The 60,000-nt window shown below is 34.5% G+C and overlaps 1 protein-coding gene and 1 long non-coding RNA gene across 2 annotated transcripts in view; both read left to right on the top strand.

The window, feature by feature from the left end:
- Positions 1-23,910: 23,910 nt before the first annotated feature.
- Positions 23,911-45,993, top strand: LOC145259285 (uncharacterized). Its single transcript, XR_013864150.1, has 2 exons — positions 23,911-24,608; positions 45,741-45,993. It is a non-coding gene; the product is annotated as an uncharacterized LOC145259285 (long non-coding RNA).
- Positions 45,994-58,227: 12,234 nt separating this feature from the next.
- LOC145259259 (atrial natriuretic peptide receptor 1-like) overlaps positions 58,228-60,000 on the top strand; it is a 115,599-nt gene continuing 113,826 nt past the window's right edge. Inside the window, exon 1 of the mRNA XM_080117095.1 lies at positions 58,228-58,562. Within this exon, the coding sequence (XP_079973221.1) occupies positions 58,315-58,562 (248 nt within the window). The 5' untranslated portion in view covers positions 58,228-58,314. The remainder of the gene's footprint in view (positions 58,563-60,000) is intronic.

Here is a 60,000-nt window from a genome sequence, read left to right on the forward strand (position 1 = left end):
AGGATTTCGATGTCTACCATCTCTTTAGAGGAGAAAATATTAACAAACAGTTATAATGGTTTACACCTTATTTGCTAAAGTCAGTGAGACATGGAAAATCAAAATTAAAAGTTAAGTATTTAAATGTCATAGAGTAAGGGAAGTTTATGAAAAGGATACAAAAATTCACATTCAAATTTCATGGTGCAATCAGTCCGTGCTGCTAACCACTTAACCACCGTTACCATCTAGAAAAAATCGTTATTGATAATCTATAATATTAATTAACGTGTGTGTTATTTATTTTGTGTAACGCTTACATCTGAGTGACTGTCGTTTAATTGTTATGGACTTCCATTTCTTGTAATAAATAATTTTATCAAGAATTCTTCATGCGTTTAGTTTCGGTTTCGATTATTATAGCTGATGGCACTCCAGTAATCTATTTTTTATATAATTAACTTTATCAAAATTCTTCATAAATTTTGTTTTTGGCTTCGATTATAGCTGACGGCACTAAAGTTATATATATATATATATATATATATATATATATATATATATATATATATATATATATATATATATTTCATACGGTTTGATTAAGGTTTCGATTCAAGTTGATGCACCCAAGTCATATGGATACATTTTTTATTTTTGACATCGCAACTTTATAATATATAAAAACCGATAGAACATTAACTCTATCATAATATATACGAAATCTGCAAGAATTAAAATATCATATTTAAGCGTATTTTACGACCGGGCTACGCTGGGTGTCCACGCTAGCTTAGATATATACTTTTGCAGTTTTAACAAAAGAGCTACAATAATATCAGAACGTCTCCATTTACGCTGAACATCTATAGATTGCCAACATCAATATATTCCAGATTATGAATTATTCGATCGGGAGATCCTATTTATTGAAAAGAAGGACAGAAGACGACAACCCAGCCCGAACATGAAATTAGTATACAGATATGCTATTTTAATGTTCACGGCATGCTACCACCCTCCACTCTCCTCTCCAATAAATAGGATCTCCCGATCACCGAAGATGCAATGTAATGTTTTTGTTTTTTTTATTAAATGATAAGTGTTGTCGCTTTTGGGCCGTACGTGAAACTAAAATATACCTTGTTGGTCTTCTGGCTAGGATCCAAGGGTAGTATCTGTTCCGTCTAAAGATGGTATAATTATATCATGGAGTTTACGTTCGCGCCGGACGTCCATACATACTCCTATAAGTATATTGGAGATAAACCGTGATAACCAGATATATTCTGACACTACGTTAACCAGATTACTTAGATAAATACTTTTTACAGTTTTAACAAAAGGGCTAAAAAAAATATCACGGGTTCTCTATTCACACTGAACGTCCACAAAATATCCTGCAGCAATATACTACATATGAAAGATGCCGCTGTGGAATTTTCACAGACCCCACTGGTAAAAATAAATACATTTCTTACTACGCTCCCAAGCAACTCCGGATTGCACCGAAAGCATTACTTTTGGAGCGCTCTGATATATATATATACATATATATATATATATATATATATATGTGTGTGTGTGTGTGTGTGTGTGTGTGTGTGTGTGTGTGTGTGTGTAACGTTGTCCGTGTACCAACACTTTGTAATGTCAATTTACGTCGCAAAGGGAATCAAGGTAAGACTAGGAAATAATCCCATCTCGCTTTTTTCTTTGTAGCAACAGCATTTATTTTCTCATTGCTACCGCTGTCTGTGCCGTCGCCAATGTGATCTAGAACGTTATTAACCCATTCACGTGGTTTCAAACATTATTTCGTTCCATGTTCCACGCCGCTCGCGTGATCGTTCTCTGTCTCTTTTTAATAATGTTTTTTCCGCGTGCATTTACATACCCGCACACACACACACACACACACACACACACACACACACACACACATATATATATATATATATATATATATATATATATATATATATATATATATATAAGTTTCGTGGTTTAATTTTAAATTCTGAAAAAACAACATATAGAGGCATATATTCGATTTAAGAATATATAGAAGGGGTTATTTTAATTTCCTTAATCCATAGATTTTCAACAATGGCTTATATCATCAGAGGAAATGAAATTCAGTTAGCAAAATGTTCAGCTGCGAATGGACGCTATTTTTCTTTTCAGCACAATTATTGAAAATAGTTTTTGAGTGGTTGTGGATAATTATATGGAGAAAATAATAGTAATTAAGTAATATCAGGATTTTCATCTGAATTCTATCAGTATCTTATCTCGCTGATATATATATATATATATATATATATATATATATATATATATATATATATATATATATATATGCAACTATGTCTATATATGTCAGTTCGTTCCTTGTACATTCCACAACGGCTGTACAGATTCTATGAGTGATTTTAGTTAAGTTTTGTCTCTGAATACCCCCGATAATTACCGATAGTCGATAATCGAAACCGTATTTTTACTTTATCTATCATCCGTAAAGCCATTTTTTTATGTCGTCGCTTAGCAACAATGATAGACTATTTGTGCTGTCAAAGTTCTACTGTTGGTAAGTTAATAGCGTGCTTCCTTGTTTGTTGGTTGTTTTCTTTTGTTTTTGTTTTTTTGTTTTTTGTTTTTTTTCGCATGACGTGGGATCGGTAGGTTCAAACTCCGCACGTAAATTTCTTAATTCTTTTTTCATTTACTGCAAAGAATTTTATAAAACTTGAAAATTTACGTGTTTTGTTTTTATTTATTTTTTTGTTTTGTTTATTTGTTTTTTGCGTGATGTGGTCTGTAGGTTCAAACCCCGCCGGTAAAATTATTTATGTTTTGTTTTTTTGTTTTGTTTTTTTCGTAAACTGGAAAGAAGTTTATATAAAATAATTTTATAAAAGAAACAGTAGTTTCACTAGAGTGCAATGTAGAATAACATGTATTTTTGACTAAGTTACTGCATGGAAGCGTGTGAAGCTTCCTCTCGGGCGATTTTACGGATTTCGATGACAATAAAATAATAGGAGTGTGAAATATTCGTTGATCATCATTCAATCCCGGGCAATGTCGGATTTCCCTGCTAGTATATATATATATATATATATATATATATATATATATATATACACTTCATTTATTCACATAAAATTAAATATACAAAAGTATAAATTTATGCGTAAACTTTAAGTATTTACTTCAAACGTGCTCAATACGTAAGTAGAGCTAATTAGTAATTTATAAAATATATATGGCGATTAAACTACACTGAATATTCCGCGTTTCATTGGATTAAGCTACACTGAATATTCCGAGTTTCATCCACTCTAGGATTCTTCAGCCTGAAGAATCCTAGAATGGATGACACGCGGAATATTCGGTGTAGCTTAATCGCCATATATATTTTATAAATTACTATATATATATATATATATATATATATATATATATATATATATATTTGGTAAAACTGGTAATTATTAAAAACCTGAAGAGAGTGCTCAATACTATTGCAGAGCAAATATGTGTTTTATTTTTTTATTACCGTAAACACGGTCCAACATCCGAAACATATGTAACCAAACAGATAAAACGGTAATAAAAAATAAAACATATATATATATATATATATATATATATATATATATATATATATATATATATATATATATATATATATATATGAGCGCGTTCCAAAAGTAATGCATCCTAATTTTTCAACTGTCTCATAATACGTTAAATATATTGAACTCACGAATAACGTTGTTTAGTATATAAGGTTCAGAATGAATCAGCAACATTATCTATGGTGTCGTTAATAGTGTCCTTACCTCGAAAGTTTTCTTGATTAAAACTCAGGCATCCGTTGTAAGAAAAAACTTTCTTAAGTATCGAATCAATTCGTATTGAAGGCAGGAGGCACATTCGACATTGTAAACTAGAAAATAAAATGGCGTCGTCGTTTGTGTGGCTCAGGTGGTTTTATACCGCTGACGGTCTAGAGGCGAAAAGAGTGACACTAAAATATATCAATAGTATAGCTGCTCTCTCTCTTTTTTTTTTTTTAACAAAATTACAAAGCGGTGTCTTCAAAGAACGTGGGCAATGTCCTTAGATTACAAACACGAAAATGCTAAATCCTTATTTACTTAATAAATAAATTTTAAAAAAAGAAGCATGACATGACAGTTCCTCAAAGAAAGGGCAATTTGTAAACTCACTCTTCTCACATAATTATGTTTTTTTTTTTTTTTTTTAATGTGACGAGGCTTTAAACATGCATGTGCTGGAATGTATAGAACATTTCGTTGAAGTCTATGACGTCATAAGAACATCAGCAGGTTTGGTGTGTATGTAGATAATCACGTTGACACGAAGGGCTGCTAATGAAAATTAAATTGTATGATATAACTAGACGTATACTAAACATAATTAGATCCTTCTTAGACAATAATACCATCCAGGGGTCATTAACGGAGGTACATCCAAGCAGCATATCAATGCAGGAATGTCTCAGTGGTCGTTCCTGTAACCACTATTATTCCTTATATTCATTAATGACCTCCCTGATAATATTGTGTTCGAGATGGGTATACCTGCTGATGATACAATGCTCTATAACATGCATGAGGGAAGAACGGTTGTACACAAATCTAAGACAATGGCAGAATCCTTAGAAAATGGCATCCAGACCATAGTGGAACGGGATTGTAAATAGATGGTAACATTTAACTCTAGTAAGATTAGGCTGCTCCTCTTTAACGATTACAAGAAGTTTCTCCAACTACGATAACTATAGCAAATAACACCTTACCTGAAAATTCTTCCTTCAAGCTCCTCAACTTAACATTCACGGGCAATATGAACTTGAACAAATACATTGAGAACATTGCGACGACTGCTGCAAAGAAGGTGGAATCCTTCTATCGAGGTAGAAGACTAATTCCACCTGAGAGTATCCTGTACCTCTACAAAGCCACCATTCGCCCATGTATGGAGTATTGTTGCCACATTTTAGTTGGTGCATCTATCATTAGTCTCTCCTTCTTGGCTTGTGTCCAAAAAAGGGTCTCCAATCTAATAGCTTCCATTCTGTCAACTAAGCTTCAACTCCTGTCCCATCGCCGCAATGCTGCATCCCTGTCCTATTTTACAAGCATTTTAATGGAATGTGCTCTGATGAACTTGTGTATCCTCGGCGTACATATCCCCGACAAACCTGCTTAGCAACAAAATCACACCCCTTCACTGTTGAGGTCTCTAAATTCAAGAAAGCTTTCTACTCTAATAGTTTCTTCCGTCGAATTGCTAGACTTTGGTATTCTCTTCCTGCTACCTGGCTCCTTGACTATGCTCAGATGCAGAAGTTTAAATGTAATGTAAACCAACATCTTGTTAATCTTTTCTAGGCATGGTCCCAAATAGTAGCTCCTTACGTCCAAGTGGCGATATGCCTTGTCAGGGGTGAGCGTGAGTAAAAAAAATAAACAACGTTGAGCCTAACCAGTACAAAATGGGTGGCCATTTGGGAATACTAGGCGCTGTGTGTAGAAGGATGCCGATAATTCCGGCAGCTCCTGCATCCCTCTTGGCCCCTGGCTATCTCAACCCTGTATTGCCTCTGGATCGGGCTGGTTGAGACGAGAGAGTGAGGCTGATATTGTGAAAACCAGGTTCACTTTAAACAAACTTCCAGCGCGCGAATTATCCATCATCCTAAGATGATCAGATAGTCTTCGTCATTCCGACATCACTACTACTACTACTACTACTACCATTACTTCCACCGCTACAACTACTACTACTGCTACTATAAGTGACACTGTATGTTGCAGGAGGCTATCTCGACATTATCCAAACGCTGGATCAGGCTGGTTGAGACGAGAGAGTGAGGCTGGTTCTTTGCAAATCAGCTTCACTTTAAACAAACTCCCAGCGCGAATCGTCCATTATTCCGGACGAACTGGACGTATGCATGCATGTTCATTCCTGTTTATGTATATTAGTTTTTACGTGTATACGTAAAAATAGATCGGATGAATAACTGAGCGTTTCCCATGGAGAGCTAGGAGATATACCTCGGCCACAATTAATGAGGATACAATGGGAGAAATTATAAGACACTATTCCTGGTTATTCCCCAATATATTTCACCAACCTTCACTCTGATGAGAAGTATTAGGCTTCGAAATGCCTAAGTATAAATAGAATCTATAAACCCTGCTCCCACAGACGTCCGGTTCTTCTTTGAATGCATAAATAGATTTATATACACAAGAATATATATTTTGTCTTGTCAATATTTTTTAATATACTTAAGCTCCACCTTATATGTTGAGCTTCTTATATCCTGATGAATCTCTATTAATAGAACTCTTTATTATTTATTCAATTCGTTAGTATAGATATGTGTGTGTGTACGTTTGTGGGTGTAGTAAGTTATGAAAATATATATGGCAATTAAGCTACATATAATTTTCCGCGTTTCATTCTCGTAAGAATTCGTCAGGCTAACACGCGTAGTTCATGCTACTACATGTTTATATATATATATATATATATATATATATTATATATATATATTATATATATATATAATGACTAGATCACTATGACTGACGTTTAAAAAAAAGCAATTAAAAATAATAAATGTTTAATTTCAACTGTATCTGTCGCGGTTGTCGGTAGCCTAATGGTTCGGGTCCTTGCTAATGAAGCCAGACATGACTTCTGTTGCTAGGGTCCGAATCTCTCGACTGGCGTTAATCGTAACATCCCACACTGATACATTTATTCTTTTTCATGCCTTTTTTAACGTCAGTCAGAGTGATCTATCACTATATGACGATGTATGCATATGAGCTAAGTTGACCGACTTATTATAACTGAAAGTGCTCAACGATAAGAAACAAGTTTCGTAAAGGGGCTGACATTATTATTTGCTATAATTATTAAATACCTACAGACACTTGTGTTTCATCCTTTTGGGAATCATCAGTGCAAGGTGTAACGCTTAACGCCAGCCGGGAGATTCGAAGTCTGGCAATAGAAATCATGTCTAGCTTCATTAGCAATGATCCGAACCATATATATAACTACTTGTGTAGCCTTTCTGTATTTTCTACGTATGTGCGTGAAGTCGTCAAAGGGGTGAACGTGACCCCCAAAATAACCAAGTTCTTTAATTCAATTAGAAACGTCTTCACTGAGAAGCAAATGAAATTCACTCCCCAAAAAGTGTTAGCCTGCGACGTGCTTCTATTAACAAGCCGCCAACGCAACCAAAAATCCAAATAAAACTTTAATGATAATAATAACAAAAAAAGCATCAGTCATGAGACCGCATACCTTTATCTGACAACATAAAAATCGGGGCAAATTCTTATAGAATGAAGTATTCCCGGACATGCCATAGAACACTATTTCTACCCTATGTCAATGATCTTCCATAAAACTTCGATTCAGAAGATTAACATTGACTTTTTTATTCTCGTGTTGCTTCTCGTCCATTTATCTCGGATCAGTTGAAATTTTCTTGGAAAATCTGGACCTCTTTAGTGATGTTCAGCATAGTATTCGTGATTCTCGTTCGGCTCTGTCAGATTATAGGTGATTCAGAAGAGGGTAGATCTGTTTCACTCGACATCTCAAAGGTGTTTGACAGAGTGTGGCATCTGGTCTTCTACATAAACTTCGAGGTTATTGGCGGTAAATTTCTTGATATTATTAGTTTTTTTCTTCTTTCTGACCGAAGCTTGCGAGTAACTGGATGGTGTCTCCTCATTCTTTTTTTTCCTTTCAATACTGGTGTTTTTCAAGGCTATATTCTAGGCCCAGCCCGCCTATGGAATACTGTCATATTGACCTGCTTTCTGACCGACTACAGTATGGTAGTCTTCGAGTCTAATACAACAAGTTTATGCTAAACCGTCCCCTTAAATAATCAAATTATACCCAACTTACACCATTGCACTATTACGAAACTACCACCTTATATTCATTAATCCTTATCCTTGAGTGACGTTCAGGCCTTGATAAGTGGTGACTCCCTTTATAACAAAAATAAGTGTCTCCTCTCTATATAGATGGTATTTTCTGAAAATTAATATCCATGCTGGTATTGGTTCTCGCCCATCTTCACTCGGATGAGTTGAACTACACAGCCCTACTAGAAGTTGACTTCAGTTTAGTTGTGGGTTGGCGTGCGGGATGACTTGTTTCGTTTAATCCTGTTAAGAGTCAGCTCGTATCTTTCAATCGTACGCGTGTCCGCTTTACTTCTTAAGAGTCTCAAAAACAGTTCTGCTATTGAGTAGATATCGACTCTGAAACTTCTTGGTCATTCTTTCTCATAAAAAATAATTCTTGGGGTACATATATTAGGTCCATTGCTATGTTAGAAAACTTTATTAACAAAACAATCTTAATATTTTGCCCAAATATATAAGTAAGAAGTTTGGAAGAATAGCGGAAATATTGGTTGGTTGGTTGGTTGGTTGGTTGGTTGGTTGGTTGTTTTTGTTTTACGGCATATCAAACCTTTTCAGGTTATTTAATGCCGAATCCAATGATTTTGAAGAAAATCTTTTTAATAGAATATTTTTTTTCAAGTCGGTTTCTATTTAACCCATAATTGGGACCCTAACAGGTACTACAACTCCGGGTCAGAGTGGAGCTGGGAACAATACAATTAAAGGGTAGCTCCACACTCCCCAAAGCCCGCAAGCTGGAGCCTCACCATCGGATATAGTTTAAGGTCATATCCAGGACCCGGAAGTATTGTATCCATTTTGTGCTTCCATACTTCAAATGACATACCTGCCGCCATCTTTGAAACTTAGGGTCTCGTTTCATGCACCATTATCAAATAAAGTTCTGTTCAAAATTCCGTGCAGATTCCCGAGTTCGACAGAAAGATTTCTTACTTCAACAAGATACACCTGAAGAAGAGGTGGCATCAACTGAAACACTGTGAAAATAACAGATGAAGATGAGAAGAGTAGTTCGAAGACTCCAAATAATCCTGGTTCGTTAATGAATATTTTTCAAGTAAGAGCTAGCTTACCCTACCGTTTGGCCCTTCATCCTATTTTGCGACAACGAGAAACAAACAAATAACTTGTAATTCTGTTTCATGAGCTCAACCAATCTTAAGCTTAACGGCTGTCACTTAAACTACTTAACTTCTGTAAATATATTCTATGTAACTTGATATATAATAATTATTTGTATTTTAAAAATAAATAAATGCTACTGTATACGTGTTTTCATTTTTATTTTTAACTAGTTTTATCTACCCAACGTTGCTCGGGGTTCTTTTTCTTAATTTTCCATTTTTTTGTTTTTCAGTCCTAAGTAATTGACAATTGTATTATGAGTGTCGCCTGCACTGAAGATTGAACCTTTCCGCAATGCTACGGGTCATAGCGAATTTCTACTCAGCAATGGCTGACGTAAAGAGAGCAAGCTACCCACTTGGATTAAATAAAGGGTTCCGTTCAAATTCCGTGAAGGTTCCTGAGTTCGACAGAAGGATTCTCGAATTCGACAAGATACAACCGAAGAAGGTCGGAGGTTACATCGACCGAAACGTTGTGCAAATAACACTCAAGATGAGAACAGTAGTCTGAAGAATCCAAATAATACGAATAATCAATCCTCATCGACAAAACTCGTAAACATAATCTGGTTTTTTTTATATATTTAAAGAGAATTCATCGTAGTCTACATTGCACTATAGAGAACCTACTGTTGATTTTATGAAATTATTTTTAATTTTATATAATGACTTGAATTAAGTGTAAAATACAAAGTCAAGTACAATGGTCCAATCATACTCCAAACAGAAGCGTTCATTTTGAACGCGCCTCTGTCTTATCAAATAACCTACTGATGATTTTATAGGCCGAGCCATTCTGCTCGTGTGGTAATAAAACTTCTTGAATGCAATTATGTTGGTAGACTGCATAACAGTGTTAACTTTGACCAAAATTGGTCTGTTTTTTCTTTAATCAGATTTATTTGATTATCGATTTTTGATACTTATCAGAGGTATTCCGATACAAAATCTATCTAAAACACTCCCAGGCACATAAGGTACATGTGTGTGATTTTTTTTTAAATCGGCCCAGTTATTTTGGAGTCTATAGGGAACGAACTTACACACACACACACAGAAAGTGTATGTATATATATATATATATATATATATATATATATATATATATATATATATATATTTATTTATATATATATATATATATATATATATATATATATATACACACACACCGCGCGCGTTCTGTCAGCCATGACTACATATAAGTCTTAAATAATTCGTTATTGTATTCTTAGCATCGCCTTTACTGAGGATTGAACCTTCATTCTCAAGAAACGTGTCACTTCGAGCTGAATTTAATTTAGTTTGTATCCATTACGCCACGGATTATCACGGACATATAATAGTAATCAGATTCCCTTTGGCCTCAACGTTATGAAAATAACACTCAAGATGATGAAAACAGTAGTCCGAATCAGCCAAATATTTATTTATTTATTTGTTTGTTTGTTTGTTTGCGGACTGTTATCCTCATCTTCGTAGTTGTTGTTGCTGCATCCTCGTTAAGTACTGCCTTCCCTAGTTGTTGTTGTCTCACCACGGTTTTGGGCAACTAATCCTCTCGCTTGCTTTGGGTATGATTGAAGCCACTGTCTTCAGACAATATTCACCTGGAACCGTAAAGATTCAGCGCCTCTATCCACTGCGCCATGGGCCCCGAAGGGCGATCAAGATTGGATCTTATCTGGTTTTCCATTGTCGGGTCGGTACCGAATGGTATTATATATTATTGTTCCTATTTACAATGCCTCTCCACGGGACAGAGTTAGACACCAGGGTCACTTTTTAACGTGGAGAAAAGGAACAAAAATATAAATTGTCTCAGTCGTGAAGGATTTCTCCTCCACTGACAGAGAACAAGAAATTGAAGTGAAGCATCTGAAGAACAGATGGTATTTATTTGCTCCCCCACCGAGCAAATTAGGCACAAGGCCGATTTTTAATGTGAGGTGTGAAGGGAGGGAGAAGGGAAAAAGGGGACCAACTCCCGAGAGGTGGGAAATGGGAGCTGGTTAATGGTCAGGCATGTGGGGTTGCCCCCACATCTGGTCTTTGCTAGTCATAGCTAGTCATAGCTTGCAGCATCTGAAGAACAGATACTACACTTTGATCTTGTCCCGAAGGTATTATATATTATTGTTTTTTGTTTTAATTTATTGGAATACTTTGAGATGAGTAATTTGTATATTTATTTATTTATTTGCGAACTGCTATTCTCATCGTCATAGGTTTGTTTCACCACATCGTGGATAACAACAACACGATTCACCAATCCTCAGATCAAAAATTCAGAAACAAAGAATTTTCGCTGTATATATATTTTTATGGGTCCAAAAATAAAAATGGTGAAATAAAATGAAGCTTAACATATAGGTGGTGCCACTAATACAGAAATCCATGTGCTTTTCATAAAGTACTAACCTTCAAATTGAACGTGGGAGAATTTGAGCCCGATCAGATTATTAATTTACAAATTACGATTATTTAAGTGAAACATCTTTATAAATGTTCGAAACAATAGACAACCCTGAATCTCATGTGTTGATAAAAACATTGCTTTCTGGTGGGAAAATTTACAATTCTAGCAAAACAATGGTGTGATTAGTGTTATTATGGCTCTATTACGAAGTCATACATTGACTTTAGAAGCGATCGTGATAAAGAGTGATAGAAATAGAACAACTAGAAATAAAATAGGTTTAAGGATCCAAAAGTTCACACTAGAACTGTCCGCAAGGATTCATGGATCAGTTTTTGGAGTACTTGAACAAATCAATTGTGATATTCTCCTTAAGGTTGAAGGTTCAATTCTCAGTTTAGGCGACTGAAACACACAATTGCGAATTACTTAGGAACTCTATCCAGTTATGGCTGACGGAACAAGAACATGCTACTCCAATGAAGTAAAACAAAGTTTACATTCGAAATTCCGTCCAAATTTCAGAGTTCGACAAGAGACATTACCGAGTTCGACAAAAAAAAATTACCGCGTTCGACAAGATACACCTGAAGAAAGTCGGGGGTTACAACGACCGAAACGAGGTGAAAATGACGCTTAAGATGAGAGTCTACAGAATCCAGATAATACAAACAACCAATCTACATCTAAAAAATTAAGAAACGAGACATCAAAAAGTTCACAAACTTGTTTATTGAAGGTGCGTGAGATAAAAGACTGGTTGAAGTAGATTCACCCTTGTTGCTTGAACATTTTAGCATGAAAACGAAAATCTACAAAGAGTAAAAAAACACGAAAAGCTACTTTCGAATGTACAAGGTGCCTTAAGTTGCCAGACGTTTTCGTATGAACACTTTTATTGATATTACATACATGAAACTCTAGTCCCCTTCGAAGTAATCTCCTCCGGCTGCAATGCACTTGTACCATTCCAACAACTTCTGGAAGGTCCCATGGAAGTCCTCTTGTGTGAACGTGCCAATGACCCTCGTCACAGCCTCTTTAATGTTCTCAATTGTCTCATATCGATAGCCTCTACGGTTTTTTTTTTTAGCTTAGGAAATACTCAAAAGTCACAGGGAGCAAGGTCTAGACTATGGAGATCTGGATCGATATCTCATCCATCTCCCTGCTGTCATGACAACGTCTTTCTTTCTGGTGTTCTTTGAGCACCTTTGGGGCAAACATCGCACAAATCTTCCGCATTTTCAGTTCCTCGCGAATAAATGTGTGTACAGTTCTCACACTGACATCAAACTGTTCACTTATCTCTAAAAACAAATTACGGTCCTTGTCCATGAATTTCTTTATTTGACCATTCAATTCTAATAGGCTGACTTCCTGACTTTTCCCACACGTTTCACAATCCCTCGCAGACTCACTGCCTTCCTTGAATCTCTGATGCCACTAAAAAAACTAATCCTGGTCCATGAAAGATAGTCCAAAAGCAGTCTAAACATTCCATACATTTCTGTGTTTCAAACAGAATTTTATTGCACATCGTTCTTCTAAAGTGTCCTCACATCCAGATTGAATTTTTGAAATTTACCAACTGTGACAATCAGGCTTTAGTAGGGATGTATTCTAATTCCTACTGAAACTGTTCATTTGAACCTGAAATCATAAAAAATTGGTCCGTCATCTCATAAAATGTATAGCAATAGCATATTGAATTTTCAAGAGCCTACAACAATTTTAAATCTATCTATATATCTATAAAAGTGAAAGTGTCCGTCTGTCTGTCTCTACCAAACTCCTCCGACAATTTTCGGTCAAAACACTTGAAATTTTAGATATAGGTTCATTGGACATGGATCTAACTTACCAACTTGATTTCAGCCCAAAACAACAAATGTTAAGGGGTCATAATAGGAGTCAAATTTTAAAAAATTGACCGCTTTTTTTTTTTTTTTTTGCTCAACATACACCTCCAAATACCCGGGCAACGCCGGGCATCCATGCTAGTCTATATATCTATAAAAATGAAAGTGTCTGTCTGTCTGTGTGTATCTGTGTGTCTCTGTGTGTACATTTCTCTACGCAATAACTCTATCAATTTTAAGTCTACAGACTCGAAATTTGATATACAGGGTACTAAGATTTGGGAAAATCGATGTGATCGGTTTTCGGCCAGAAATTTCGCTGTTAAGGTGTAGAACTCTACCAAACTCCTCTGACAATTTTCGGTCTAAACACTTGAAATTTTAGATATAGGTTCTTTGGACATGGATCCAACTTACTAACTTGATTTGAGCCCAAAACAACAAATGTCAAGGGGTCATAATAGAAATCAAAGTTAAAAAAAAATGACCACTTTTTTTTGCTCAACATACACCTCCAAATACCCAGGCAACGCCGGGCAACCATGCTAGTCTATATATCTATAAAAGTGAAAGTGACTGTCTGTGTGTGTCTGTGTGTCTGTGTGTGTACATTTTCCTACGCAATAACTCTGTCAATTTTAAGTCTACAAACTCGAAATTTGATATACAGGGTACTAAGATTTGGGAAAATCGATGTGATTGTTTTTTTGGCCAGAAATTTGGTGATTAAGGGGTCAAAGTTCAACATGTTTACCTTTAAGAACTCTACCAAACTCCTCCGACAATTTTCGGTCTAAACACTTGAAATTTTAGATATAGGTTCCTTGGACATGGATCTAACTTACTAACTTGATTTGAGCCCAAAACAACAAATGTCAAAGGGTCATAATAGGGGTCAAAGTTAAAAAAAATTGACCTTTTTTTTTTTGTTCAACATACACCTCCAAATACCCGGGCAACGCTGAGCACCCATGCTAGGGCATGTATAAAAAGTCTGGAAAATTATTCAAGGCATCTCGTATTTCACGATTCAATCTATGGTTACGAAATATAGTCAACAAGTTCCGTTTATTCGTTTAGGAAGAATAGAATCATATTGTTATTGATTAAATCTATTTTTAAAGCAAAAATACAAAAAAAATCTCTTAAAATCCTTGTGATGTGCGTATCAAAATATCATATTCTAAAAATCACATTAATTGATCAAGTACCTTTTTTTAATTAAATAAATGAAATTTTATGATGAAGCGAGACATTATACTTTGATCCGCCAGGTTTTATAAATAAAGGGGAGACAACTGAATTCGAACTACCGAGCTTTCTAATGGCTACACTTTTCTACGTAAAGAAAATTCACAGATGTAAGACTATTGAAGGTACGAAATTCGCAAAGCTAGAGCACCTACCTTGAATGGATTTCTCGAGTCGATTAGTTGTTGCAGAAGCAATGCGCCTTTGCGTGCCTCGGGGCTATTAATCGTCTCTCCAAGTTATCCATCCTTCTTAACTGGGACAAATCAATATTTGGAAGAATAACGATTATTCGTATCGCCGTATTGGTTGAAAAGTTCTTACAAAGTCCATGACAGAAATTAAACCTAATCAGTATTTGTTTTATTTTTATTTTATTTATTTTTTTTGCAAGTTCCCGAGTTGGGATTAACTAAAACTCCCCACAGTGGAGATTCATCCCTAGAAAGCATGAGTTTCCGAGAATGCTGAACTCTAATCTATGCCTCCCCTTGCCAAACTTTCACAAAAACACTCGACTAGTTACAACCACTATTAAGAGTTTCACCCTCCCCATTCTCTATCTGTACCTAAATCTAAACACAAATTCCATGAACAAAGTTTCTTTCTTAGAACTGATCGACTGTGAAACTCTATTTCGCTCTTCTGCTTTTCATCTGGCTACAATATGGTCGTCTTCAAGTTCAATGTAAACAAGTTCTTGTTGAGTCGCCCCCTAAATAATCAATTTCTACTCCATTTCCATACTAACTATCAATACGTTGCTGTCTCAGTGACTACCGTATACTCATCAACACTTATCCTCGAGTGGTATTAATCCTTGATAAGTAGTGACTCCCATATAAAATGAATAAGGCGGGAAAAGTTTCCTTGAATTAGAGACGAATATAACACGTTCTTTCACGTCGAAAAATCACCGGAAACTAAATTTGCGCTTTTATTTGGCGCGTCACGTGTATATTTAAAAAAAAAAAAGAAAGAAAAAAAAACGTTCAAAAGCAATTCGCGGAATTCAACAGCGGAAGCGCTCCAGGCGAAGCGAATTCTAACAGTTCAAAATGGGTGACGCATTTGATCACTGTGAATCTCGAATAAAAACGTGACAATTGATGAAACACGCAGGCATCACTTCAATTGGTGTCAAATCAGCAGAAAGCGAACCGTTCGGCAAGGAAGTCACCGCTTATCAAAACCGGAACGCCATTCGAGGATAAGGAACAGTAAGTGCCGGGTAGACGATAAGATAACACCATAATGATCAGTAATGGTGGAAATTCAGTAACACTTTATTATTTAAGAGGGAAACTCAACAAAAACTTGTTTACATTCGATTTGAAAATGACGATATTGTAGTCAGCTGGTAAGCAGTCCAAAGAAACGTTTTTAATGGAATTTGTATTTAGTTTTAGGTACAGATAGGAAGTATGGGGGAAACTGTTAACGGTCCCTATAGCTAGACGAGTGTTTGCTGTGAATGTTTGGCAGCGGCGGCGCGAGAGCATATATTGAAGCTCAGTTGAGCAGCTGCCATGAAAATAACGATAGAGAACGGATAGATTCACAACGTCTCTTCTGCGAGAAAGAGGTTGTAAGAATGTGCAAAAGGAATCGCACTTTTGCTCCTTCTTATAACCTCTTTACTAGATTTTGAAGCTAGTTGTGAATCCAGTAAAGAGGGAAGGGGTCCGCTAAGCAGCTCCTGCTCAGATGTGGCAACAGTATTCCATCTTAGGGCGTATTCGACTCTCATAGAGATAAAGAATTGCGTCAGCTTTGTTCATCGATCACCTTCGAAAAACATTAACAGAGAATATTATACAGCATTATATATTATATTATATAGCAAAACATTATATATTATACAGCATTATATATTGTATAGCAAAACATTATATATTATACAGCATTATATATTATATTATATAGCAAAACATTATATATTATACAGCATTATATATTATATTATATAGCAAAACATTATATATTATACAGCATTATATATTATATTATATAGAAAAACATTATATATTATACAGCATTATATATTATATTATATAGCAAAACATTATATATTATACAGCATTATATATTATATTATATAGAAAAACATTATATATTATACAGAATTATATATTATATTATATAGCAAAACATTATATATTATACAGCATTATATATTATATTATATAGCAAAATATTATATATTATACAGCATTATATATTATATAGAAAAACATTATGTATTATACAGCATTATATATTATATTATATAGCAAAACATTATATATTATACAGCAGTATATATTATATTATATAGAAAAACATTATATATTATACAGCATTATATATTATACTAGCGGGGGTGCCCGGCGTTGCCCGAGTGTTTGTTTCCGGGGAGTTTTAAAAAATGCTATGGTAGGTAAGTAGGAAGGATCAAACCCGGAGTCATGAGTAAAAGTAGGAAAATAAAGTGTGGAAAAAAACAATAAAAAACATCTGCAACGTTAACAGTTCGGCCACCAAGAAAAGTCCATTCCAGTTGTTTAGGGAAAAAAAAACAGTCAACGGTAGGTCGGCGCGAACGTGAAAATATAATGTGAATTGTCCAGCACGCTAACCACTACGCCACAGAGCACTGCAGCTTAGTTTAGTGATTTTAAATAACTTCACATGAAAGAACTACGAAGCCAAACCGGTGTTCTCTTCTCAACTGTTCCTTGTGAACGATCCCCAAACGGTGTTAAGTGGTGGCAGGGGGAGGAGGAATTTATTAGAGAGAAAATATTTTACCACTTCCATTGATCTTAACCGATTTTGGCCGTGACTTCTCAGCAGAAAAAGTATAGAAATCTAAGATTATCGAGGAATTTGAGAAATAATAAGCCTATAACACACCTCAGATATTGTTCTGCCGTTTGTGCATATTATATTTGCATGAAATATCTTGATTTTTAATCCTATTAAGGTCAAAATCAGACGAGAAAAACTGAGTTCATTTTATTTATATAGAAGAAGATAGAAGATAGAAGATAGAATAGAGAAGAAGAGATTATATAGCAAAACATTACGTATTATACAGCATTATATATTATATAATATAGCAAAACATTATGTATTATACAAAATTATATATTATATTATATAGCAAAATATCTATCATGAATGAAGAAGTTCTCTTTCATCATAACAATGTGACAATTTTATTGCAATGATTGCAAAACATGTCTTGTTGAAAGTCTAAAGTGATTCATGTATTCCAAAAACCAAAACTATCTAAAAGACTCAACAAAAAATAACAACCGAAAAGTTCACCTCGTTAAGCATGTAATTTATTCTCCCCCCCCCCACCACCACCACCACCATTAGACGACCCTTACTCACTTACCGAGCGCATGTACAATGAACTTGCGCGTAATCTTTAAGGCCTCCTCAACCACTCCTCGCCTTCTGTCCTCTCTTTTCCCAGAACGTACGCATGGTTCCCCCCCTCGCCAAACTTTCACAAGAAACACCCGTCTATCAGAAAACACTATCACTAGTTTCTCCCGCTCTTTATCTGTGCCTAAACCTAAGCGTAGATTCTATGAGCAAAGCTTCTTTCTTAGAACTGCACGCCTATTAAATTGTCTTCCGTTTTTTCTGCTTTCCAGCTGACTACAATATGGTTGTCTTCAAGTCTAACGTAAACAAGTGTTTGATGACCCGTTCCATATAAGTTTACAAATGTACCGAATCTCCATTACTAACTGTTACTATATTGTCCAATTTCTACTGTACATTCTTTAGCCCTTATCCTCTAGTGGCCTCTTGGCCTTAGTAAGCGGTGATGCCTATGTAAAAAAAAAATGCTTCATTGTACCGCAAACAACTCAGATCGACTTAAAGACTTAGACGTATTCATCTTCCAGATGCAAGAAAAACTTTCGCTTTTAAACACTATTCAGCATACATCAAATATTTACACACACATGTTATAGCAATCCAATCACACATTTCCCAACATTCATATTACTGACTCTAAATAGACAACTTAATAAAATGAAGTGAAATAAAATAATTTCAATTTAATTTGTTACTATTTTTTATGCTTGGGTTCGGCAATTCTTTTTCAAATAAAGCCCATCTTATGCCTGTTAGCCCGATTAGAATAAATAATAATAGTGAGATCATCATCATCGTCATCATCATCATCGTCATCATCGTCATCATCGTCGTCGTCGTCATCATAATCATCATCATCATCATCATCTAGATTTATTTCTAGAAAGACATCAGGAACTTACGGGAGGGACCACGTGAGGTTGCGAACACGCAAAGTGAAAGTGAATATATTTATTGCAATTAAACTATACAGAAGTGCTCGCGTTTCATTTCCGTAAAAAAAAAATCCTAAATCTAAAATGCATGGAATTCGCGTTACTGATTTTTTTTTTCTTTAGTTTTTATATCCATGTGGTATTTTAAGTATGTGTTTTTGTTGTTGTTTTTATTTTGTTGTTGTTGTTGTTGTTGTTTTTAGATTTCGTATCATTTCCTAGAATGCTTGTAAAAAAAATACAGATTTCAGATACTGTCGTATCTTGACTCAATGAGATGGGTCGCTCTCACATGTTTAACTACTGAAATATCGAAAATTAAACGAAAACACTACTAATAACTCTCACTAATTGTTCAGATAATTATTTTTCGACCGATCTGTACACGTTTAACTTACTGAAACTGCTTGAATATTCTTCTTTATTTCAAAATACTTTAAACTATATAGAACTAAGTCCAGACAAAATTGTCGAACATTTTGAAAAACATGTTGGCTTGGCTAAGTAAAAGTAACGCTAACAAATCTATACATAATACATCTTGCAATCAATAAACACACGTGTAAATTATATAGAGAAGTAGAAAAGTTTTCTTGAATTTGGTAACAGTTATTCATTTTTGCTTTAAATCAAATAACTGCTTAAGATTTAAATGCTAATTAAAATTACATTTTCAATTTCATTTCAAGACTAAAATGCATTTTTAGACCAACATTTGCAGTACCTGCTCAGCGTTAATAAGAAATTGCTGTCTTCTCACGAAGTCAGTTTTTAATGTAGAGAAAAACTAGTTCCCAAAAGGGGGCACTCACGATTCGAACAAAACTGAATATTACCTCTGTGTAGAAAGATTTCTGGCGATTATGCAATATAGTTTAGTAAAAAAAAAAAAACACATGACAAAACCAAAGATAACAAATAACTGTTACCAAACGCAAGATAATTTAATTTTCAACCTGATTGTAAGATTTATTATGTATACAGTTGTTAGCATTACGTTTACTTAGACGAAGTGACGTGTTTACATTTAAAAGATAGTAAAAAGGAGAATGGAACCATAAGCCTAAGTCCGAGGGTAGTTTCCTTTGAATTAGGGTGAGTTTTTTTGTCTTTTTTGTTTTGTTGTTTTTGTTTTTTGTTTTGTTTTTTTTGTTGTTGTTGTTTTGTTTTGTTTTTTTGTTTTTTTTTTAATTTTTTAAGTCTCAAAATCGTGATCAAGTCCCGGTAAAATTGTCGAACATTTTGAAAAACATGTTGGCTTGGCTAAGTAAAAGTGACGCTAACAAATGTATAGCTAATTCATCTTGCAATCAATAAACACACGTGTAAATTATATAGAAAAGTAAAGGGTTTTTTTTGCGTTTGGTAACAGTTAATCACTGCAATATATTTTGGTGTCATAATTGCCCTTTTATACAGCCAATCATGAATTGTAAAATTTGAAACTAATGATGAAAAAACGTCTGCAATTAGTTCGTCTAAGTAAAACAGGGTGGTTATTCTGATAAATTTATTTCACCTTTCTGATTCATAGTCACGCTTCTTTGTTTTTGCCCTTTTTTCTCTTGTTAACTATACTGCATAATCGCTAAAAAAAGATATGGTCTGCACTCTAAATCGTCCACTCATAATCACTTCTGAAACTGATCCAATGTTCCTTCTCGGACAATTCCGGAACAAATTTTAGGTATGAGAGCTTGCTTTATGTTATTTCTTGTCATCAAAGCCAACAGAGTTTTGGACATTGTTGAGGTGGCTTCTTCTCTGTTGATTGTTTCTGTGCAGTTCTATGAAGTTCACTCCTCACCGGGATTTGCCTTCTCCTTTTGTAAAGAAATTAGTTTATTGCTAATCGCCTGAGGTGACCGTCCCTGGAAATATTGACCAAGCTAACTAGGCATATTTTTTTTTCAGATCAGAATGCTATTCTTCTTAGCAACTGTCTTTTCAAACACAACTTTCTGACCTTTGTGTCACATCATTCCATCGGGGGAGAGAGATGAATAACTTGAGATTGCTGAAAACAGAACCCAGGGAGTTTGGACTGCTTAACTGTTATCGACCAACTAAACCGAATATTACTATTACTGATAGAAACACACCCAATAAATGTCATCATTCATGTGGAAATATAATGTTCTATCAGTATTTTATTTAGTTTTCGATTTTTTAGCTATTATTGAGGCTTGACCGTGGCTCGTATGAGACCATTAGTTTGGAGTTTTTTGTTTTGTTTTTTTTACATGGAGGTCACCACTTATTAAGGCCCGGAAGCCACTCGGGGATAAGGGTTATTGCGTGTACAGTAATCAATGGGATAGTATCGTAGTAATCATTAGTATTGGAGATTTGATAGAGTGTCTTACTTAAGGGGGTGGTTTGTCAGGAATTTGTTTATGTTGGACTTGAAGACATCCAAGTTGTAGTCAGGCGGGAAATAGGCAAACAGAAGAGAGTTCCACAGGCGTGCACTTCTCAGAAAGAAGCTCTGCTCATGGAATTTATGTTTGGATTTAGGCACAGATAAAAAGTGGGGGAAATTATTGACAGTAGTTTCAGCTAGACGGGTGTTTTTCGTGAAAGATTGGCGAGGGGGGACCAGAGATTGGAGCTCAAACGAGCTCTTTCCATGGAAATAACGATAAAACGAAGACAAGCCCGAAACGTCTCTTCCGTGGTAGAGAGGCTGCAGGGAAGGGAAAAGGGCACCCCCACTAAGCCACAAAGTTTATTTTGTACTCTGTCAAAACAGGATAGGCTGTTTTTAGTAGCTCGTGCCCAGATGTGGCAGCAGTACTCCATCTTTGGACGTACTTGGCTTTTATACAGATAGAGAATTGCATCAGTAGTGAGATATCTTCTGGAGCGGTTGAAGGATCCCACCATTTTCCCAGCGACCTTGGCAATAGACTTGATATACGTGTTCCATTTCAAATCAGGAGTAAAGGTCAAACCCAGAAGCTTGTCAAAACATGGAGCCTCCCCTAGACGAGAGCCATCCATTTCAATTGATGCCAGATGGGGATCAGAGCGTTGATGATGTAAAGATAGAGCTTGGTTTTGTTATGCATTAAAAGTAACCAGCCACCTCTTCCCCCACTGTACCATGCACTCAAGATCAGAGGAGAGAGAATCAGAAAGAACTTTGTCATTTGCGGCCTTTGATGTGTTGCCATAGATGGTCGTGTCATCAGAATAGATGTCAACGAATGATTTAAGTATGTGTTTTGGGAGATCATTGATGTTTATCGTTCTATCAGTATTTTGTTTAATTTAAAATCTTTGATCAATTATCAAGATCTTCAGATAACCGTCTCATGTCAGCCATGCTGTTCTCGTTCTAACTTGTGCTAGATACTACCTGTGTTTCGAAGTAAATATACGCTATAAAATAAGTTAAACGGCAAAACCTGATCCAGATAGGGAGAAGAGTAACTTGTTGTGTCGTGGAACAACAGTGAAAATAAGAACAATCAAGTCAAGGTTCGGTTAAGGAACAATTGTAACTCTATTCCGTTTGCCTGCTTTCCAGCTGACTACAATCTGATTGTCTTCAAGTCTAACGTGAACAAGTTCTTATTGAACCATCTCCTTAAGTAATCCAAGTTACAAAATTCCCACTAATGTCTGCTACGCTAACATTACAATGACTAATGTATACCTAGCAACCATTATCCTCGAGTGGCCTCTGGGCCTTGATAAGCGGTGACTCCCCACCCCTATTTAAAAAAAGATAGGAAAGCGTGTATAACTGCTTGGCACTCGGCTAGCAGTTAAAGTGCAGTCGCATCTCTCTCACCGGTGTTGGAATTACTAGTGCTATTTATAGTGCCAAACGGTGTAAATTCCTCTGTTCAAAGAAGGCCGGTATAACACTTATCTTGCCTATGGTAACGTTTATTTGGTATACGTTTGTTTTTGACGTTTCTGAAGTTTTGAGATGAGGATTGGTTATTTGTGTTATTTGGATTCATCGGACTACTGTTCTCATCTTGAGTGTGATTTTCACAACCTTTCGATCGATATCACCTCCAACCTTCTTCAGGTATATCTTGTCGAACTCGGGGATGTTTCTGTCGAACTCGGGAATTTGGATGGAATTTCGAGCGGAACCCTTTATTTACTTCACAGGGGTAGCATGCTCTTGTTCCGTCAGCCATGATTGGATAGAGGTCCTAAGTAATTCGCAATTATATTGCATGGGCGACCGAAAACTACAATTACGAATTACTTAAGACCTATATCCAATCATGGTTGACGGAACAAGAGCACACTACCTCCGTGAATTTATCTACAGTGCAATGTAGACAAGAATGTATTGCAGATTAAATCATTGCGGGAGACATGTAAAGTTTCCTTCTGATGCACCGACATGGGTCCCCGACTAAAGGAGACAATCAATCAATGTGATTAAAAAATAGACAATTTCACCGATTTCGATGACAATAAAAGTATTAGTCGTGTGAAACAATCGTTGATTTTCATTCGATCCCAGAAAGCATCGGGTTCCCCTACTAGTATGTTTATACAGCTGAGTGAAATGTTTGCTTACATTTACATTCTTTATCTCCCTCCCTCTCTCCCTCTCCCTCTCTATCTCTCTCTCTCTTTCTCTCTCCGGTTCTCTTTTTCTTTCTCTTTCTCTCCCTAACTATTCGCTCTTGTCTTCCGTCTTATTCTTTCGTTATCTCTCTTCCTCTTCGTCTCCCTCTCTCCCTCTCTCTCTCTCTCTCTCTTTCTCTCTATCTATCTATCTATCTATCTTTCGTCATCTCTCCTTAACTATTCGCTCTTGTTTTCTCTCTTACTCTCTATTTCTCTTTCGTTCTCCCCTCCCTTCCTATCTCTCCCTCTCCTTCTATTTCTTTCTTCCTCTCCCTCTCCTTTTCTTCCCACCCCCTATCTCTCTCAACCTTCCCACATATATGGAGTCCTGATTATTTATCCAGAGCTTTTCACCTACCTATATAGGTACGTGCAAAAGAAATCCTCGATTTGCTTCTTTCTTTATTACTTTCTTTTCTATCTCATATCCATTCCTCCTTTTCTTTATTTCCTGCCGATTCCCTCACCTTCCTACCTTCACCCTCCCTCCCACATTTATTCCTCTCTGCATATAAGACGCGCCGTTCGCAGCAGGTCTCAGCGTCTGGTTACCCTTCTCGAGGCATGACCATCCTTTAATGCAGGAAAAGAAAAAGGTTACTTTCCCCCTTTTAATTCAACAATCACACCGAAACTAGAACACGTATTCGATTATCTATATTCTTATTGAAGAAACCATTTTCTTTCTCCTTTTCTCTGCGACTATAACAGTAAAGCTTTTTTTTTCACACCGAGCAAGATGGACACCGTAAAATTACTGCAGCTACTTGTTTTATCGATGAGCGCACTTTTAATGACGGAGACGGCAGCTCTTTACTACGGATTCCCTGGCGGCTATCGCAGATTTGGAATGGGTGGTCTCGGTCTAGGTTTGGGCGGTTTCGGCGGCATGCGCATGTTCGGCGGACGCGGCCTCATGAGAAGGAGAATGTTCGGTATGGGAAGAGGCCTTTTGGGCGGTGGAGTCCTTGGAATGGGAGGTGGTCTTATGTATCCAGGCAGACGTATGTTGATGCGTAGACGTCTTGGCTTTTTTTAAGGTAAGTGTACTGATCTTCTTTTTTTTTTTACAAGGAAGTCACCAATTATTAAGCCTGAAGACCACTTGTGAATAATGGTTAATGGGTTATCACGCATATTAACCTACTCGAGAAACTGCCCGGTGTTTACGTTATGACACGTGTAAAAAAAATATTAACGGTGTTAGTCAATTTAGCGAACCCGCCCATTAAGAACTAGGTACGTCCTAAAATGGGGTACTATTGCCATGTCTACGTTGGAGCTATTCGCTGCACCCTATCCTGTTTTGATAGTTGACAACCCGCTCCGAAACCTGGTAGGAAATGCCATTTTCTTTTCCTTGCAACGTCTTATCCACAGAAGAGATGTTGCAAGACTGTCTCTGCTCTATCGTTATTTTCATGGCTAGTGCACGATTGAAATCCAATCTATGGTCCTCCTCATCCAGTTTTCAAAAAGCACTCAACTATCTACAACCACTATATACTATTTTCTCCCACTCCCTATCTGTGTTAAATCTAAATGAAGATTCCATAAACAAAGCTTCTTTCCCAGAACTGCCGCCTTGTTTCGCTGGGTTGCATTCTGGTGAAATACAACATATTAGCCTAGAAATCCAAGGTAAACTTGTTGAGCCGTCCCCTTAAATAATACAAGGTCTACCAAATTTACACCATTCACGATTACTACACTACAACCTTACATTCCTTAACTATTATCCCCGAGTGGCCTCCGAGCCTTTATTAGTGGTGACTCCAAAGTTTTAAACAAATGTTGTCTGCAAATAAAAATATTAATATGATACAATTAATAAAAGTACATACAAATATTTATTTTAGAAAAATATACGAACTATTCATAAAGGAAACTGTTGTGTCTGTATCGATAACAACACGAACGCAGAAAGGAAAGGGAAAACAGATATATTAAGACGAAAATAAAATACATATTTACAAAGGTGCAGTTGTATTGCAGTTGGAAGATTGTCCGGCAGAGGGCGTGTTAAAGTCTTTCATGGAGCAACCGGCACATGCGTCTTGCCTATCCGGTGCTCGAACACAGCTCCCCGGTCTTGTTGACTTGATACCTTTATCTATATCTTTTCACCCACGTATGCTAATTAGTGGGCGTCTCCACAACAGAAACAAACAGATTTATGTGAAAAAATTATGTTCCGCTTTCCTGTTTCCCTCCGGACTTCAACCTGGATGTCTTCAAGTCCAACACAAACAAATTCCTGATGATCTGCCCCTCCCCTAAGTGATGACACCTTACAAATTCTCCAATACTATTGCTACACTATACATTTGATTACTGTACACACAATAACCCTTATCCTTGAGTGGCCATTGGGCCTTGATAAGTGGTGAACTCGATATAAAAAAAGTAAATACACAGATTTATTTAAGAAATAATATGCGAACAATACATAAAAGTAAATACACAGATTTATTTAAGAAATAATATGCGAACAATACATAAAAGTAAATACACAGATTTATTTAAGAAATAATATGCGAACAATACATAAAAGTAAATACACAGATTTATTTAAGAAATAATATGCGAACAATACATAAAAGTAAATACACAGATTTATTTAAGAAATAATATGCGAACAATACATAAAAGTAAATACACAGATTTATTTAAGAAATAATATGCAGACAATTCATAAAAGTAAATACACAGATTTATTTAAGAAATAATATGCGAACAATTCATAAAAGTAAATACACAGATTTATTTAAGAAATAATATGCGAACAATTCATAAAAGTAAATAAACAGATTTATTTAAGAAATAATATGCGAACAATGCATAAAATACACAGATTTATTTAAGAAATAATATGCGAATAATTCATAAAAGTAAATAAACAGATTTATTTTTTAGAAATTCATATGCAAACAATTCATAAAAGTATATAAATCTATTTATTTGAGAAAAATATACGCAGAAAAATTCATAAAAGTAAAAAACATATCTATTTGAAAAAGTTGTATACGAACAATTCATAAAAGTAAATAAACAGATTTATTTTTAAAAAATTGTATGCGAGCAATAAATATAAATAAACGTTTATTTCAAAAGATTTATATGCGGAGAATTCATAAAGGAACATAAACATATTTATTTTTAAAAATTGTAAACGAATAATTCATAAAATTAAATGAACATATTATTTGAAAAAATTGTATACCAACAATTGATAAAAGTAAATAAACATATTATTTGAAAAAAATTATATGCGAACAACTCATAAAAGTAAATAAAATAGTTATTTGGAAAAAATATTATATGCAAGCAATTCATTAAAGTAAATAAACATAGTTATTTGATAAACAATTTATTCGAACAATTCATAAAAGTAAATAGCCATATTTATTTGAAAAACATTACATGCAAACAATTCATATAAGTAAATAAACATAGTTATTTAAAAAAAATTATATGCGAACAATTCATAAATGTAAATAAACATATTTATTTGAAAATAATTATATGCGAAGAATTCATAAAAGTAAATAAACATAGTTATATTAAAAACATTATATGCGAACAATTTATGAAAGTAAATAAACATATGTACAGGGTGGGCCAATATAAGGGTCCTATTTTTAAAAATTCATAAATTCATGTAAGTTTTAAGAAGTGTTTTTCGGCCAAAATTTGTTTTGTTTATTTCAAAAATATCTATGAAGGGTCAGTCTACACACACATAAAGTTTGGTGAGTTTAACTTTTATTTTGTGGAAGTTATTCAAATTTAAAGATAGGACCCTTATTTTGGCCCACCCTGTATTTGTAAAAAGTATACGGAACAATTCATAAAAGAAAATAAACATTTATTTAAAAGAATTTATATGTAAAACAACCATAAAAATAGATAAAAATATTTATTTGTAAAAAGTATATGCGGACAATTCATAAAAGTAAATAAACAGATTTATTTGAAAAATTTTGTATACAAACAATTCATAAAAGTAAATACACATATTTATTTGAAAAAGGTTATATGCAAATAATTTATAAAAGTAAATAAACATTTATTTGCGAACAATTCATAAAAGTAAATAAACATATTTATTTCAAAAATTTTATACGAACTATTCATTAAAGTAAATAAACATATTTATTTAAAAATATTATATGTGAACAATTTATCAAATTACATAAACATTTATTTGAAAAACATTGTATGCGAACAATTCATAAAAGTAAATAAAATATGTATTTGAAAAGCTTTATAGGCGAACAATTCATAAATGTAAATAATCAGATTTATTTGAAAAACATTATATGAAAACAATTCATAAAAGTAAAAACACACATTTATTTTTAAAAATTATATACGAATAATAAATAAAAGTAAATAAAAATATTTATTTGAAAAACATTATATGCGCACAATTTATAAAACTACATAAACATTTATTTAAAAAATATACATACGAACAATTCATAAAAGTTAATGAACATATTTATTCGAAAATAATAGTACACGAACAATTCATAAAAGTAAATAAGCATATTTATTTGAAAAATGTATATGCGAACAATTCTTAAAAGTAAATAAACAGATTTATTTGAAAAAAGTATGTGCAAACAATTCATTAAAGTATATAAAAATATTTGTTTGAAAAACACTATATGCGAACAATTCATAAAAGTGAATAAACATAGTTATTTGAAAAAAATTATATGCGAACAATTCATAAAAGTAAATAAACATATCTATTTGAAGAAATTTTATACGAACAATTTATAAAAGTAAATAAACATATTTATTTGCAAAAAATATACGAAATATCCATAAATTAAATAAATATATATATATGATCAAAAATTATATACAAACAATTAATAAAAGTAAATAAACATATTTATTCGAAAAAAATTATATGCGAACAATGCATAAAAGTAAATACACATATTTTTCTGAAAACGATATGCGCACAATTCATAAAGTAAATAAACATATTTTTTAAGAAAATATGCGTACAATTCATAAAAGTAAATAAACATATTTATTCGAAAAAATTATATGCGAACAATTCATAAAAGTAAATACACATATTTTTTTAAATTCAGTTCACGGATTTTCTTATCTATTATATTTAAATGTAATATAGAAATGAAACCAACAATAAATTGGTGGGATAAACAAACTGTCTACTTCACTATCACATGTGATAACATAAACACCAATCAATGGCTCGAGTAAGTGATCACCGGAAAATTAAGTTGTTTTTCTTTGTTTTGTTTTTTACATGGAGGTCACCACTTATCAAGGCCCGAAGGCCACTCAGGGTTAAGGGTTATTGCGTGTACAGTAATCAATGAGATAGTATTGCAGTAATCATTAGTATTGGAGGTTTTGATAGAGTGTCTTACTTAAGGGGGCGGTTTGTCAGGAATTTGTTTATGCTGGACTTGAAGACGTCCAAGTTGTTGTCAGGTGGGAAACAGGCAAGCGGCAGAGAGTTCCACTCGCGTGCAGTTCTAAGAAAGAAGCTTTGCTCATGGAATCTACATTTGGATTTAGGCACAGATAAAGAGTGGGGAAAATTATTGACAGTAGTTTCAGCCAGATGGGTGTTTCTCGTGATAGATTGGCGAGGGGGGACGAGCACCTGCCATGAAAATAACGATAAAAAAAGACAGGCTCGCAACGTCTCTTCTGTGGGAGAGAGGTTGCAGGGAAGAGAAAAGGGCACCCCCCACTAAACCACGAAGTCTATTTTATACTCTGTCAAGGCAGGATAGGCTGTTTTTAGCAGCTCCTGCCAAGATGTGGCAGCAGTACTCCATCCTTGGACGTGCTTGGCTTTTATACAGATAGAGAATTGCATCAGTAGTGAGATATCTTCTGGAGCAGTAGAAGGATCCCACCATTTTCCCAGCATCCCTGGCAACAGATTTGATGTACGTGTTCCATTTCAGATCATGTTAATGCGTAGTGATCATTAGTAGGGAAAATTTATAGAATTTTATTAAGGGAACGGATCAACAAGAATTTGTTTACCTTGAACTTGAATACGACCATATTATTTTTGCATTAACTTCGAGGCCACCGTGGTTATTTCAAGTTATATCAAGTTTGGTGCTGATGTATTTGACCAGTCGCAAATGTCTCTTATCGGTCATGTGATATGTTTTATACGGTGTTATCTCGAAATAACTAAATGCGTCTGAAATTATCGGTCGTTATTTTATTATTTTATTAATATAAATTATCAATATATAGTTTATGAATATAAATTATCAATATAAATTATCAATATATAGTTTATGAATATAAATTATCAATATAAATTATCAATATATAACCAGTAGATTTTTTAAAGGACAATGCTGTCACACAGACAACGAAACATTTAATACGTTATTACATATTTCACAATATTATCGAAACTAATTAAAGTGGACAGCCCTCGCGTTAAGGGAGCACCATACTTTGACACACTTCTGGGACTGACCTTCACTTTTGATCTGGAATTGAAGACATACAAAAGACTTGTTGCAAAAATAACTGGGAAAATGGTGAGATCATTTTATGCAGTTAAATGGGCTGGTAAACAGCAAAATAAAAAAAAATACAATAAGAAAAAGTTCAGCTAGAATTCGTCACTGCCAACTTTCTCTCTCAACTTCCAGCACGTGTTCTCCCCACCATCTTTTCCAACAGGCATTTTATTAGAAAACTCACCCCATTCCATTTGAATACATGTGCAGTGGAAGATGAGATCTCGTAAGATTCCAACTTATAAATCCATGGCTGCCATCTTTAATTTCTCTCTCTCTCAGATCCCATCCGAAGGTAAGTTGTATAACCGCACAATACACACACACACACACACACACACACACACACACACACACGCGCGCGCGCGGGCGCTTTCTTCTTTGATTATTACATTCAACTCTACATTTTACCGCTTCAGAAAGCACCTTAACCCCGATGCAATCTTCTACCTGTATAAGAGTCAAATGCGTCCAAAGATGGAGAACTGCTGCCACATCTCGAGACAAACTGACGAGAGCACTCTTTCATGTCCCGAGAGGGTGCTAAACTGACTTCAGAATTTAGTAGGCGATGTCCTTTTCTCAGACCTGTTATTTCTTCATCATAGAAAAGACGTTGCGAGCCTGTCTCTGCTCTATCGTTATTTTCACGGCGGATGCTTTACTAAGCTTCACTCTATGGTCCCCTCCAGTAAGGCATTCAGGGAAAACCCACGACTAGCTCAAACCACTATCAGCAATTTCTCTTACTTTCTATCTGTGTCTAATTTTTTTTTATTACATTTTCACTTTAAACAAGGCGCAGTGCCATTTTGATGAAGGGGGCTAATATCGAAGACATAAGTTACAGAAATATTACGTAGGGAGTTGAGCAGCAAGATGTCTGTTTACATTACATTTGAACTTCTGCATGTCAGTATAGTTGGGAAAGCAAGACCTCGGAAGAGAGTTCCAAAGTCTAGCAGTTCTGGGGAAGAAACTACTGGAGTAGAAGGCCTTCTTACATCTAGGGATCTCTATTGTGTAGGTGTGGGATTTTGCTGATTGTCGGGTTTGTCGGGGGTATTTACGTCGAGGGGGTACAATGGCTTATAGTTCGTTGGAGCATCCACCATTAAAATACTTGTAGAAGAGGTAGAGAGATGCAACATTTCGTCGATGGGACAGAGGCCGAAGCTTCGATGACAGTTCAGGGCCTATCAAGTTTGCAACTCTCTTTTGAGTTCTGTCCAGGAGTAAGAGACTAGTAGCAGACGTACCAGCCCAAATGTGACAACAGTATTCTATACATGGGTGAATGGTGGCCTTGTAAATGTAGAGAATATTTTCAAAATTAGGTAACTTTCTAGCACAGTATAGAGAGCCCACCTATCTCGCAGTCTCCCTGGCAATGCTCTGAATGCATCTGTTCCAAATCATGGTCCCTGTGAACGTTAAGCCGTGGAGTTTAAAAGAAGTACTTTCAGTTAATGTATCTTTAGCCATTGCTATTAGTGGTTGAGAAGGTTTCTTGTAATTATTGAAGGAAACAAGCTTAGTCTTGGCAGCATTGAATGTGACCATCCATTTTTGTCTCTATTCCACTACAGATTCAACAAAAATCTCATAAGCAGAGATTTCATTCTCAGGACTGCTCGTATGTAGAACACAATACCGGCTGAACTGCTTCCCAGCTGACTATAACATGGTTGTTTTGAAGTTCAACGCAAGCAAGTTTTTAGTGAGACGTTCTCTAAAATAATTTAACGCGTCCAATTTTCACCATCACCGGCCATCACGGCGCTGTCTCATCTGACACCCATTCACTCTTATTCTTGAGTGGCTTCCGGGCCTTGAAAACTGGTGATTACGTAGTATTTATTTAAGTTTGTATTGTACAGAAGCACAAATTTATTTTTAAGCAAAATGTTTTCTCTTCGTTTTAAAATGTGTATTCCGGTTTTTTTCTTTTCGACATGTGTTGTATATTAGGGGCTTACAAGCTAGATTTCTAGTGTTTCAATGAAACTGCATGTATCGATGGACGATCGAGCTAATGTACAATGGTATTAAAGGATAAAATATTTCATAAAGAATAATATTAGATAAATATTTGAAACAATAAGCAGATTTGGAATCAAATATATTAAAGACGCAATAAAATATGTACAGTTTACGATAACAAATGTTTTGGAATTTAGTTCAGCAAAACAATAAACAATAAGATTGGCCTGTTTACATAAAGTGTTTACAAAACAAAAAAAAATACGTTTTGATGCATAATGTAAACACTAGTCAGTTAAGGAATCATTTACTGGGGTTCGGAAGCAACGAGCTGCTGTTATTTTTACGTCAATAGAAGCTTTAATAAATGCAATTAGAAGATGTGGAAACTAAGCGAAACGTTGCAAACCTCCGAAGAAAATCACAACACAATAAAAATAAACTCATTTAAACTATAACCTTTGTCATGGTATTTCCTTTAGATGGAGATATCTTCCTTTACAGAGTTAAGTTAAAGATCAATCGCCGGAAAACAAAAATTATAAAAGAAGGTATGTTCCCCTCTGTCTGTGCGCTACACACATATAAAAGTTATTACTATTATAATTGCGTATTAATATTTAAATTATCAGTCCATTATAAAGAACTGTTTCGTGCTCATCTATTTATTGTTTGTTAAAAAGAAAATGTCCGTCATCGTAAAATGAATGTTTCTTGTGAAATGTTATATGCATCATATATACATATACTTTGCTTGTATTCAATGAGCTATGTTTCTGACAAAGGGGAAAATTGCTGTTTTCTGGATCGGAATCTATCTACCAAACACATCTCGTTGGCTAATTTTTTACCGTGAATAGTAATTTAACCTCTTTTTATCAATTTTCTTCATACTTTCTCTCGAGCAATTGTTTTATAAAAAAATCACTATAGATAATAGTTACACGGTCAGTTAACCGGATTTCACCAAACACAGTAGTGCAGTATTATTTTGCTAATAAACGATTTGTAACATTACGTGTAGAAATTTTCGATCCCCAGAGATTATCTCCTGTTTTCGTCGACAGCACTTAGCTGCCTGTTTCTTTGAAACACATGCAATTGACTGATCTAATAATGATGTCTCATCGGTGGTGACAGTGACTGTCACTTTCTCGTTGTTTAAACAGCAAAAAAAAAATGACGCGCTTTCTTCTCTGACAGCAAAAACTTTTTATTTTTAATCATGTTCGTTTGTTTGTTTCTGCTTTCAAACGCATGAATAATACTATATAATATTCTCTATTGATGAATCTTTCTTTCCCAAAGTAATCAATGAACAAAATACTTTAAGCATCTTAAAATACGGAGGCCTAAACTTTGCTTGCTGATGTTTGCAGCGATTTTCAAGTTAATTCAAGTTTCCACAATAGCATCAACGTATTTGTTTTATATATGCTTGAGGAAAATAGAAAATTGGCCTTGAATTTAATTTCGGCAGCTTCGTAACTTTCATTTCTCTTTATCTTATTCTTTACTCTACTGTTTTTACTGTGTTGTTTGTGGCTTGGACTATTAGTGGACCATAATGGAAACCTCATTATAACTACAAGATATATAAATAGATCGGTTTGCATAATAAAATATTGAAATAAGTCAAAAAAGAAGAATAGACAAGTGAACCGTAATTTATTTTTGGCAGCTTCGTAACCCTCGTTTCTTTCACTTTGTCCTTTAGTTCTCACATTCATGTTAGAAATTATTTGAACGTTACTTTCTAGATTATACCGTATACGTTTTAAGAACAATCATCTTTTGGATAAAGGTTAGTGATAAACCAACGGTTGTTCTGGAAGATGTTTCTTTGGTTAAGTAAGTCTGTTTAGTAATAGAGGTAGGGTAATTTTTTCCTTCACTTAAAAGCTCTTTTTCTATTAAAGATAATTAATCGCAAGTAAATTGTGCACAAATTACAATCAACTCATATATGCATATTACCAAGCACAATCCAGAAAAGTTCCAACATTCATAAGCGATGTTTCTGACAAAAGGGAAAAAAATTGCCGTGGTAGGGGTCGGAATCCAACCATCTAATACTTATCGCAGATTAGTTAATTCTTTTTTACTTTGAAATAATATTTCTTCAGCTTCTTACAACGTTTCCACATGCTTCGTCTGGGGCGATTTCCATTAAAAAACTATATGAAGAGGATGTTGTAGTTTTCTTCAAGCATTGTGTGCAGTGTGCAGAAAGTTTTGGATTCGTTATAGTTTAAAGTACATTAGTTTTTTTGTTTTATTTTGTTTTTTTATTACATTTTCACCCCAAACAAGGTACACATCCACTTTGATGTAGGGGGCTACTATCAGGGGCAGAAACTACTGGGGTACTATGTTGGAATTTGGGCAGCAAGATGTCCGTTCACGTTACACTTGAACTTCTGCATGTCCGTACAGTTAGGGAAGCAGGGCCCTGGAATGGAATTCCAGAGTCTAGCGGCTCTGGGGAAGAAACTACTGAAGTAGAAAGATCTTTTACATCTAGGGATCTCTATTGTGTGGCGGTGGAATTTAGCTGCCTGTCGGGTTTTTCGAGGGTGTCTACGTCGTGGGGGCGCAAGTGTCTGCAGTTCGTCAGAGCATTCACCGTTAAAATACTTGTAGAACAGGCAGAGGGATGCAACGTTTCGTCGATGGGACAGAGGCTGAAGCTTAGATGACAGTTCGGGGTCTATCAGATTGGCGACTCTCTTTTGAACCTTGTCTAGGAGCGAGAGACTAGTAGCAGATGCACCAGCCCGAATGTGACAACAATACTCCATACATGGGCGAATTGTGGCCTTATAGAGGTACAGGATATTTTCAGGTGTCCGTAGTTTTCTAGGACGGTAGTTTGTCGTAGAATAGTTGTTGATGTGCCGCAAATTGTTTATAGGTTACAAGTTATTATGGGTGGAAAACTGTTTTCATTTCGTTATAAATGAGATTGTTTGTATTAATAAATACTAAATTATGCATTATTATATGACATTGACGCTTAAACGACGAAAAGAGAAAATAAAATGTGAAAATCGTTTATTTTTTATTGTTAGATATTTTTTTAAGCTTTCGATAATAATATAACAATAATACCATAAAATAACATAACAGTAATACCATAACAATAAACATTGGTAAGTGTTATCTTTTATATCATTAATCTTGTTTACAATATTAACAGATTTTTTGCAGATATTTTTATCTAATACTAGCAGGGAGACCCGACGTTGGCCGGAATTAAATGATGATCAACGAATATTTCACACTCCTATATTTTTATTGTCACCGAAATCCGTGAAACCGCCCGAGAGGAAGCTTCACATGCCTCGATGCAGTAACTTAGTCCAAAACATGTTATTCCACATTGTACTCTAGAGACCCTACATTTTTTCTTTATAAAATTATTTTATATAAACTTCTTTCAAGTTAACGTAAAACAACATTAAGAAATTTACGTGCAGAGTTTAAACCTACAGACGATGTTATGCAAAAAAAAAAAAAAAAAAAGACACGTAAAATAATTTTTTGCAGTTCATGAAAAAAAAAATTAAGAAATTTTAATGCGGCATTTGAACCTACAGACCACGTCATGCAAAAAAAAAAAAAGAACAGGCTATCAACTTACCCACAGCAGAATTTTCACGGCCCGTTGTTTTATCATTGAAAAAATGGATTTACCGATTAGAGATAAATAATATAACGGTTTCGATTATCGATTATTGGTAATTATCGACGTTATTTTGAGACAAAACTTAACTAAAAGTACTCCCAGATTTGTACATAAAGGTTCTGTAATTTTTTAAGAAAATCTGTTAGCCGTTTCGATGTCTTTAAGGAACTCACTCACACACACAGAGAGAGACAAAGCTGCATCTATATATTAATACGATAGCGTGTGTGTTATTTTCTGTGTCACGCTTACATCGGGGTCGGTTAATTGTTATGTACTTCTATTTCATGTAATAAGTAATTTTACCAAGAATTTCTCATAAGTTTTGGTTTCGGTTTCGATTATAGCTGAAGTAACTAATATATATATATATATATATATATATATATATATATATAAGTTTGGGATTCGGTTTCGATTCAAGCTGATGAATCCAAGTCATAAAGATATATTTTTTTATTTTTGAAATCGCAACTTTATAATATATAAAAATACATAGAACATTAACTGTATAATAATATATACGAAATCTGCAAGAATTGCAATATCATATTTAAGCGTGTTTTACGACCTAGCTACGCCGGGCGTCCCTGCTAGCTTGAATAAATACTTTTGCAGTTTTAACAAAAGAGCTACAATAACATCAGAACGTCTCGATTAACGCTGAACATCTACAAAATGCCAACATTAATATATCACATATGAATCAGTCACCTGTGGAATTTCCACAGGCCCTGCTAGTTTATATAATTGTAGATAGATAGATAGATAGATAGATAGATAGATAGATAGATAGATAGATAGATAGATAGATAGATAGATACATACATACATAGATACATAGATAGATAGATAGATTTAGGTGTTGTAAATTAACGTTTTGGATTAAATAAATAAAGCATATGAATATGACAAAAATCCTTTTTGATTTATTTGTTTCGACGTTGGAATCAATTCATCCTTAATTATGGATGAAATTCTAAAAATATGATATTAATAGTTAAACGATAAAAAGATGAAATAAAATGTTATATAAATCGTTTATTTAAATTGCGGGATAATTTTTTCAATTTTCCATAACAATAACTATGCTTTCCATCATCTCGTTTACGCTATTAACAAATTCTTTGTAGGCATTTCTTATCTAATATGTACGTGCAGTAAATAAAGGTTTTAATTAGAGAAATTAAAAAAATATATAATAATATGATAAAAATCCTTATTTTGATGATCGATTCAATTCACGCTTAATTATGGACAAATTTGTTGAATAATGTTAAATAATTTTAATTTTCCAATAACAATAAATATTCGTCCACGTTGTTATTCTTTTTATCATTATTGTTGTTTATAATTTACAGGTTTTTGTAGTTATTTCTTATCTGATATTTGCGTGTTGTAAATCAACGTTTTTAATTGGAACACAAATGATTTGTGTTTTTATTTGTGTTTTTGTTCCAGTTTATTCACCATATGTATTTACAGACAAGTTTTTAAAAGTAAAACATGATGCAAACAATAATAAAACCACGCTTAAATATGATATTTTAATTCACGCAGATGTCGTATATATTATTATAGAGTCAATTTTCTAGTGATTCTTATATATTATAAAGTTGTGATTGCAAAAATATAAAAGATATCCATATGACTCCAGGGCATCAGCTTGAATCGAAGCCGAAAATAAAACTTTTTAATATATATATATATATATATATATATATATATATATATATATATATATATATATGTGTGTGTGTGTGTGTGTGTGTATATATATATATATATATATATATATATATATCTGTAGAAATATATTTTCTTATTATATATCAATCCTTTTATAAGAAGCTCAATGTAATTACAGAGCAATATAGGGAATAAATGACAAAAAGTTATATTCCAAAATTCATGATGTTGACCATATTATAATTTATTCCTTTAATTCAGTTGACTTATACAATTCTTGGCAGTATCTGTTTCTTAACGCAAAATCAATCACTTAATTAATATATTAATCAGTGAATCTATTATTACCTTAACTCATCAGAAGAAATAGCAACAATCAATCCGTCAAAAAGAATTAAAATGTGATTTGACAAGGTAAAAATCCGTGTATATATATATATATATGTAAAATCATATATATATATACATATATATATATGTATATAAAATCATATATATATACATATATATATAAAATCATATATATATACATATATATGCATATAAAATCATATATATATACATATATATGTATATAAAATCATATATATATACATATATATATGTATATAAAATCATATATATACATATATATATATGTATATAAAATCATATATATACATATATATATATGTATATAAAATCATATATATACATATATATATATGTATATAAAATCATATGTATATATATATATATATATATATATATATATATATATATATATATATATATATATATATATATATATAATTTGAGTTCCTTCGGTTATAATCGAAACGGAAACTAAAACTTATAGTGAATTCTTAGTACAATTATTTATTACAAGAAATGGAAGATGTAAGCGTGACACACAAAAAAACACACACGCTATCGTATTAATATATAGATAATAACAATAATAATAATAATAATAATAGTAATAATAATAATGATAATAATAATAATAATAATAATAATAATAATAACATGCTGTTTTCAAAGAGAATTCTTAGCCTGTGTGAAAACTCCTCGTGTTAAATAATAACATGGTTAAAAGTTAAATTAGTTATTTTCCGTCTATCTATCTATTCATCTATCCAGTGATGTTGTTAACATTATTTATATTGGAAGTTATTTATTGCTTACCAATAGGTTCTAGCTGAAGATGTTTACATAAATCAGTTAAGTTAAAGATAAACAAAATGACCGTCAACTAGTTGCATGCGTGACAGAGGTCACACGTTAAAAGACGTGTGCGTTTGATGATGACGTAACGGAACTGACAGGTCAAGAGACCAAGACGATTAGATTGGCGAGTTTAAGTTTGGTCACGAAAGTGGGCAGGCGTGCTTCAAAACCGGGAAGCGGGACTGGAAGGAATAAGCATGTAAACACGTAATGCAGACTCTTTGTGAATACCATTGAGACAGCTGAAATAAATTTATATTTTAATAATATAAAGTGTTGTTTAGTGGTTTCACAAAAGAAGAAAAACAGGTGCCTCAATCGGTTATGGTGTTGGTCGTTGCATGTTTCATCACAGAGCCCAGTAGTGACGACAGAAGAACTCCGGGTAAAGGAAATGTATAAAGCATATATTCTTCTTCTTTTAAAATATGATACCTTTATGTAAATACGAACTGTAATATATTCCCGTGTGATACCCTGCCGTATAGCATATATCTATACGTCCAGTTGAGACGTTGGCTACACAACATTATGGTTACCTGGTGCCGTTCGGAGAACAATATATCATCCTCTCCTATGTAACATAAAGCAATTTAGTTGCCTTAAACCAAATCGCATCGGCGATGCGATATCGAACCTGGGTTAAAATAAAGCACAACGTGGAAAACAGGTCCAAAATGTGGAAGAGAGATTTGGTGTCGAAGAAAGAAAAACAGACACAAACACAATAATATGCCTGGAAAAAAACAAAAGAACTAAATACACACGTACACACGCACAACGTTCAATAAAGAAAGGGGAAAATACATACACACACACAAAATAATTTATATGTAAAAGTTTATATGTTGAAATAGTTAAGTGAAGAGTACGTTTCATATACAAGCGAAAGCCTGATTATGAACATAAAAATAATAATAATAATAATTATAATAACAATAACAACAATAATAAATACAACAATAGTAATAATAATAATAAAAATAACAACAAGAATAATTATAATAATAATAACAATAACAACAACAATAATAACAACTACAACAACAACAATAACAACAATAATAATAACAACTACAACAACAACAATAACAACAATAACAATAATAATAATATTATTAACTAGCGGGGGTACCTGGCGTTGTCCGAGTGTTTGTTTCCGGGACGGGGGGGGGTTAAAAAATGTTATGGTAGGTAAGTAGGAAGGATCAAACCCGGAGTCATGAGTAAAAGTAGGAAAATAAAGTGTGAAAAAAAAACAAAAAAAAACATCTGCAACGTTAACAGTTCGGCCACCAAGAAAAGTCCATTCCAGTTGTTTAGGAAAAAAAAAAAACCGACTACGGTAGGTCAGCGCGAACGTGAAAATATAATGTGAATTGTCCAGCACGCTAACCACTACGCCACAGAGCACTGCAGCTTAGTTTAGTGATTTTAAATAACTTCACATGAAAGAACTACGAAGCCAAACCGGTGTTCTCTTCTCAACTGTTCCTTGTGAACGATCCCCAAACGGTGTTAAGCGGTGGCAGGGGGAGGAGGAATTTATTAGAGAGAAAATATTTTACCACTTCCATTGATCTTAACCGATTTTAGCCGTGACTTCTCAGCAGAAAAAGTATAGAAATCTAAGATTATCGAGGAATTTGAGAAATAATAAGCCTATAACACACCTCAGATATTGTTCTGCCGTTTGTGCATATTATATTTGCATGAAATATCTTGATTTTTAATCCTATTAATGTCAAAATCAGACGGGAAAAAATGAGTTCATTTTATTTATATAGAGAAGAGAAGAGAAGAGATAATAATAATAACAATAATAACAACAATAATAACAGCAACAACGACAATAATAATAATAATAATAATAATAATAATAATAATAATAATAATAATAATAATAATAATAAGCGATGCAGGATTTGTTAATGTATGAATGCCAAGAAGCGATATAAAATTCTGTTATAACGTTGTATGCAACGTAGCAAAATTCAAAAGAAAAAGGTAGCTTTTCGCTTATTAGGACCTCTATACATATAACTGACGGAAAATCGCGCAGTGTAAATATGCTTTGTGAATAACTGTGTATCTGCGCTTTCAATATGTAAGCTAAATGATTTATTTAAATCATGGTTTCCAAATTGCAGAAGATAGGAACTTGTGATTTCTGGAAAATGTATATTAGTGTAGCAAATAAAGGACACTATCCAACAACCACAAGATCGCCTGCACGGCAACCGAGAAGCTGGATTTGATTGCCCGGCGTTTCGCCTCCAACATCACTTTAGACCCAACAAACAACTCCCTCCTAAATTTCCCTATGCGGACTGGAGCTACACTTTATGATCTGAAAATCCCACCTTTTCATGTCCGCGATATTATTAGAAACTTAGACACCACCATGATTTATGGGCCTGATCTCATCCCTGTTTATATTAATTTAGAACTGCTAAGCTTAGCTAGCCCGCGTACTTCCCAAACCCTACAACAACGCTGGACTACTTTGTTTGGTCATACGTCGAGAACATCAATAACAAGACCTCCCACAACACCAAAACCAACCTGATCGCCGCTATCCATCTAGTATTCGCACAGCTCCCGCCGGCGCTTGTGGAAAAGGCATGCTCCTAGTTCCAGACCTGTATCAAGGTGGTGATTGAGGCTGAGGGCTGCTACATTGAATAGATGTCAGCTCTGCTACATAATCATATTACCTTGATTTTTTTTTAAATAAAGGTTTAAAAATTAAGCTGTAGTGTTATTTTATTTGGGCGACAAATTTATAGTTCCACCCTGTATTGTGGTGTGCGTTGGTAAAAGAAGTGTTCGTTGCATATGTTTATTGTACAGCAATAACATAGTGAATGTTCAAGAGTCTAACACAATTTTAAATGCATGTACAAAAAAATATGGAAACTTATTGAAGGCGTCTTCTATTTTAGGTGTAAATTAACCCTTATCACCTTTACACTACCTAAGGATTATTTTACTACACGTTAACAAGATAGACGGACACCTGTTTCTGTGAAAGAATACAACTTTTTTGCCTGAATATTAGTCAACATTCAATTTTAAATACCTATACAAAAACGTCTAGAAACATTCTTTTCGTGTCACAAACGCTGCACATATTTGTTAAATATTGTGCTTGGGTGCTATTTCTTCAAATCAGTCTTGTCAATATCTTGAAATAAAGATGAAAAATTGATGAATATTTTTCCCGTTTTCATTTTCCATTTATAATCGTGAAATACATTCTTCAGACCACTCTTGATAGATCTCCAGTAATGCACTGCCCTCGTTGCCAATTTCGAATTTCGTATCATATTGGTACAGAGAGCAACCCCGACCTGAGTTCGGACGCGCCATATCGTTTTTTTTTTTTTTTTTGTTTTCTTTTTGAAAGCTGTTAGCTATATGTATTTACATTGCGAAAAAAAACATATTCTGGCAATCTGAATATGTCATCAAGCAGCAACTAATGACCTTAGTCGTAAAAGATAAGAAAAAAATCGAAGTTATTGTTTAGTTTGTTCTTCACATTTCCTATTAAATTCTTTTCAATGCTTCTGATCCTTTTAAATGAAATCCATTTGGAAGCAACTTTGTATTTTGTAGTTCTTTGTATTTTGCCTTTTTTTCTGTCGTTTGTTAATACGATGGATTCCTTCTATGACAACGATAATTCCTGAATTGTGCATTGCTTTGTTCTTTCTAAATCCAATATGTTTTTGCTAACTTTAAACTAGTGGAAGATCACTAAAAAAAACTGCCCAAAGACAAATTTATGTTCCTCGAAAGACAGTTGGAATGATTTTATACGGATTTAAAAAGGATTTGTAGATGAAAAAATGTAGATAAATGGAAATGGAGATATTTAAAGTCTGCAAAAATATAAAGTAAAAAAAAACTTAATTATGGTGCTGTCTATAGGAACACCCACAAAATAACTAAATTCAAAACATACGTGAAGAAACCGTCTTATGTTGGATTTTAAAAGATTGGTGACATATTTCCAAGATTCCTTATTTAGGGTCTGTTGGAGTATGATCATCGAAAGTTGGAAGGTTTTACTGGCGATAGGAACTGGCCAATCAAATGGAGCCACATTCTGCTATCAACCAATCAGAAACCAGAATTGCTCCCAAAAAATATTGAATTTTTAGCATTCCAGCACATAATTTTTCATGTCAACACGAGGAAAAAACTTTTGTTGTTCGTATGCAAAACTATAAAGTTCAGGACTTGTACAAAACAGCTACTCACTGAAAATTCTTTATCTCCAGGACTTGTACAGAATAGATACCCATCAAAAACTCTTCTGAAATTAACTGTGGCTCCCAATTAAAGAGGTTCTAAATTAACAAGCAACAGTTAGATAAAACAACAGGTGACACTATTTCTTAAATATTTTATTTTTTTAAAATATCAGTTTAAACCAATCGAAAAAATCTTAAAACATAAATCACCTAAAGTTACCTACAATAAAAAGTTATTTGTTATTTAAACATATATTTTCATTTTTTGCAAACAAACAATTCCATAGAAAAAAGAACAAAAAGCAATGAAATTGCAATAAAATTGATGTATATCACGTGATACAAAAGTTTGTTTCGCTTTATAGAAGCGCCATTTTAAAGCATTGTAATTTATGCATAATCACGTTGACACACCGGTTCCCACTAAATCACCGAAGTTAAGCAACGCTGAACTTGGTCATTACTAAATGGGTGACCATTTGGGACTTCCAGGTGCTGTATGTGCTCTCCGCTTATCTCGGCATTGTTTCCAATCGTCCTGGACTTCTCCCTGCCACTGGACTCAAAAAGTGTCGATTCAGAAGGGTGTGGTTGGAGATTGCGCAACCTTTACCTCACAGTTACACGCGCAGTTGACCAACAGGAGGTATCCTTTGTCTTTCAAGACTGAATGGATACATCGGTATTTATGCATATTGTTATTTCTTAAACATACCTTGATTAATAACTTTTCCTTTAGATTATTAAAGCATTAGTTATGGTTTTTTTCTGTTACATTTTCACAGATGTTGACTCGAAAACAACTTATATCAGCCAACAAAAAGAAAGTCATCTTCCATCATGATAATGCTTGTCTTTACACAACACTAATGACAAAAGATCTATGAGGATTTTGTTGGGTAATTTTGCGCCATCTTGCATATTCTTCTGATCTAGCTCCATCGGATGATTACTTATTTTGAGGATTACAAAACCATTTAGATGACGTTCGGTTAACTTCCCGAAAAGAGATTGAACATAAGTTAGATTCATATTTCATTAAATAGATCTGATATGTTATTTAAACCATAATCCACTTAACTAGCGGGACCTGTGGAAATTCCACAGCAGCATCTTTCATATGTAATATATATTGCTGTTGGCCATTCTGTGGGCGTTCAGCATGAATGAAGACACCATCGTATTATTGTAGCCCTTTTGTTAAAACTGTAAAAATATTTATCTAAGCCAGCCTATATATGAATACAGTAAGCGTGTAGAACACTAAAAAGAATAGAACAATAAAAAAGAGGTGAGTTATTTATGTTTCCCTATTTAATGATGTAAGCATGACCGTTAAAAAACAATATAAAGTAGTGATTTAAAAAAAAAATAGATGAGTTGAGTTCCATCATTTATAATCGAAAACGAAACCAAAACTTATGATGAATTATTGGCAAAATTATTTATTACAAGAAATGGAAGGATACAACAATTAATTAATGACAGCCACTCGAAAGTAAAAAGATGTAAGCGTGACAAACAAAGTAAGACACACTATCGTATTAATATATAGATTAGCACAAAATATTGATAATACGTTTACCATCATAATTATAAGCATAATGCAACAAGAATTATGATTAATTAAAATCTAATGCGCAGGATTTGCAAACGCTAATTACTTATTCAATTAAAAGCAAAAAAATTCATGTTCGATAACTGCATTTTTTTTTTTTTTAATATATGGAATTACTTTCCTTGAACAGTTTAAATTCAGTTTTATACAAATACTAGCAGGGAGACTTGACGTTGCCCGGGATTGAATGATGATCAACGAATATTTCACACTCCTATATTTTTATTGTCATCGAAATCCGTGAAATCGCCCGGGAGGAAGCTTCACATGCCTCCATGCAGTAACTTAGTCAAAAATATATGCTATTCTACAATGCAGTCTACTGTTTCTTTTATAAAATTATTTTATATAATCTTCTTTCCAGTTAACGAAAAAAAACATTAAGAAATTTACGTGCGTAGTTTGAACCTACACACCACGTCATGCAAAAAAAACATATAAATTTTCAAGTGTTATAAAATTCTTTGCAATTAATAAAAAAAAATCAAGAAATTTACGTACGTGCGGAATTTGAAGCTACAGATCACGTCATGCAAAAAAAAAAAAAAAAAAAAAACACGCTATCAACTTACCCTAAGTAAATTTTCACAGCCTGTTGTTCTATCATTGTTGCTAAGCGAAGACATGGAAAAATGGCTTTACCGATGATAGATAAATTAAAATAATGGTTTCGATTATCGATTATCGGTAATTATCGGAAGTATTCTGAGACAAAACTTTACTAAGGTTACTTCCAGACTTATACACTAAAGTTCTGTAAATTTTAAAGAAAATCTGTTCAGCCGTTTCGGAGTCTATAAGGAACGAACTCTCTCACGCGCAGAGACAAAGTTGCATTTATATAATTGTAGAGATAGAGATCTGACTAAGTGCACGGAAATCTATATTTAACGATACGATTTATCTATAAATTATTATTATGTATCTCATTCCAGAGCCTGAATCCGTAATGTTTAAATAATTTTAGTTTGAAATTTTTAGGTAGACAAACATGCCATTAACTATTAATATATAAACGAGGCTAACTAGTTATAAAAGGGGTCGAGGTCATTTTGTTTTGCAGTAGCAGATACCTTCCTGTGTTTCCATGGAGGTGAATTGTCGCACTGGATACGAAACTGACACCACAAAATAAAACGCAAACTTATTTCGTTTCTTTTCTTTCTTTTTTTCAGATATATATATATGCATCATTCTATGCTTGGGTTCGTTTTGTTTCGCAATAGCAGATACCTTCTTGTGTTTTCATGGAGGAGAAATATCGCAGCGGATACGAAACTTACGTCACCAAATTAAACGCAAATTTATTTTGCCTTTTTTTATTTTCTTGGGCTGTCTTTAAGGAAAAATTTTGTTCTTTTTTTTTGTAAACTTTTTATTGTTGTACGAAAATAAAAGATTCAATAAAAGTTTACTTCTCAAAATTTATTCAATGTTTTTGTTTTTTTGTTTTTGTTTTTGTTTTTTTTGTTATTTTTTTGTTATTAAAAATATTATTTTATTTGGAAGATTTTTTTTTCTATTCCTTCAAAATGTGACGCGATGAATTTGAGTGCATCCGGGTTCTTTCTGCTACGAGTATAGTGTAACAAAGCATATAAGCGCGTAGGCAAATATCAGCAGGAGCTGTAAGATATTGTGAAAGTAGTAGTACTAGTAGTAGTAGTAGTAGTAGTAGCTGGAAAAATGTACATATGAAAATCAGGAAGTGTGCGGAGCTTGAGCGATAAGAAAAAGAAAAAAAGGACAATTATAGTGATTAATAAAACTAGAACAAAAATTATTACCCATACAGGGTGGGACGATAAAGTTGTCGCCCTAAAGAAAACAACACTGCAGCTTTATTTTATAACATTTATTGACAAATCAATTTAGGTAACTTTATTATGTAATATAGCTAACATCTGTTCAATGTAGCCGCCTTCAGTCTCAATCACCCCCTCAATACGGGTCAGGAGCTGGGAGCATGCCTTTTCCACAAGCGCCGGTGGGTGCTTGGCGAATGGCGGCGATCAGCCTGGCTTTGGTGTTGTGATGATGTTCCCGAAGTAGTTGAGCGAGTTCACGTCGGGGTAGGAGGGGGTAGTGAGAGGAGAGTACAAAGTCGTAGCACTCCTTTTGAAGCCACACCTGGGTCACTTTTGATTTGTGGACCGATGCTGAGTCCTGCTGCTACACCTATGGGCTGCCAGCGTCCACCTAATTGTACCAGGGGAACACCATACGCTTCATCATATCCAGGTACACTTTGGTGTTGACGTTCAAGCCGACTTTGAAGATGTGAGGTGGCATGATGTGGCCCTCACTTGTCACCACACCAAAGACCATAATAACCGGGGCTGGAAACTTTGTTTTCATCACCTTGGGCACGTCCCTGTTATTCGTGGAAATCCAGCGATCCATTTTTTGGGGGTGCTGGCAATGGCCATGTTTTCATAACTTGGATCGGCAGAGAGCATGAATTGTACGGCGGCGCATCTCCGATTCCGCTCGTTGAACATTGTGTCACTTTCAGACAAGATAAAAAGCTCTTATCGTCCTTGGGATTTATACACAACTGCCACACTAGTAGATGATCTGCAACTAAAAAAGAAAACCGGTTTTCATCAAACGGAAATGGAACCATATCGTCTTTTCTATGGGCGACAATTTTATCGTTCCAGCCTGTACTCACAAAGGTGTTTTAATGCTTTTTTAATCAGAGATGTTTTCCAAAAACCTCGACCGTCTGTACAGTATTTTAAAATACGAATGATCGTTCCTCTGTTTCTTTGTACAGACCAATCTGTCTCCTGTGCATCATAAGTAAGTTGCTTGAGTCAGTGTTAAATACCGAATTGTCACCACCTCAGCAAAAAAAAACCTATTAAGCAACAAGCAATATGGTTTCCGTCCGAAAAATCAACAGCTGATGTGCTGACAGTAATATCACACAGGATTAGTTAATCTATTAATGGTGGCCTTGCTTCTGGAGCAATAGCTCTTTACAAAACGTTTGATATGATTTGGCATAAAGGTCTACTTTACAAGATTTCCAGTTACGGAATTGCTAGAAATGTCCTCTCATTCATCATTTTTTTCTCTCCTATAGGTTTTATGGTTATAGGTTTTATAGTCATAGGTTTTATAGTCATAGGTTTTATAGTCATAGGATTTATAGTCATAGGTTTTATGGTCATAGGTTTTATAGTCATAGGTTTTATGGTCATAGGTTTTATAGTCATAGGTTTTATAGTCATAGGATTTATAGTCATAGGTTTTATAGTCATAGGTTTTATAGTCATAGGTTTTATGGTCATAGGATTTATAGTCATAGGTTTTATAGTCATAGGTTTTATGGTCATAGGTTTTATAGTCATAGGTTTTATAGTCATAGGTTTTATGGTCATAGGTTTTATAGTCATAGGTTTTATAGTCATAGGATTTATAGTCATAGGTTTTATAGTCATAGGTTTTATAGTCATAGGTTTTATGGTCATAGGATTTATAGTCATAGGTTTTATAGTCATAGGTTTTATAGTCATAGGTTTTATGGTCATAGGTTTTATAGTCATAGGTTTTATAGTCATAGGTTTTATAGTCATAGGTTTTATGGTCATAGGTTTTATAGTCATAGGTTTTATAGTCATAGGATTTATAGTCATAGGTTTTATAGTCATAGGTTTTATAGTCATAGGTTTTATGGTCATAGGTTTTATAGTCATAGGTTTTATAGTCATAGGATTTATAGTCATAGGATTTATAGTCATAGGTTTTATAGTCATAGGTTTTATAGTCATAGGTTTTATGGTCATAGGATTTATAGTCATAGGTTTTATAGTCATAGGATTTATAGTCATAGGATTTATAGTCATAGGTTTTATAGTCATAGGTTTTATGGTCATAGGTTTTATAGTCATAGGTTTTATAGTCATAGGTTTTATGGTCATAGGTTTTATAGTCATAGGTTTTATAGTCATAGGTTTTATAGTCATAGGTTTTATAGTCATAGGTTTTATGGTCATAGGATTTATAGTCATAGGTTTTATAGTCATAGGTTTATAGTCATAGGTTTTATAGTCATAGGTTTTATGGTCATAGGTTTTATAGTCATAGGTTTTATGGTCATAGGTTTTATAGTCATAGGTTTTATAGTCATAGGTTTTATGGTCATAGGTTTTATAGTCATAGGTTTTATGGTCATAGGATTTTTAGTCATAGGTTTTATAGTCATAGGTTTTATGGTCATAGGTTTTATAGTCATAGGTTTTATGGTCATAGGTTTTATAGTCATAGGATTTATAGTCATCGCTAATGGCCAGAAATCTCAAGCTCACAGTATTAACGCTGCGTACCTCAGGAATTCGTCCAGGGCTTAACTCTCTTCCTGATCTTCATAAACGATCTTCCAAATCAGATTCTAAGATGTCTCGTCGGCATCTATGCAGACAATATTACCATCGATGGTCACACTTCAAAGGTTGGCAATGATCAGCATCTTTCTCATTATCTCTCCTCTGACCTGGAGCGTGTTGCACAATTGATAAAAAATGGCCAGTTATCTTTAATGCATTCGCCAACGCTCAACTCCCCACTTAACCCCAATTGTAATGAGTGGACCTCGTCATACGAAAGCACCTTGCTTTAACAAACGTCATGGACTAAAACGGAAGACTTAAATCAGATTCTTTGCTAGAATCACTGGAAAAAATGGTGTGATCATTATTCGGCTCAATAAAGTATCTAACTCTTAGCGCTATTCTCTACCTGTATAATAGTCAAATACGTCCCATGACAGAGTAGTGTTGCCATATTGGGGCGAGGAGTTCCAAAGAGTATCCTTTTTCTACCCTACCTTGACAGGAAAGAAAACCGTCTTTAGAATTTCATGGTGGAGAACCTTTTCGTCTCCATCCTCTTTCTCACAGAAGAGACGTTGCGAGCTTATCTCTGCTCTATAGTTACTTTCGTTGTAGGTGCTCGACTGAGCTCAAATCTATGGTCCCCCTATAAAACGTTTGCAACAAATAATCGTCTGGCAATAATTTCCCTCACTCTCTGTCTGTGCTTAAAACTAAACGAAAATTCCATGAGCAGAGTCTCTTTCCTAGAATTGTCCGCCAGTGGAATGCAATACCGTAGGGCTGCTTCCTAGTTGACTATAACATGACCGTATTCAAGACCAATATAAATAAGTTTCATTTCACCAGTCCTCTTAAATAACTAAGTTCTAACTAAGTTGCACCATTACTGATCATCTTTGTGTTGTCTCACCAATTATCTCACCTTATCCTTCAGCAGCTACCTGGCATTGATAAGTGATGATCCTCAGGTAAAAAACATTACTTCTTGAACTTACTAACCTAATAACGTACAAAATAAGCGACATGGACGACAAAGGCATCGAAGCATTTTTTCCACTTGGATTATTTCTACATTATTGGGCACGTCTCGTTTGCAAGTTTCCAACGAAGAGACTGATTTTAAATACTTAGTTTCTCTCGCCCGGAAATGTAAGGGCATGCCATATCCTCATATTGTACGATTGTTTTATATACGGAGTTTGACCTCCTGCCACCCATCTTTCGTTCAACCCTGAGGATGCTTCTGTTTTACATATCGGAATCATTCTATAATGTACTACTAGTGACCCTCGTTAAAATTCGCGCTAGCTAATTTAATCACTACTTACTGACGTAGGGTATTCGTTATGTAACACATTGACACCTATGCTACTGATAACCGACTTAGGGGAACTTGAAAACAAGTTCATACGAGACGGAGTATGTGTGAGGTGTATAGAGATGTACCATTATATTAGACGATTATAATGATATCTGAACTCACTCTAGAAGGAATAGTTGAAGGGGCGCGTCAGAAGAACGTATGGAAATCCTAACTAAACTTACTATAACATACTATACACACGCTGTATATACACACGTTACACAACACTACGCCCTACTGAAAAAAAAGGCCAAACAACTAGAAAAGGGCATTAACATTCATATAGTTTTTTTACATGGTATTCACCACTTATCAAGGCCCGGAAGCCACTCGGGGATAAGGGTTATTGCATGTACAGTAATCAATGGATAAAGTGTCTTACTTAAGGGGCGGTTCATCAGGAATTTGTTTATGTTGGACTTGAAGACATCCAAATTGTAGTCAGGTGGGAAACAAGCCAACGGAAGAGAGTTCCACATGCGTGCACTTCTAAGAAAGAAGCTTTGTTCATGGAATCTACGTTTGGATTTAGGCACAGATAAAGAGTGGGGAAAATTAATGACAGTGGTTTCAGCTAGACGGGTGTTTTTCGTGAAAGATTAGCGAGGGGGGCCAGAGATTGAAGCTCAGACGAGCACTTGCCATTGAAATAACGATAAAACAAGGACAGGCTCAGGGAAGAGAAAAGGGCATCCCCACTAAGCCACGAAATTTACAGAAATTAATAAAAGAAAAGAACTTTTCACAAAGGAGGGATCATTCTTTAATGAATCACGAAAATGATGAACCAAATAAAACAATGCAAGCCAGAATAAAAAAAGATGTGGCGCAGTGTATTTTGAAGCCAGTAATATTTTGGAAAAAGGACCAAGTGCCAAGAACTACGTTAACAATTAATATAAACATAGTGAATGGGTCACCATATAGCAAGTACTAACTCAACAACGGAATTTTGAAATGAAAGCGAAGAAAATATGAATTAATGAGCAACATATATTTATATCAGCAACATTGCAGATGTGTAAATTATATTCTATCTCTGCTCTATCATTATTTTAATAGAAGGTGCTCGACTGAGCTTCAGTTTATCGTATACCAAATATCCTAAAAATTGATGTCAGCCATTAAAAAACCTGCATAGCAGGGAATTTGGCAAAAGCATAATTAAGAAGATTTTTTTTTTACACAGTGATCACCACTTATCAAGACCCGGAAGCCACTCAGGGATAAGGGTTATTGCAAGTAAATTACGTTAGTGTGGAGATTTGATGAAGTGTTTACTTAAGGGGGCGGTTCATTAGGAATTTGTTAACGTTGGACATGAAGACATCCAAGTTGTAGTCAGGTGGGAAGCAGGCAGACGGAACAGAGTTCCACAGGCGTGCAGTTCTAAGAAAGAAGCTTTGTTCATGGAATCCACGTTTTGATTTAGGCACAGATAAAGAGTGGGGGAAATTTTTCACAGTGGATTCAGCTAGACGGGTGTTTTTCGTGAAAGATTGGCGAGGGGGGACCAGAGAATGGAGTTCAGACGAGCACCTGCCTTATGCTGTTGCTTTTGTAGCACGGTGTCACTTGTAGTAGGAGGATTAGTAGTACTAGTAGTCATATTAGTAGTCGTGGTAGTGGAAGTAATAGTAAGTATTGGTAATAGTAGTAGTAGTAATAGTAATTATATTAGTAATTGTGGTGGTGGAGGAAGTAGTAGTAGTAGTAGTAGTAGTAGTAGTAGTAGTTCATCTGCTGGAACGATCATCTTATGATAATGGATGATTCGCGCTGGAAGTTTGTTTAAAGTGAAGCTGGTTTGCACAGAATTAGCCTCACTCTCTCGTCCTAACCAGCCTTATCCAGCGGCAGAACAAGGTTGAAATAGCCTCTTGCTACACATAGCTGGTATTTTCAAATGGTCACTTGTCTAGTACTAGCCTGGTACTTAACTTCAGTGATCTAACGAGAACTGATTTCTAAACGTGATTATGTGTAGTGATAGGTGTGTCAGAATTTTGGGGGAATTTTTGACACCCTTAACACAAAACTGCGAATAAAATATACAAAACTTGTAATTTGTTTAATTTCTTTATGGAATATACTTCCAAAATAAACTATTAAAGTTTTTTTTAAAAAAATGATAGAAATTTTTTTTTAACTGTTTACAAAGTGCATGCGCGCGCTCATGCAGCCACATTTTTCTAAGTCATGAAATGAATTGAATTTTACGAGGTAAACTTTTTTCAATTTTTTAAATTTAAAAATCCATCAAAATTTTTCTATGGGTTCAATTTTTAAGATATTTTCAGATTTAATGTGAAATTTTATGCTCTTTCCAATAAATCGAATATAATATTCTAGACGAACTTTTTTTTAACTCACCCCCGCCATTTTGAAATGTCTATTAAAAAGAAAATAATTAATTTTCTCACCTAAGTTTTATATATCACAAATTGAAGATAAAAGATCAATAAATAAAATAATCTAATTTAAAACAAAAACAAAAGATAGTTATGGGAAAATTTGCCTGTAAAGTCAAAAGTTTAAAATCTTTTTTTTAAAAACACGTTGATTTTTTTTAAGTTAAACCTCACATTTTGAAAATATTACCCTGTAAAAATTGAACACATGCATTAATTTTTTCTATTTCATTCAATGTTATTGGGGTTTTTTTTTAGATTTTTGAAAAAAAAAGTGCATTGCATAAAGAAGAAATAAAATATTTTAAATCAAAAACTCATGTAATTCTTTAAGAGAATAAAGAATGGAAAATTTGTTGGCGAGTTTTTTAAGTAAACTTTGATGGGTGAAATGTTATCATTTTCCAAATACGGTAACCCATACTTGACTAATTTGATTGTTGACAGTAACCACATGCCAGAAATTCAATGGGGAGATAAGACAGATATCAGCACTTTAAATGTTTTTTTTTTCTTTATATAGTTATTACCGGGAAATATATTTTGTCTAATGTGTTGTTTTTACGTTTTTGAAATAATTAATTATGGTGCTTTTCAGCCTCCGTATTTGTCAACTGGAAGAAAAGGAAGCAACTCCGCTCTGTGACCACATGTTATTAGATTTGAAAATGGCGGTCTTTTCGAACGCTTGCTTAAAAAAATTATTTTATTTAAAAAGTACATGGAATATAAAATATAAATATGGACAAATTCTTATGAATGAAGAATGGAAGCACCCATTGATTAGTATTTTTATAGGTAAGTGATTTTTTGGAATTTATATATGTTTATTATAATTAGAATAAGTTAAAATTCGTTCAATTTCTTGAAATCTTTTTTAAAGAAAACCGATTTAAAAAAATTATTGCATATTTTTCTATTAAACCTTTTATTATTTTAAAATATGGTCTTTGCTCCTTTTATTGAAAAAAAAATAGGGTTTAAATTACATTTTTCAAGTAGTTATAAGCTTCGAAAGATAGTGAGTCTAATTATTCAGATTTTTAGCACTTATTTTTAATGGTGACATCTGACACTGCTGGTGTAGTGATAATATTAGTGGAGGTAGTCGTGCCAATAGTAGTAGCAGTAGTAGTGTAGTAGTTGTTGTGATGGTGGTAGTAGTAGTAGTAGTAGTAGTAGTAGTAGTAGTAGTAGTAGTAGTAGTAGTAGTAGTAGTAGTAGTATCAATAATAGAAAGAGCAACAACAACGCCGAATGCTTTTACGGTTATAATCTTTGAAATAAAATGAAAATTCTGAATTGTCAAGTCAACATTGTTTCACGAATTCCTTATCAAGAGTCCGGGATTGTGTGTGTGTGTGTGTGTGTGTGTGTGTGTGTGTGTGTGTGTGTGTGTGTGTGTGTGTGTGTGTGTTGTGACAAAATGTGGAGGAATTTAGCAGAGAGCAAAACAAATAAAAACATATGCAGACAACTTCTCAAACTTCTTTGCTGACTTATTTCATTTTATTTAGTTTGTTTTTTGTTTTTTTGTTTTTGTTTTTGCTTTTGTCTTTTCGTCTTTTTTGTTTTTGTTTTTGTTTTTTTGTTTTTTTGCTTTGCTTTGTGTGTTTGTCTTTTTGGGGGGGGTTTAAGGGGGGTTATTTTGTTTTCTTTTAATTTGTTTCACGTTTTTCACATCCCTTCCCCCCTCTCTCTCTCTCTCTCCCTCTCTCTCTCTCTCTCTCTCTCCTTCTACCACTTTTATTTTCTCTCTATCATTTGCTATCTCCATTTTCCCCTTCTCTCTTCTTTTCCTTTCTCCTTATTTCTTCTTTCCCCTATTCCGGACGCTTTGACACATACATACATACATACATACATACATACACACACACAAACACCCACATACATACATAAAAACACACGCACACATACATAAACGCATACACACAAACGCGTAATCTCACACACACTACTCATTAGTTTCTATCCATGTACCTTTCTATTTATCTCTATCATATTAACCCCCTCTCCATCCCTCTCTCTCTCTTTCTCTCTTTCTCTCTCTCTCTCTCCCCCTATTCTCACTTTCGTTCTTTCTATGTCACTTAGGGATATTTTTAGGGATGTTAGATATTCAGTTAAGATTAAATTAGGGATCATTACAGTTAGGTTGGTGTTAGGTATGGTAAGGATTAGATTATAGATAGGATTAAGAGTAATGTTAGGGCAAAGCCAGGGTAATGGTTAGTTTGGGATTAAGGTTCAGATCTCTACTTTGAGATCGATAAAACGGTCGTGGAGAATAAACGCCACTGTTGAACGCATCGTGGAATTGTTGACAGCTATCTCTTTGAGGTAATATGCAAATATAAGTCCATCGTCTTGAGTAAGTAATATTTTTATTACTATCAGAATTGTGTCTGCATCTTTGGGATAGTTAGGGCAATTTTGGTGAAATTAAAATCAATTTTCATCACAATACACAGTTAATGAATCGGGCCATCTTAAAAATATTCGCTATTGTTTAAACAAAAATCGGTCTCTAACTCTCCAGTTCTTCGCGCACCTGCAACTTCATACGAGGTTCTGTATATTGTTCAGTTCGTCAAGGTTAAATTTGAAATCGCTTTTTCGTTGGTCTTTAACTTTTGAAATATCATTTTGATTAATCAGTTGCACTTTTTGTTGTTGTTTTTCTGTTGAAGTGAGTTATAAAAGCCTTTAGTTCTTGAAAGAACCTACGGGAATAGGAATTATCAAAACAAGGAATCTTACACTACTTGTGGTATCTTTCATTTGTGACCACTAGCACGGGTCTACAACAAATACCATAACCCTGAAGTTTATGTGGAAGACTCGGATGCCACACTCTGTCAAACGCCTTCGATATGTTCAATGGTACTACTCTCTCTCTCTCTCTCTCTCTCTCTTTCACTCCTCTAAATTATCCATAAACCGACAGATGCACTCAGTTACAACACATAAAAGATAAACAGTAGAGCGAAAATCACGAAAGCCATATTGGAAGTTCACTAAAGAGGACCAGATTTTCCAGAAAATCAATTTAGTTGACTAACTTTTCAAAAAATTTGCTAATAACAGAGAGGAGACTAACTTAGTTGGGTCAGATCGATCACCAGCATTTTTAAAGACAGGGACAAGAAAGGAAACGTTATTTTGATGAGTAAAGATTTAAAAGAGAATAGAAGTAAGTGTAGGACCACAACGTTTGAGAACTACAACAAGAATTAAATCAGGATCAGAAATCTTATACCAGAATACTCCGAATCTCTACTCCTAGTTAAGAAATTCTACAATCCTTTTTTTTACTTGAGCTAAATTCACCCTAAGATGGAGAACTGCTGCCACATCATGGAAGGAGCTGCTAAGAGTACTCTTTCGAGTCTTGACAGGGTACAAAACCAGCTTCGAAATCTAGTGAGAAATGTCCTTTTCTCCTTCTTATTTCCCTGTTTTTACTGTACACGCAATAACCCTTATCCCTGAGTGGCCTTCGGGCCTTGATAAGTGGTGACCACCATGTAAAAAAAACGTTCTGTATCTATCTCTACACTGTCATTATTTTCGTGACAGGTGCTCGTCTGAGCTTCTATGCAGGTCCCCCCCTCACCACCGTAAAACATTCCTAACAAACACTCGTCTAGTTACAACAACTGTCAATGATTTTCCTTACCCTCTATATGTGCCTAAAAGTAAACGAAAATTCCATGAGCAAAGTTTCTTTCCTAGAACCACCGTCTGTGGAAATAACGTGGTTGTTTTCAAGTCTAATGCAAACAAGTTCTTATAGAACGGTATTCTTAAATGAAAAATTTCTGCCAAATTTCGATTATCACGGTACTGTCTCACCTGATACTCATAAACTCTTAACCTCGCATGACCTCTGGGTCTTGATAAGCGGCGACTCCCTAGTAAAAAAATCTTTGAAGAACACGATCTTCTCCTAAGCTACACTTCTATTTCTTTTATTTCCAGTTTAACTCCACTCCCGTTTAGAGATCGACCTGCTTGTTTTCGGATTTAAACAAACTGACAAACAATAGGCAATCTACTCTTAGAAATGATTGGAGGAATCTTATTAACCTGACTCAGATTTTTTTTTTTTGGGGGGGGGGGTATTGTCCAACTTTCTGCCATCAAATTGTAAATATTATTTTGTAAATAAAATCCATTCTTGTGCCAAACTTAAAAATTGAATATCTCTGTCTCGGGAGGCCATTCACAGATGCCAAATCTCCACCGGAATGAGAAAAGAGTTTAAGAGACCACCTTCATCAAAGAATGTAGACGAAACCGGCTATGTTATTGTTGTATCCAAAGTGCTACTTTTCGGAGAAAGGAGGTTGTATTTTCACTACAAACCGAAATTGGATCTAACTTTGTTGATGCTGGGATGGTGGTTGGGGTTCAGGTAAACATATTATTTACAATCGACATATTTCACCTGTCAACACGTCGTCGTGTGGCATTCTCTTCCCCATTCGTGATTCTTGTCGGTCACTCTACCTGTATATAGACATGAGAGTATTGCATTGCTGGCTAAAAGTGAAAAGGAGCTGCTTATAACTGGTCTCCAACAAAGTGGCCCTAGACAAACAGGCAAACAGGCAAACAGAGATACAGACAGAGACAGAGAGATAAAAGGACAGAGCAACAGACAAAAACAGGGATAAAGAGAAAACGAGAAGCAGAAAGAGGCAGATAGTGACACACATGCGCGCGTACGCGTGTACGTATATACAGAGAGAGGGGGGGGAAAGAGCGAGAAAGGGAGAGGCGGATGAGTAAATAAATAAATATATTATTTATTTATTTATTTATTTATAGAGATATAGAGACAAACAAATAATACTTATTATTACAAATAATAAATCTTTAATAACTAGATAGATAGATAGATAGATAGATAGATAGACAGAAATCACATATATAAACTTTTCAGATTCAGTAATCATATTGTAAATATAGAACAAATCACATTAAGAATTGACAAAGTATTTGTGTGACAGACATGTTCAAAAACAAACGGAACAGTTTATTATTGTAAAAACAGCAGAGTACGAAACATTACGTGTTCGTGCGTATTAGCTCATCTCAAGCACTCACGTTTGTGTGTGTGTTTGTGTGTGTGTGTGTGTTTTGTGTTTGTGTGTGTGTGTTTGTGTGTGTGTTTGTGTGTGTGTTTGTGTGTGTGTGTTTGTGTGTGTGTTTGTGTGTGTGTGTCTGTGTCTGTGTGTGTGTTTGTGTGTGTGTGTGTGTGTGGCTGTGTGTGTGTTTGTGTGTGTGTGTTTGTGTGTGTGTGTTTGTGTGTGTGTGTTTGTGTGTGTGTTTGTGTGTGTGTGTTTGTGTGTGTGTGTTTTTGTGTGTGTGTTTGTGTGTGTGTGGCTGTGTGTGTGTGGCTGTGTGTGTGTTTGTGTGTGTGTTTGTGTGTGTGTGTTTTTGTGTGTGTCTGTGTCTGTGTGTGTGTTTGTGTGTGTGTTTGTGTGTGTGTTTGTGTGTGTGTGTGTTTGTGTGTGTGCGTGTGTGTGTTTGTGTGTGTGCGTGTGTGTGTGCGTGTGTGTGTGTGTGTGTGTGTGTGTGTGTGTGTGTGTGTGTGTGTGTTAACGCATCCTAAGCACACGCAATGCGCGAATCTGCTCGTCTCGTTTGGATTATTCTATTCGCTGTCGAATTGATGAAGCTGCGGGCGATTGCTGATGCGGCGTCCGTCTTCAGGAGAATCAACGCAACAAAAGAGCTGAGGATCGCGTGGCTGGCGCCAAGGAAGACTTACTACGATTTTAACGCTTCGACGAGCGTTGGCGGACTTCTTCTGGCGCTGAATAACATCATGGAACATCCAAACTGGCTAAAAGGATACACTTTTAAGTGAGTATACGACTAAACTACTTTTTTCCATCGTGTTTCGCTATAAGAAATGAAGTAGTTAAATTAATAATCTCCACAGACACACACACACACACACACATACACACACACATATGTGTGTGTGTGTGAAAATTATAAACTATACCCATATAATAAGTAAGTATACCCATATATGCATATGTGGGTGTGTGTGTGTGTGTGAAAATTATAAACTATACCCATATAATAAGTAAGTATACCCATATATGCATATGTGGGGGGGTGTATAGGGTGGAACGATAAATTTGTCGCCATAAAAAAAACAACACTACAGCTATATTTTAAAACTTTTATTGAAAAATCAATTCAGATAACTTGATTATGTAATACAGCTGGCATCTATTTAACGTAGCCGCTTTCAGCCTCACTCAGCGCCTCGATGCGAGCCCGGAACTGGGTGCATGCCATTTTCCACAAAGTCGGCGAATACTCGACGGATGCCGGTGATCAGGCTGGCTTTGGTGTTGTGGGAGATCATGTTGGTGATGTTCTCGACGTATGACTAAACGATGTAGTCCAGCAGGTTCAGGTCGAGGATAGAGGTGGCTAGTGATAAAAAGGTACAAAGACGTAGCACTCCTTCTGAAACCAAGCCTGGCTCTCTTTGAACTTGTAGGCCGGCGATGGATCCTGCTGCCACACCCAGTGTCTGCCAACGGCCACCCCATTGCACCATGGGATCACCACACGCTTCAGCAAATCCAGGTACACTTTAGTGCTGACTTTCAAGACGACTTCAAAGAGGTGAGATGGCATGATGTGGCCCTCACTTGAAACCACACCAAAGGACATAACTGTGGCCTAGGGTAGGTCGATTTTTGCATTATGACTAGGTCTATGCAGAGAAAGATGTTAAATAATATTGAGAATAACAACACAAAATATTTTTTTCTAAAACTCCATCGTTTTTTGCTCAAATGAATTTAAACATTGAAAAACTTAATAAGCTGCGTCTATGTCGCAGGGTGCCGGTGTTAAATCAAAGAATAAGCATGTCATATTCATGCCGGTTTTGAAGAAAACATATGAAGGGAGTATTAACAATACGTTTTTTCTTTTGTTTGTAATATCTATTTTATTTTTAGAAAACTAATTGAGTGTCGATATAAAAAGACACCCTGCAAAATATTTCATTTAAAATGAAGTAAACAACTAATAAACCAGGGCTTTATTTTATCCGGTTAATAGCCTTTTTCGAATATTCGGAGTCGACATTTTGCTGTTGTTAATAAAATTGTTAACGTTTGTATTAATTTTCTGCGTTCCTAAACTTTTGGACGCCTGTAGTTTAATTAAATTTATTTATATGTAAAAAACTAATATGTATTAAAAATAAAAAATAAAAATATGTTTTATTTAACTACCATTGTTAAACATTGGAAAATTAACCCAAAATTTCTTT

The sequence above is a fragment of the Euprymna scolopes genome, chromosome 34 (assembly GCF_053919585.1).
Source record: "Euprymna scolopes isolate OS-2025 chromosome 34, ASM5391958v1, whole genome shotgun sequence".
Taxonomy (NCBI): Eukaryota; Metazoa; Mollusca; class Cephalopoda; order Sepiida; family Sepiolidae; genus Euprymna; species Euprymna scolopes.